At 38.3% G+C, this 72,089-nt stretch overlaps 1 protein-coding gene, 2 long non-coding RNA genes and 1 pseudogene across 3 annotated transcripts in view; 1 reads left to right on the top strand and 3 right to left on the bottom strand.

The window, feature by feature from the left end:
- Positions 1–2,973, bottom strand: part of LOC117414857 (uncharacterized) — a 4,661-nt gene extending 1,688 nt beyond the window's left edge. Inside the window, exons 1-3 of the long non-coding RNA XR_004546308.1 lie at positions 2,896–2,973; positions 2,066–2,122; positions 1,191–1,275 (exon numbers count right to left, since the gene is read on the bottom strand). This is a non-coding gene — a long non-coding RNA (uncharacterized LOC117414857). The remainder of the gene's footprint in view (positions 1–1,190; positions 1,276–2,065; positions 2,123–2,895) is intronic.
- A 5,577-nt stretch (positions 2,974–8,550) lies between these two features.
- Positions 8,551–15,551, bottom strand: LOC117415590 (protein BTG1-like). Its single transcript, XM_034026138.3, has 2 exons — positions 15,113–15,551; positions 8,551–11,799 (listed from the first exon to the last, which is right to left on the bottom strand). Exons 1-2 carry the CDS (start codon positions 15,255–15,257, stop codon positions 11,429–11,431), a joined length of 516 nt encoding a protein of 171 aa, XP_033882029.1. The 5' UTR covers positions 15,258–15,551; the 3' UTR covers positions 8,551–11,428.
- A 149-nt stretch (positions 15,552–15,700) lies between these two features.
- Positions 15,701–36,848, top strand: LOC117416283 (uncharacterized). The gene is made up of 3 exons (XR_004546524.2): positions 15,701–15,830; positions 27,641–27,667; positions 36,069–36,848. It is a non-coding gene; the product is annotated as an uncharacterized LOC117416283 (long non-coding RNA).
- A 29,725-nt stretch (positions 36,849–66,573) lies between these two features.
- LOC117414564 (opsin-VA-like) lies at positions 66,574–71,050 on the bottom strand (annotated as a pseudogene).
- Between the last annotated feature and the right edge of the window lie 1,039 nt (positions 71,051–72,089).

Below are 72,089 nucleotides of genomic sequence, written 5' to 3' on the forward strand. Positions count from 1 at the left end.
TCTAATTTGATATTACCCTCTTGGACCCATGGCCTTAGAGTATTTAGCCTTTTAAGAGAGTTATATCAGGAACAACCTTTTAAAAAAGGAGAGGCTTCCTGTTTATTTTTCTTTATTTTTTGAAAATCCCCAAAATGTTCAAAGACTACAAAGACTACAAACAAATATACTAACAAAAAGGGAGCTGTACTGGACAAATAATAGAAATTACAAATAATAAACACAACAAAACTCCAGTAAATTAAACACATTTAAACATTCCACATTATTCACAGAACCACATCATTTTATATTCGTGACTGGACTCTGCCACACAGCCTAATATACAGTTAGTTTTTAATACACCAGCCATTCTATTGTTTTGTTTAGTTCATTCAGCAGGCTCATTTGTCTGGATTAACAGCATGAAGGTTTATTTTGCAGGGAATAACCACACTGGGGACAGCGAGTACATTTTTAGCCTGACCTCTCAAAACAGTCACGTACAGTAGTACAGTGCTGTAAAAGCATGCAGACCATGTGACATTACAGAGGGGTGGGGGGGGGGGGGGGGGGGTAAGTGTTTGCCAGAACTGGGGTGATTTACATTTCACTCCTAATAAGGCTGGGGCTGATTCATTCATGTCTGCTCCTCAGTTTAGCCAGAGGGGATGGAATTGACTCTCACTACGCCTGTAGAAACTATTTTAGTAGCTGTCAGTAGAACCGTTGGTAGAACGGCTAGAACTTTTTGTTTTATAAAAAATATGATATACCAGACCTCTGTACTAAAGTTTAATAGTTTATAATTCACATAACTGTCTATGCTAGGCCTGGAGACATTCTTACAATCTGTGAAATTATGCTGATATCTGCAAGAAATGTTTTGACATGTGTGAGTTGAAATGGGCAATAGAAAGCATCTAAAAATCCTGGTTTGTACAAAAACGTCACAAACTAATACTGTATTATAAGCATTATTGGTTAATTTTAACAACTATACTGAGATCTAACTTTGCACCAACAACTTCAAAGTTATTATTAGGCTCATATTAATATTTTTAATATGTTTTTAATTTGTGTCTCTAACTGATTGTTATTTCTGGAGTTTAGCTGTGAACCATGTCCAACATGAAACTGGTTCTGCATGTGGTTTTTTACATAAGCAGAATGGGAACACAGTATGCTGTTGTTTCTGCAGTTGTAAGTACCTCGTGTTTTGTGCTGCAGTTCTGTAAGTGCGCACTTCCTCACTTGTTGTTCAGTATCTCTGTCCATCTCTCATTTGCTATGATACTGTGAAGCAAGCACATTGTGGTAACTTAAAAACCAAAAACAGGAAACAGCTGAATAGCCGTGTGCATATGTTCAGTTTTCAGTTAAAGACAAAAAAAAACCACAACAAAAACAAAGCTGGTAAATGGTGCTCTGTTTAGAGACCTTTAGCTTTAAATAGGCCAGTGTTTAAACAAGAAACTGTGCAAGATTGGCTGCCCTTTTGTATCTTTGGGACTACAAGGTGCTTCCAATTTTTGTGTGCACAATACTTCAGTCTGTCAGTTTAAAAAGAGAGAGATAGTCTCAGCAGTAATGGTATGAAATGTAGATCTTAATGCAGTACTGTTTGTTCTGGGTACAAGTAAGGCACCAAAGAAGTCTTAGTGTGGGTCTACCTAGCTAACTGAATAAGATAATGTACCAGGCCAGTGGTAGAAAACAATTCCAGCTGCAATACTGTTTTTTATTTCTCACATTTTGCAGTGTATGCATCATTATGTATATAAGTGGAATAAAAGTGATTTATTGCTAAATGTTCAAATGAACTATATTTATAACAGGCTATTGTCACTAGCAGATTCAGAATCGTTTCAAACCACAACTAGGTTAAAGGCACAACAGCAAGGAAAAACATGTTTCATGAAGATCATTTGAAATTTGTTTTGAGTAGACCTGGGTTCTTCAGATTGAGCCATAGATCCTGCTGTTAGGTTTGATTATGATTCTTTATTTTTGATAGACATCTAGGCAGATGAATGGATCTCAATGACACCACAACTCCAACATCTAAAGCTTTTACGCATTTTACCTTTTAAACCCGGATTAGGTGTATTCTGTGCTCCTGTCCGCAAAAAAAGCGCTGAGACTAGAAGAAAGCAAAATATGTTATGTCAATAAAAAGTTATTAAAATATAATAACTAACTAATCTGCATTTAGGTGCTGAAGGATTAGTCCTCTTCTAATGTTTCAGAATTATAGTTTTTGTCCAGTAGCTGTAAGATGTTTTCCTCACTGTTGAAAGTTTCCTAAATGCTGACACTGCCCTAATTGACCTTGGGACAAGCTTTTCTCACCGTTAAACACCACTTTGTGGTCTTGTCAGGGGTGTTGTTAAAAGATGGGTAAGAATGGGTGGAGAGGTTTTTGGCCATATGACCTATTTTGAGGCATTGCATTTAAAATGCTTAATCCCTGAAGACAAATTATTAGATTTTTTTTTTTTTTTCAAAAGGATTTTACCTGACTGGAGTATAAAAAATATTAGAATTATTAAAGTAGTATTAAAAGTAGTATTACTCAAACATAATATGTTCTGTTTAAGTACTGTGCAGTATGTCTCACCTGGAAGTATCTCAATAAGTAGCACATAAACGTGTGGGACTTCTGGTTATTTGCTTCACCTAAAGCGGTGTGAGGCCTTTGTTACTTGTTTATGGGAAATTGACATACATTTTAAGAGTTACCCTCCAAAGTACATCAGCAACCAAACACACAAATCAGCACAAAGTCAAACTAATACAAATGGGTCCTCTTAAAACCTAGTCTGCATACAGCACTTACAGCCCTAAAGTCCCAGCTTGGATATATATATATATATATATATATATATATATATATATATATATATAAATACATACCGTTGTACTAACCGAAACAGCTTAGCAGTACCTCTCATTGAAGTTTATTCAGGATAAGCCAACAACTACCAATTAAAAGCTGACGTAGGTTTGCAAAACTGGTTGAAAGCAACACCTTTGTTTGTATAGCAAATGTTTTTAAACTTTCAAGCCAAATTAGGGGTGTTTTACACAGCTGAAGACGATTGGCTGTGGAAGTTGCGCAAGGATAAGAGAACAAAGGTTGTTTTGTTATGGAAAATTACCGTATTTTGAATACCAGTATTTGTGTAAAGTTTGCAAAGTTTTTACTCTCCATAATACAATAAAAGCTAATAAAGCTAATAAAAGTTCAAATAAATCTTTTGTTCTTTTGTTCATTAATTATCGCATAAACATCTAAGAGGAAAATATTTAAATGTCATATACATTAGTAAGGGGCTAATGTCTAACTTATAGCAAGTCTTTCTGATTCACTAATTTACACTAACCCTTAATTTCCTTATTGGAGAACTGTGCCAATAATGCAGGTTGTAATATTTGATTGACTTCTAACTTGAGTACACTCAGCCTCTCAGTCAAGCACAGTTCAATGCAACTGAACCAATCCGAAGAGTACATTCAAAAATCTCACATAAGTGGCAGGGTCTCTGAGTCTTGTTGTACAATTAACAGGTTTCATGATGATCCAATGAAGAAGCAGAAACTGCTCAAAACAAATGCATTCCCCTAAAGGTGAATAAGGCTGTGGCAGGTGAATAAACACAGACCAGTCCTAATTATGTTACACTCTGAGAAGGGTGGAGCAGAGATTGTTCTTAAATGCAAAATTAGGTTGTTGGCATATGTTGGTTCCTTGATGTGAAATGCATTACCTTTTGACTTTTACTGACACAATTCTCTGTGTAAAAAAGTGCCTTCTATTTTCTGTTCTGAATGCCCCTTTATCTAATCTCCATTTGTGACCCCTGGTCCTTGTTTCTTTTTTCAGGTCGAAAAAGTCCCTTGGGTCGACATTGGTCAGTTGCTAACACAGAGGTCTTACCTTACCATCTTCAGAGGCAAAAAGAGAAAAGGCTTCCGTAGGCTGACTGTTTTATTCCCTCGGTAGGTGGGATCAAGGACATCACCCCAGGAAGGGGCCTATTGGCAGCTCTGATATAAAGAGCTCATACCAATACCTCCAAGGAGGGTCGTTCTCCCTGAATGGAGCCTTGATATTGTGCTGGAGGCTCTCACGAAGGCCCTGTTTGAGCCCATACACTCCATAGTTGAAGTATCTGTCTATGAAGACAGCCTTCCTCTTGGCTATCACCTCCGCAAAGCGGGTCAGTGAGCTACAGGCGCTATGGGTGCACGGCTCCTGTATGCGTATCTGGGACGACGGCAGCAGGGTGTCACTACGTACAAACCCTGCTTTCCTCCCTAAGGTGATCACAGCCTTCCACATGAACCAGTCTGTGGAACTGGAGTCTTTCCATCCACCTCCGTTTGCTTCGGAGGAGGATACGAGATTGAACTTCCTCTGCCCGGTGCAGGCATTGAGGTGTTACATGGATAGGACAAGAGCTCTGCGTCTTACTGACCAGCTTTTTGTCTGTCACGGTATACGGACCCTAGGACAGCCCCTCTCAAAGCAGCAACTGTCGCACTGGATTGTGGACACAGTCACGACTGCGTATGACAATGCTGGCTCGTCCCCACCTGGGCAGGTAGCTGCGCACTGTACCAGAGGGTTGGCCGCATCTTGGGCCCCGTAGCTGGGCTACGCCGCATATTTTCTCCAGGTTCTATCACATTAATGTGATAGATCCTTCCTTGCCTTCATTAAGCACGAGGGTCCTTGAGGTTGCAAGCTCGCACCGTTAACTTTGGGTTATGAGGTCCTGATGCGTCCCTCATCTGCTGCTGTTCCTTCTCCCTCGCGACTGCTCTGGTATACTTTCCCATAAGTATGGTTGGTGGTCGTCTTCGAATTGAAAGTTGGAGCTAGTAATTTGTTTTAGAATGGCACTTTGGTTTCTGTGACTGTAGTCATGTAATGTCAGTGTCAGCCCCAGAGCTTTTCAATTTGTCAGTTGAGGGCGCAGGGATTTCCATAATGTTTTCTAGGACAAGGACACATTTTCTGGAATCTGGATTGTGTTTTCTTTGCAGCGGCATATGTCATGTCTTAAAAGATGGAGAGTGGTGGCAAGCATATTTCACAGCAAGGAGAGAGGTGTTATATGACAGATTGGATGATTAATATAGCTGAAAGAATTGTATGTCTACTACAAAATATCATAAATAAGACTATTGTTTTATAACCAGGTTCTGAAATTAATCTAAAGGCCTTAAAATTAAAACACAGTGCACACTAGGACTTTCAGTAAAATGTTGGGAAGATATTTGCAAAGCTCTTCGACAAATGTTATGGGCGATTGAGGGTTCACAATACATCATTTCAAGTGTCATAGAAAAACAACACACTGCCACCACAGCATAATGCTGAGGTGTTTGTTGAAGATTCTCCCACCAGTACCAGGTTCAGTAGTTTAGGTAACTGATCAGCATGTGTTTAACTCTTTTGACACTGCAGAACAACAACAAAAAACACACACACTCAGAACAGCAAACAGTTAATCGGTCACAGTTTTGAGTATGGCCTTACATAAATACTAAATGTATGAATTGGTGTGCTGCTCCAGTTGCATTGTGTATCATTGCTTCATGTTCAGGTTAGCGTGTTTCCCCACTTTCTGTGGTCTTTGTTTTCTGCTGTGTTTATGTGATTCTACTGTAATAAGAGCTCAGGGGGAGGTACACTGGCAGGAGCTTGTTTGTAATTTTTTTGTTCTAATGGGAGCTGACCTGCATAAGCCAGCCAGAAGAAAGTCATAATATATTTAGCAAACTGTAAAGACTGAAAACAAAATTCAGTGTAAACCCCTGAAGGGAAAACACTTCAGTCATGCTGCACATTTGCTGCAAACCAAAACCAGCCTGGCAGGAACACCTGAAAAACACTTATATTATGGCAGCTTCTTAGCTTTTGTTATTAAAAAAGCCATCAGATTAACCAGTAAAAACTTGAATTTGAGACATTGCAGAGACATGCCAGCATGAACAACTTTAGAATGTGCTGACTGATGAAGCTGCACCCCTTTCGAAAAGCAACGAAACAAAACATTACTGTGACCTGAAGATCTTCCTTTCCAGAGCAAATAACAAAACAATATGGCATTTGAATTGTGAAAAACACTGTGAGATATAATGCTTAAAAACATACAAATCATATGGAGATGATGGTGAGGATGTTTTGGGATGTGAAAAATGGAATGCCATCATAAATGGAGCAGATCCCAGTTGCTACCTAAAGCCAATTGAATTCAAACTTTAATAGGCCAACCAAGTTAATTAAATGGCTACAGTACAAACGACTCTGCTAACAGATTAATTATAAAGCACATTAACAAGCCAATTAAACCAAAAGCACTAACTATACTCTCATAAGATATTGCAAGATGAAGTCAACCAAATGAGGATATTTAGTCACAAAGGAAGAAAATGGAAATGGGCTCTATTTGCAAAAGTAAGTTTCACTTACAGACTAACAATTGCAGTTCTGCAGCTCACAAAACATTTATTGGTACTTGTCAAGCTGTTAATTACATTTAATTTATATAACTAGAAGCGTACGTCCCAAAACCAGGCAATTTCTATACAGAATAATATAAAACTATTGCACAGTATGTTGGTTATTATTGTACTGAGCTGCAGTTAAAGGTAGCTCAAGGTGACTGACTGTAAATGTATTATGTAATGAAAACATAGTAGAACACTGAAGTAAAGTTTTTGTTGCATAATACTGTACTGCTTAAACTCATTTGTATTAATACAAATTCTATATATTGAAAACAATTATTTTTGAGAGATTGTTTAAAATATTTTAATCCATGGAAGGAGTTTAATATTTTTGGGATCCATTTTGTAGCGCCCTCCCACAGAAACAGGTCTTCCCATGATCTGTGCTGTGTAGTGAGGCACATTGCTCAGTCTCGTACTATACGTTTTACCCTGCGGCACCTCAATTGGCAGCCATTTCCCTGGGTCTTGAAGCTTAATTGCATCCCCAAGCAGTACTTGAATTTAATCATGCAAACAGGTTTGCTTCAGTCTTCGCGGCCCATCTACAGGTACACTGTTTGACAGAAAACTTGCATTGTCAGAAGCTGATATCAAAAGAGAAGAAAAATAATCTGTACTTTCCCAGCAGCAGAACATTGTGTAAAGTATGCATGCATATTTGGCCCATTGACATAGTGACAAGGAGCTTGTGGAGTTAATAAGGTCTTCTTTCTGATAAAGATAAGAACACACATTGGAACCAAGGGATTACATATTATTTTAAAAATGAGCGTTACAGTCGTACTGTGCTCTATGACCACTGGCTGTATTAAAAATATAACATTTTATTATTTTGTCAGAGGACAGATTTCAGTTTAAAAAAAGAACCCGCCGATGAAATGTTTGCCATTGTCACTGTGTCTATGTGCTGGACGTTATTGTTCCCCACCAAGACTTTTCTTAGTAATTTCAATTAGGCTTTAAAAGAGAACCATTTCACTGTATTAAATTGGATAGACAGCATTAGCACCGGTTTTGCTTAATCTGCAAATACAGAGGTAATAAGAGAACAGACATACCTATGCGCTGTTTAATTAAATATATGTGTGGTTATCTGTGATACCCAATTATTTAATAATGTAGGTCTGGTATGTTTTAATTAAGGACAGCAGGCCTAAATACAAATTTTGCATGCAAGTTCATTAAATGTATGATCATTGTGCTCACAAGCAATAAATTACTGATTCTGGAAATCCAGCTCTAGAATGTAACTTTGCATAATTGTATTATATGCCAAGCAAAGTGTAATACATACAATTATTTGTTCTGGTGGCTGCTGTAATAGAAGATACAGTGCAGGAGGTTCAACATATAAAAACAATATGGTTATCCCTGCAAGTTATATGGGGTTTTAAAAACCTGGAGATCTTAGCTTTGGAGAATAAAACTAATAAAATACATACATATATAATAATTGTGAAAAGATTATCCAGGGAATTTAAACCTACTGAGAACATGAGTGCTTACAATTGTTGGTGTAAAACAATATACAGTAATGTAGGATAGATAGCAAGGGTATTTTTATATGTGTTGCTGCTCCAGGCAATCTTCTCCACTTCAAAATAGAATGCAGCACTGTTCCTATTACCACTGTGCAATATCCTTAATGACTCAGTGGATCGACGTGGCAGGATATGAACCCATTCACACTAGAGTTCGATTTAAACCAAGGTCATTTGTAATTAATAAGCAAAAGCTATTTAACTGATGAGTGGTTTGTGCCCCCCCCAATTTGAAATGTGTTATTAAATTGGAACAATTGTGGTATGGGAGGGGAGATGGGGGGTGTTGAGTAAAAACTACCCCAGATGCAAAAGACACCACCAAACATCATTTACAGGTACCTTTCAACAACAATCCCAAAATGGTCAAGCAACTGCTAGTGTAGATATTTCTAGAGGTGTTTTGTTAGCAAATCTCAGTTTGTCTGGCAAACAATTACTTCAAGAGCTTTGTTGTGAAGAATAAATTGAAATACACAAAAAATGAGAAGTTCTTTGCAAAAAATGCCAAGATAGGAAAGGTTTTATTACAGAGAGAAGACATTTTCTCTTGCAAAATATAGAAATCTGTACAACTTCCTCACAATCAATTTACATGAACTGTACAGATGTACAGCAGCTCATAACTTACCCAAGGAAAAAATAAAAGGTGACCAACATTAGTTCACAAAATAGAGAGACACGCTGTTTTTCTTGGGTATTCCAGTATTAAAAAGAGGACACTACCTGATAACAGAGCATGGACATAATTAATCAGTCTACCCAAAGAACTTGCTTTGGTCCTTGCTAACACTCCTATGACCATGGACCTTTATGTAGAGGGGTTAGGGTGGCTGTGCAATAGGCATTTGATACCACCCAATGCTGCAAGTTTATTAACCCATCTGTTGATGTAAATGACTAACTTTGTGCACTTAAAATACATTTCAAGAGGCCCGGCCTCTGCAAGGCAAATTAAAATACTTTCTCTTCATTTATATGCATTCGTAAGGCAAAAATGCATGCAAAAAGTAAGTTAAGATTTGACAAATGTGCAACAAATGACTGAAGGGGTTAATTTTGGCAAATAATTGCAAGGTGTTTTTTAAAGCAGAACATTATTAAATGGTTTAAGGTTTTAAAAAACTTTTGGCCAAATCTGGAATAAAAATGTGATCAAGTGCAAATAATCAACGTGTTAAAGGATGACAAATGTTCCCTGAAATTTTGGGTGAAAAACTGCATGGAACTTTCAATAAAAAAGGTTTAGAATCTAAAGAAATAAACCTAGGACATTTTGAAATAAAGCAAAAAAATATTGGCAGTTTGGATAAAAAGGGTTAAAACCCATACCTATTTCCATGAAAAATCTCTGCAGTTTTCATCCAAAATGAAAGTGAATAAAAAATAATAATAAAAAAAAAAGATTAATGATAATGCTAGATAAGGGTATATTATGACCGTTTGTAAAAGGTCTTCCAATTTCATCCTCAAACTGCAACTTAAACTAATCCCGTCTGTCTTTTCCTTCTCATTTCAAATCTTTAGATGAACTGGGTTTCATAGAAAGCATAAAGCGCACCAGGGAAGAGACCCGTTTCCCATTGCAACGGCTGTCATCCTTGGTCTTAGGAGCATTAACACAAATACAGGACAAGCACAGGTACATACGTACACTCCAGCTGCTAATGGCTAAAGCCACAATTAGGAAAGTACCCAAAACTCAAAAAGCCTGTTGCCACAGTTATAACTTTCACATTGTGACAAGACGTTCAGGAACAATCTTTTAAGTGATTCAAGAAAAATAGAGAAATAAGTTCAGTGCATGCTGCTCGTCTGTCACAAACAAACAAAAAATGGTGTGTTAATTTCACAGCCAGTGTGTTTTAGCTGCCCTTATCAGGTCACTGGCTGTACACATCCATATTAAAAGAAAAGCGATAGGCTGCAGTACACATTCTGCTGGGTATAATTCATAGTCAAATTAAGAGGACATTGTGGGATTAAGTAGCAAAACCATACACTGATACTACAATGAAAGGGCTCACACTTGCCACTCACTTTGACCGTTCTCATGGTAACAGTTTTCTCACACGTTCCCTGTGAATATGTCTTCTGACCCAAATGTATCCTCTGTAAAACAGTGACTTGTGTTGAAATTGAAATGATAAAGTGCTGCAATCTGTCACCCTGCCACCACATTGGTGCTAGGCCAAAAGACCCAAGATGATTTACTTTAAGAGAGATCAGCCAATTTGTATTACCATCTACTCCATCCCCCAGCCAGTGCATCCCATTTAGAGCTGCATTTTCACACTAACATACCACTCGAGTACTATGCTAAGTGAACGAAGTTCGGCTATAATGACATTACATCTCTAGGATTTTAAAATTGTAAGCTCCCTCCCACCACCCACAACAAACAGGTGATCTCTCCAAAAGAGCCATAAGCAGGGAGTACAGAGCACAGCAAAAAGCAAAATAAGGTCAGAAGTGGATCAGTTGGCAGTGGGAATGCATCTTAAATATAAATATTTAGCACAGGAACAAATGTTTCTAATCCTGCATTAAAGAGGTTTGCCCAGGTTTCAAAACATGTATTTTTCTCTAAAGCAGGAGTATTTGACTTGGACATTGTGAGCCCTAAAACTCCATGTACTTTCTTGCCGTTTTATGGTCAGTAAAATATATTGAACTTGGTAAAGACCAAAAGCAACAGTATATTAGCAAACCCTGTAGTAGAGCTTGATCCCAATACCAGAGATATATGTAAAGCTTATATGGCAACAGGCTACATATATATATATATATATATATATATATATATATATATATATATATATATATATATATATATATATATATATATATATATATCATACACAGACAAACATTTCTGATTGATAGTAAGTATCCTGAAATTTAATGAAATTGGTCCCAGCAGTACCAAACATTAATAACTGTCAAATGTCCAAAAAACTCACATATTGAATGGGGAGATTCTTTACATAGAATTAAGAATGATTGGTACTGCTGGGACCAAGTTCTGGACTTCAGAGATGCAAGGAAATACTTCCAGGATGTTTAAACCCGTTTTCTTAAAAATTGTCTTCAGCAAATGAAGACTAGGAAATATCCTGAAAGTAATTCCTTATTCTTGGAAAAGATATACAAAAGTGCAAAGTCTACACATATAGGCTGCCTAGATCAATTTCCAATTGTGGCAATAGTCAATGTCACAGTTATTTCTCCAATGGAAAGATATGTCTTAGATCTTCACAGCTGCAACATCATGGATTCCAGAATCCTTCCCCAAAAGGAAACCACAAAACAACAACAAAAAAATGACAACCTACAAGGTTTTCCATCCCCCAGACCACAGATTACCCATGGGACTTCCATGCCTAACTGGACACAGTCATCATGTTGTATGTTTTAGAAGGGATGGTTCTGCCCAAGCGCAGTTCTTCCTTGCAGCTGATGTGACTCTCCACCATTTGCAGGCTGCTGGACACTGGGATCTGGCTGCTGATTACTGGCTGTGATTCGTACAGTACGCAAATGGAGCCATCCTCCCCGATGCGGTAGGACACTTCGAAGGGATCCACCCAGAGGGTGAGCTCGCTGGGGAGCTGCTGGTAGAGCTGCTGGATACTTAAGCCGATTCTCTGGGCTGCCTGCCCTACCACTGGGTCCATTTTGTGGTTGATACGGATACAGCGGTAGCCTGATCCTTTGCAGGGTCTGTCTGGGAACCAGTGATGTTTGTACTGTTCTATATTTAAAAAAATAAAAAAAACACACAGGAAGTTGGTTAGAAAAGTTATTGTATGAGCAACATTAATTCACCAAATACCACATAGTTAGCAGTTTCTCTACTCCCTTCAAAAGACTGCCAATAACAAATACAGCTTTTGGCATAAATTACATAGTAAGGGCAACATAAATACATAAATAAATAAAATCACACAGATCTTTACACAGGGAAACAGGGAAGTCATGTCTAAACGTAGCACTAAAAGACACTACCTAATACCTCCACATAAAATAGCAGGACAGGGTGCTAGACTAAAGTACAGTTAGATTATCTCCAGGTTGGATTTAAATCTTTAATGTCAGGCACACAGATATACTGTACCTACCCTACCACCAATATACCCACTCATACTTTACCAGCAATAGTAGTAGACAACTGAATTTACTTTACTTCCAAATGTGACAATGCAAACCATACTCATTTAGTATAAACAAGTAGTCATTTTTGCATTATCCTGTTGTTAAAACTGTATCAGTAGCCTCAGGCCACAAACACGTGATTACTATTTCAGCAAGCAGGTAAACAAATGTTGTAGTGGTACCTGGTTTTTATGGGCATTACATCAAAACTGATAATGACTCTGCTATTATGTACTACCAAGGGTATATTAGTTCACAATAAAGTGCCTGTACAGTCATTTGGAAAATGTCAGCTAAATAACTTATTTGCACAAGGCAGAAGATTACTAATCTATTGCATAACTAGCTAGGTATATATTGTACATGGCTTCACTGATAGTAGTCAGAAATGTATGTTGTAGGCCAATTTGTTTTGCAAATCAGACCTGACAAGTCAATACAAGTGTTCTGTTTGACTCCTCACCAACAGTCATAATTGAAAGTCAACGGAAGGTGGATGTGTGTGCACAGACGAAATGATCCACTAAACATGACAGAGCAATCCAGTAAATTGCAGGGGACAAGCTAACATGCAAGTAAATATGCCATCTTAAAAAGGGAACTCAACTGGCTTATAAAATAGTAACAAACTTCCCCTCAAGTAAGTTTGGATCACTTCTCTAAACCCCCTCAATTAAAAAATCCAGAAGTTTTCATATTCTTGTATCGTCATTCCTCAAGACTGCTTCGGAGACGTTTTGGCTCATTACCTCAATTCTTCCTGATCTGGTAGGCTTGTAAGCAAAACCAGCCTGTATTTTGCATTTCAGCGTACCTAAATTTAGAGCAAATCATCATTGAGTCTCGATGCCAATTTGGGTAACTAACACAGACAGGTTCATAGGAAACATGTAAAAATAGATACTGCATCACCTTCTTCTTGCCCTCCATGGCGATGAAAGAAATGTTGTGTGGTGAACATTTAGCCTGGGCTTGTTGACATGTCATAAGTGAGCAAATCTACAATTCTCCGCATGTAATGAGAAACCTTAATTTGAGACTTACTTGAGGAGAATTGATTATGCCATAAAGCCAAGAAACAAAGAGGAAGGGTATTTATTTATTTTTATTATTTATTTATTTATTTATTTATTTATTTATTTATTTTTTAAAGAAATGCTTCTCAAGGTCTCAAACATTAAAATTCATATTACCATTTAAAACAGAAACTCGGTTAACCATGGTCACTCTACAAACCAGAAAACTACAAAATTGGCCATTTTGGTCACTGGCAGCCATGTTAAACACCATTTCAGTTGAAATTGAGCTGGTTCCAATGTTACCACAAAATAGTAATTCTGTTGTGGAACAAACTGCTAAGGAAGTTTAAAAATATATAAATAAGATTAACATTTTAATATCATACTATAGGCTACATTTTGAAGAGCTCACTAAAAGTACATTCCAAAAAGTTACTGTATGTAATGTTGTGTGGGTACAAACGTTTATTATATTTCTATTCATACAGGCAAATACACACTCAAAAATAAACTATTTCTGCCATCTCCATTCGAACACAAACCTAGAATAACCAAATAAAAACAGAATTGTGTTTGCTTGCACATTACCCATGTTAAAGCTTGTGCCTACTTACAGTAAATAGGTTGCCCAGATAAAGCAAACTTGGAATGTTTACATGCAATGGTTGCACTGAAAACAAAATAATATTTGTGCGCATTTGGAGATTTTATCTGCGTTACAAACTACAATTGCAAACATCTAAAATTTGCTTAGTTGAATATAACATTTTTAACAACTTTGCTTTCTGTTTCAAAATAAACAAATGCGAATCTGTTCAAATGTACAGAAATGTCAAAATGTAGTTTAGCCCAAATCTAAATAAGAAATATTTTAAACACCGTTGAGAATTTCACAGATTATGCTAAACTAATCTAATGTATTATGGCCTCGGGGGATCTAGCGAGTTGTAAAAAAAACCCTTCAAATAAATAAATAAATAAATAAATAAATAAATAAAAACAAGTTCTTTCCAGTGCAACATTTCAACACAAAAAAGTTGATCCACAGATCAACACCGTTCCCCCAATCATGTAAAACATAATACAAAAATCACAACGTAAGCTATGCAGCAATACTGTTTACCATTTTTTTATTGTATGCATTGAACTGCAGTGGAATCTCCCCTGCTCCTCCCCCGCGCCCATTATTTATATTGATGTAATAACAGACGTGATAAATAACATATAAAACTGGTTGGTCTGCACATACACAATGTAATGCGCGTTGTTTTGTCTAATTGTAGGAAAAGCAATTAACTACTCCCTATTAATCATTTACCTGCTATAACCCGACTCCAACAAAACAAAACACAGTCCTTTGTTTTCGTCTTATCAGCATTACCTAAGAACATCAAATCTTTCAGTTTAACTCAATATGAACGATGAAGCCGAGTGATAGTGTCCTTATTTACATGTGATGTATACACAAAATATGCATCTTTAAAATACAAATCAAATATATGTAGTAATAAAAAAAAACACACAAATATAAAACATACTATCGCTATGAATCAGCAAACGTGCCTTTACATAGTGAAAAACAAGATTACAAAGAAGACATGCGAAGCTTTAAAACAGAATTACCTCAAAAGTTTCTGATCCAGCTCGTAGTATTGCAGAGAGAAGGTGGACATTGCGCAAGAAGAAGCCATTTGTGTTTACTTATCGAGTTATCTTTCCTTCTGGTAAAATACATCACCATTTTAATATTTGTAAATTGGTTTATCCTGGGTTAAGGAAATACTGCACCACCCCTATACACAGTAATTGTTCAAAACCATACTGGTCCGATTAAAATTATTATTACGTTCTTTTTTTTTTCCTTTTCTTTTTTATAATCCAACACAAACTTACCTGACAGCAGATCTTGGAGAGACTGGCTGAATGTTTGCAATTGTCGCTCATTTACGAGTCCCTTTGTCCTCAGAAATCTCGACAGAAATCCTACCGCTGCGGTGATCTCTGGTTTCATACTGGCTAGTGTATAAAGAGTATGCATTGATAAACCAGCATAAGAGCGAGGAAGAATGTTGCACAGTATCTTGACTTTTTTTTTAAGGGGATTTGATGAGACTCCAGAGGTTTTTGCTCCGTGGTAGGCTTGTGGGTGTTTTATTCTTGAAGAAATAAGAAGGGAATTTATTATTTCATTTGTTTTTGTTCAGTTCGTGAAGGGTGCTTGCCAGAAGTGAACGACGTTAAAGTACCTTAGTTGGTAAGGACTCTGTGCCACACAAACTCATGCCCTCTTTCTCAACCTCGGCCACCAGAGTGAACTGTTGTACAAAAACAAGGGTTTTATACTCTGCACGCCAACACTTCAGCGCGGCGTAAGCAACAAAATTAGGCCAATCCTGGAATCGAACCATTGTGACGAATTTTAGGGGGTGTAGATTTGTAACGTCATTTATCTGGATATAAACAAACAGTGTGAGAGAAGAAAAAAAATTAACCATTTGCTCGCACTTAAATACAATTTGGATCTAATATCAGTAAAAAAAAAAAAAAAAGAAACGTGTAAACGTTCGTTCCCCAGACTTTAACAGAAACATACATCCAAACATCCAAACAAGTAAGTGTATAACAACTGTATGGGCGCTACAGGCTTGTGCACAGTAATGTAAGTTTATGTAGTTTCATTATAATGTAGGAATGAAGAATTCTAGTATTATAGCTGTGAATCATTCAGTAGAAAACATCAACTGTATGGTACTGTAAACTGAAGGCTTCATTATAAAAAAAATAAAAAAAGCTTAATCAATTCTGTAAGTTTCCCTTCTTAAATATGTTACAGCTGGGCCATGTTGAAGCAGTTGTTTTTGTATTTTTTTAATATAGTTATCCCTGATAACTAGCTTTATTACTGCCTTCATTAGATTGCAAATTAACAGTGGAGTTCTGTTCAGTTGTTTGTTTTGCTTATCTTTGGTACAGTATGTTTGTTTTCAGACGAGTTGAATGTATTTGTGTGTTTTTATGTGTGAAGGGTGCCTTGCAAACCTTTTTACTCAGAAAGTGTTTCCCACAGCACCTGCATTCTCATTGGCAGTTTCAACCCATTTGTCCCCAAGCTTGCATATTTAATAACTGTTCAAAATAGCAACCTCAGAGAACATAGTGTTCCGCCAAGCAATTTACAAAAACAGACTGAAAAAAAGGACTGATGGGGAAGTATTGTCTGGCTGCGGTGACCTATTTGCTGGGTTTTTGTTCAACATTGAATCTAAATGTAATCTGTTTTAGTTGGAGAGAGTAACCACAACCTGTAAACACAGCGTTTACTAGAAGAGGGGTTGCTCTTAGAGGAAACAAGGCACTAAATTTTTGTCCCCCATCTCACATAACCACACACACGTGGCACAAAACAGTGTTTACCTTTTGTAACCTGGTGGAATTGCATGGGTATGTAATTTTACAAATACAAGTTATCTGAATTAATATGGACTGCTGGCATCAATGATAAGGACCCCCATTGCTCTAAGCCTCCACCGCTCTGGTTGTGAGTGTGTCTGGAACAGGTCTAAAGGTATACCGACTGAAATTCAACCTCCCACTTCTAGGAGGCGCTGAAGCTAGTTGAGGTCTTTCCCTTATCAATATCTGCAGGACTGTGATTCTATCACCGTTTAGCAGCTGCCATCTTGGTAAGGTAAGACAGCATGAGTGCTCCAGGCTCTGCCACTCCAATCAGCCAACATTAAGAACACCTGCCCTGTGGGGATTGATGTTAGGCTGATGTTTTGAGTTTCCAAGTCTTTATTTTCACTTTGACTCTAAGTACATTTAACCTGACACCACGCTGCAAGAAAGTTATGCTACTGTGAAGTAAGAATGTGGTTATTACTCCTTTGTCAAGTATTAACGTGAATCAGACACACTTCAAGATAATCACCTAATTTATTACTCTGCAATTATTTCCAAAGCGTAACCTTAATTTCTAGCCTTCTGGCGTCAGCAGCCCAGAAATTGGCGATGTTTTAAACTCCTGGGTCTTGATGAGGGCGTGGCACCTGATCCATTAGTCGCTGAAAGGTAGCAGGAGCCCCATGTAATCACAAGACATGCCTCAAAACCACAACATGTACCTAGCAGGAGAAGAGATCGATTTAAATGTCCTTGATTTCTGGATCGGCTTAATAAGTAATCTCTTTGCATTACTTCGGACTCCTCTAACGTGAACTCTTGACCTATACAGTAGTATGGGCTATATAATGTGCTTTTATACCTGGGGGCTGTCCACATTACTAGTCTCATGAGTGCATTTAGGAATCCTACTGATAAATAAAGTCATACAAATTAAAATCCTTATTACAATTCTGAAGCGGCCATGGGGGCTATTAAACCCTTAGGTATGCTAAAATTGCTGCCTTTACAAACTAGTCATTGCTGGGTATGGTAACATTGAATGGGCGGTGTTCATTTAACTGAACGGCACTTGGCAACATGATGAATGCAGACTATTCACAAAAAAATTCCAGTCTGTGTGTTTTAGTACTAACATTTCTCTGTGCCTTAAATGTAGGTTTTCCCCTTAATTTGCCTACACACAGGACCAATTCTGTTTAAGTACAGTGTAATTATCCTTTCAGTAATTCCTCAAAAGAGAGAGATTGACAACATTGGAAGAGACATTTATTTTTGATTTATTAAAGTAAGTTTTATAATGTTATAACCCAGGGTCACCCAATACAGGCTTAATATGTATTACTGATTCTTCAAGAATATTCATGTTTCCAACAGCATTTCCACAAAGAAATGTAATCCTAACATTAAATCACAGTTTTATCCCCAAACCTTTAACTCAGTCCTATCCTTAAGTGTCCCAGTTATTCAAATATTATTTTCTATATACAGGAGATTATATTCAAAGTGCGGATGTTCCCAGAGCATTTAGTAACAGACAAATCTATGTGCACTAAAGCCTTTGGTTTTTTTCTGATTATCTTATGTTTATTTTATGTAGTCTAAAATATACAGTTCTCTCTATTTTGAATACATTATGTTGTCATCTATTTTAGCCATGTTGTGTTGTGCAAGTGTGTTGCAATAGTTAGTTTACAGTGCTTGTGTTGTTCTTTATGGTTTGGTCAATGTGCTTTTCTATGCAGCAAATGTAACCAGCTGGTTTAAGATCTATTTAAACCCCTCAACATTGTCTGCAGGTTCTTGAAATGCCACTGCTGGGGACGTCAGAGCTGTTTACCCATATTTGTTGTATATTTGTTTAAATCAGGCAAAATATGAAACCACAGGAACATGAAGTAGAAATGTGTTTACATGTCTCAGCAGATGTTCTTAAGGGATTCATAATAGCTTTTATCCCCTTGGCACAAGGAACATTCTCACACGTTTCTTTATTTTCACTTTTACATGGGTGAAGCCCATTTACCCTGCCATATAAATTCACATCCTATGCCGCATGAACCTGTATAGATCTGTAAGGTTTTAAGGCCAGGGTTGGGATATTTAATGTCAGAGTTAAGTTAGGGTTAGGGTTCAGGGTATTTCCTTATTGATGGTTCTTAGGCCACGTTGACAGTAAACTGTAATGACCTATACTTTACTTAATGTTTTTATGTGTTTGTCAGATTGTGAATCATTGTGTTCATGGCAGATTGTAGGGTTTGGTATGAATAAGGGTAGAATGTGTCTGTAGGGCAGTGAGAGAGAGGGTGTCCAATTTTTTGCTGTTTTTTTCTTTGTGACAGTTCTTTATAAAATAAGAAACAAATGTATAATAGGTATAGTTATGGTTTGCATGTATAATGCTCACAATTATTCAAATATGAACTGGGCGTTAAATATTTTTATAGAATAGTGAATCTACTGTACAAGGCATTTGTATTTTGACAAGTGTAGAAAATTACATTTATTTATGTATTTTTAACATTTTTGAATTTATTGTTCAACATGTGTCTATACATGTGTTTGTATTAAGATGTAGCTTACAAATATATGCAGCACAGTAACAATTACAATTAAAAGAGAAACAATTACAAATACAATATATTGAATTGCACCAAATAGTTGTGGACAATAAAAATAATCAGATATATACTGTAATAGAATCGTTATGAACTTCCTCAAATGTTCAATATATAAAATCCTCATCCGCTCGATTAACAATTTTGCTTTCTTGACGACAGTTTATAGGGCACGTTTATTCTTACTAGTTTTGTAGTGTTACAGACATCTAATTTAAAAATAAATATTGAATAAATATTGAATCCTGGACATACCAGAAAAAGGCAATTATGTAAAACTATCTGCAACAACTGAAAATGTATTTATAAAAAGGGAAGCTATCTCTTAGGCATCCCCGGCTTCCTCTCAAGAAAGCAGGGTGGACCATGTTAAAAACAGCAGTGTTTTGAGAGTGAATAACTACAAGTTTATGTTTATTTATATTTGTATATACAGTTTACAAGGCATTGTTGTAGGGCAGGATTTGCCATTTTGTAACCAGTAGTTAATTTGGTACTATTGCTCTGGTCATCCATTGAAACTGTGAATTTAGGAGTCAGGGTACTGAAATTCAACTGGAAACTTAAAAAATTCAGGGAAAATGTATCCATTTAATATTAATAAAAATACTCCACTAACAAATACTTTAAAAAAGTTGATGTTAATTACAATTATATATAATCACACACACACACACACACACACACACACACACACACACACACACACACACACATATATATATATATATATATATATATATAGTATATATATATATATATATATATATATATATATATATATATATATATACAGTATATATATATATATATATATATATATATATATATATATATATATACAGTATATATATATATATTAATCATTACAATGGACCCTGTTCACAAAGCTCACATGAATTAGTTAAATATTTATTTATTTATTTATATATATATTTATTTATTTATTTTTAAATGGTCAGTTTTTCTGAATACAGTTCAATATGAATTAAACTGTTCTAGATTTGTTAAACTGTTTGATTTCAATGGCCTGGAAATCAAATAGATTTTAATGTATTGGCTTGTGACTGCTTGTTTTTACCAAATTAGACTCAGCATGACATTGACAGCATTAGTTTGTCAACACCCCTTCCATTGGTGGGGCAAAGCTTCCCTGATGGACTGACAGCTAAATGTGCCAGGAAGTTACTGTAAGTTTTCGATTGTGAACACTTGGCAAAACACTTTGCATAAAGTACCGGAGTTGTCCCAAAATCAATAATAGTACTGTAAATAGTGTGTGTGTGGGGGGGGATGTAAGGTTGACAGGGGTGGGGTTAAACCTATCCCTGCCAGAAATCACAGGTCTGGCCATTCCCGCATTAGGTAATTGGTGCTAATTGGGAAGTGGCCACATGTATATAAGGAAGGAGAAATTGTGTGTGGTGCTGTTTGTTATCTGTGTGGTGCTGTTTGTTTAGAGCTGTTCAGTGAAGGCGAATGACCAGTCTGATGGCAATTTTTTGTGTATTTTGTTTAAACCTTTTGTTTCGGCCCTTGTGTCTGTTTATTTGTTGCTATGTTTTTTTTTTGTTTTTTTTTTTTAATAAAGTGTGCAACAGCGCTAAACTGCAGCTTCTACCTCTTCCTGCTGGTAACGTCTTGGGCCGTGACACTGTCCTGTCACAGGTACATTATTTACAGTTATCCATTTTACATTTAATTAAATTAAATACACATACAGTACTAACTAATATTTTACTAGTACTTGAAGTAGGCTATACAAAATATATAATACCAACTCAGGTGGCACAGTTAAATCAGCTACTTGAATTACAATACATTTAATGCTGTTTTGCACTTACATTTTTCCTCATTAGAAACCCAGAAAGTGTGTACAATCCAATTTGTGTACAAAAGCAAATGGTAGCCTCTTACTTAGGAATTCTTCCTAGTCAAATTGTAAAATCTAAATGAGCTCATTGGAGCGTAACAAGAAAACCCAGAGCTTTTTTCAATGCTTATTAAATAAAGTGCTTTATGTACACCTTTGTTCATGAAAGTACGTGTTAACAGCATATACAATGAATTACAGGTTGCAGTCCCATCAGCTGTGAAACAATATAAATAAGGTGAAAACTGAAAGCTTGAACAATTCTTCATATGGTAGGTAATCATTGGATACAACAAACAGGAAAGTGTGATGAATCATTGTTTTTCACAGCCTTTTGGCATTTGTAGTGTACGGTATTAAGAAATATTCATTTAATAAATCACTCTGAGATGCTTGTGCTGTGTGACTGAGGTGTTTACTGTGGGCTGGCTGACAGTGAGTGACAGCAGTTAATGTTTTGCTGTGCAACCATAAGGAATGTGAGCTGAGCCAGGATCCAGGAAAAGTGTGTTGACTTAAGTTAATAAATAAGTGGCAGAGTGGCTCCCCACCACAAACACCCCTGCTTCTCCACTTGGAAGTGGACAGAATCTGTTTAAGTGATATACTATACAGACCTCTAAACGTCTAACAATGTACTTGTGTTCCACCTGAAAAAGCATAGGGATATGGTTTGGCATGTAAGGGTAAGGCTGAGGAATGACTTATCTGCAGTGAGGTTTATTTTGGTCGTATTCCAACTGTATTTTTCCATCCCCAAGGGAAGGGGGTAACACTTCAGAGAAAACAGACACAGCTCCCAACTTCCTGGGCAGTAAATGAGGTAAACAACATAGCCAAAATGCAAGTTCACGGTTAACACAATTCTGGCACCCAGGTTGTTGAAATAATTTACAGCATTTATCTCATTCAAAAGCTGCTTAAAAGCTACTGGTTAAATACACTACCAATGGAATGCATTCTTCTTCAAATACAACCTTATAAATCTATATAGGATCCATACCATCCAAAATAAACACCCGAGTACAGTTTTAAAACAAGACACATCGTCTGCAGAAACCCTGAATGAGTGTATAAGGCAAGCTGAATTCAATAGCCGAATTCAAAGCAGCCTTGAGTGAACTGAGTTCTTTTTTGATGTCACTTTGCTGCTTTTCCCAAGTTACATTTTCCCCAGTATAATAAACATTTCTATATTAAGGGTTCAATTGTTAATATCCTCTGGTGGTCGAAGCATTACATTTGGGAAAAATCTGGAAATTAAGTAATGGACTATTTCAATAGAAGTTTTGTGTAACATGTTGGAACATGCCCAAACTGATTTCTCTGTGGACAGGTTATGTCTCGGCACACACTTTACATGTCAAAATGTGTTCCTGTGCCTTCAGCTGCAGGAAGCAGACATCACTTCCTTTTTTAATTTCATGTGGTCCTCTCACAAAATATCCTTCGCTAATTAAACTAAAAATAAAACCTTTTACAGCAAGTTGTGTGCTTGGATAGGATACCAGTATTTATTAAGTTGAACTGGAAAAACTCCATGATTAATCGCTGATGGCAGTCTGTGCTGGATGTGACAGTATTTTTTTTTATTAAAGGTAAAGCACCCTGTAGTACATCTGCACACATAAAAATCCTTTATGGGTGTGTGACAGGGAGGACCCTGTCACTGGTTCTTTATGGGTGTATGACAGGGAGGACCCTGTCGCTGGTTCTTTATGGGTGTGTGACAGGGAGGACCCTGTCGCTGGTTCTTTATGGGTGTGTGACAGGGAGGACCCTGTCGCTGGTTCTTTATGGGTGTGTGACAGGGAGGACCCTGTCGCAGGTTCTTTATGGGTGTGTGACAGGGAAGACCCTGTCGCTGGTTCTTTATGGGTGTGTGACAGGGAGGACCCTGTCGCTGGTTCTTTATGGGTGTGTGACAGGGAGGACCCTGTCGCTGGTTCTTTATGGGTGTGTGACAGGGAGGACCCTGTCGCTGGTTCTTTATGGGTGTGTGACAGGGAGGACCCTGTCGCTGGTTCTTTATGGGTATGTGACAGGGAGGACCCTGTCGCTGGTTCTTTATGGGTGTGTGACAGGGAGGACTCTGTCGCTGGTTCTTTATGGGTGTGTGACAGGGAGGACCCTGTCGCTGGTTCTTTATGGGTGTGTGACAGGGAGGACCCTGTCGCTGGTTCTTTATGGGTGTGTGACAGGGAGGACTCTGTCGCTGGTTCTTTATGGGTGTGTGACAGGGAGGACCCTGTCGCTGGTTCTTTATGGGTGTGTGACAGGGAGGACCCTGTCGCTGGTTCTTTATGGGTGTGTGACAGGGAGGACCCTGTCGCTGGTTCTTTATGGGTGTGTGACAGGAAGGACCCTGTCGCTTCTTTATGGGTGTGTGACAGGAAGGATCCTGTCGCTGGTTCTTTATGGATGTGTGACAGGGAGGACCCTGTCACTGGTTCTTGCGCGGATGTGTGCAGCAGGTAGGCTCGCATGAGGCTGAGCTGATCAGGAGGTCAGGATTGGCTGAGGGGCGTGCCCAAGGAGGCTGAGCGCAGCTCAAGAAGCCTCTGCGCCACAGCTCAAGGTGACTGCACCGCCATGTTACACAGTTGCCACAACTGTTTACGTAAGGTGTGTGTTACACATGTTACACATACGGGCGCTTTGTTTACATCGAGGAGGAGAGCGTCTGCTCTGCTTAGCCAGGACCATTAGAAAGACCCAGAGTCACCGGGAGGCCAAGACTTCGGGAGCAACAGCAGTAGATTAGTTTAGGGGATGTTGGTCCCAACCAATATAGAGAGGGTTTCGTAGTGTAGTAGGTTCCTGGAGCGGGACATCTCTTTAAAAGTGGCCATTGCTGGTACCCAAGTGGCAGCACCTGTGTGTTAATTAAATCTGCGTGCCTGTGTGGTGTATTAACACCCAATGTTCTGTGTCAGACTCATTATCATTCAGTGACGACTCACGTCGGTAACATCCCCCTGTTACACAGTGTTTATCCAACTTTGTATGACGAAACAAATTCTGTGGGTCTGTTTTAATGCAAGTGTAAAGTTTTTGTGATTAAATCTACACTGTGTTCTGAAAGGTCCATGCGGGTACATGGGAAGCCATCTTGAGGCAGTGAATGCAATTTAAAAGTTTAAAAAAGTGGTCAAAATGTAAAAAAAAAAAATAAATAAACAATACACACACCTTACGTAAACAGTTGTAGCAACACATGGGAACATGTAACACAATAAAATAAAAAGGTCCTTATGTACCCTTTAATGTAAAGCATCCCAGGGTGATTTCCAAAAATATAACAAACTAAACTAAAATAAAAATAGAGCTCGAAACTGCTCGCTCAATTCATTTATTGTTTTCTGATTTAATCTTTTTTTTGTTGTTTTTTTCTTTTACATTTTACTTTGAAACTGTTGTGACTGTTCAGAGTGAATCATTTAGAAGCACAATCTTCTTTAACCTGCAGGGCGTATTTTTTATTTTTTTTTTAATCTCCTCAAACAAGTCAATCCAGGACACCAGCACTGGAATTAAGTAAAACACTTTAAATAGTCTTAGGACATGGATATATTTCTGTGTGTTCAGCTGGGATGTAGTGTTATTTTGTTTGAAGAGCCAGCTTCTCAAAACAAACAGAGCATGTAATATTTATTATTATTCACTTCTTTTCTACAAAATCAAGTAAAAAGATGTGAAAAGCGTTGCCAATGTCTGGTGGTATTGCAAGAAGCAGACTTGAGACTGAAGTTATATGAACAAAAAAATAGTAATTTATTAAAGCAGCCATCTTGTTGCAAAACAACTATTTACAAGTAAAAACAAACAAAGTAAACAGGAATAGTAATGTTTGTATTGACAGGTGAACTCAATAGGTCTTTATTACCCCAACACTAATTCACCCTGAACCGCATCTATCTCTTATTGTTAGACCCAAAATAGCTCCTTCCCTGGATTGAACTATATCAGTGGGGGCTATACAGACGTGCTCAAATTTGTTGGTACCCTTACAGATCATTGAAATAATGCTTCATTCCTCCTGAAAAGTGATGAAATTAAAAGCTATTTTATCATCTATACTTGCATGCCTTTGGTATGTCATAGAATAAAGCAAAGAAGCTGTGAAAAGAGATGAATTATTGCTTATTCTACAAAGATATTCTAAAATGGCCTGGACACATTTGTTGGTACCCCTTAGAAAAGATAATAAATAATTGGATTATAGTGATATTTCAAACTAATTAGTTTCTTTAATTAGTATCACACCTGTCTCCAATCTTGTAATCAGTCATTCAGCCTATTTAAATGGAGAAAAGTAGTCACTGTGCTGTTTGGTATCATTGTGTGCACCACACTGAACATGGACCAGAGGATGCAAAGGAGAGAGTTGTCCGAGGAGATCAGAAAGAAAATAATAGACAAGCATGGTAAAGGTAAAGGCTACAAGACCATCTCCAAGCAGTTTGATGTTCCTGTGACAACAGTTGCAAATATTATTAAGAAGTTTAAGGTCCATGGAACTGTAGCCAACCTCCCTGAGCGTGGCCGCAAGAGGAAAATCAACCCCAGATTGAACAGAAGGATAGTGCAAATGGTAGAAAAAGAACCAAGGATAACTGCCAAAGAGATACAAGCTGAACTCCAAGGTGAAGGTACGTCAGTTTCTGATCGCACCATCCGTCGCTTTTTGAGCGAAAGTGGGCTCCATGGAAGAAGACCCAGGAGGACTCCACTTTTGAAAGAAAAACGTAAAAAAGCCAGACTGGAATTTGCTAAAATGCATATTGACAAGCCACAATCCTTCTGGGAGAATGTCCTTTGGACAGATGAGTCAAAACTGGAGCTTTTTGGCAAGTCACATCAGCTCTATGTTCACAGATGAAAAAATGAAGCTTTCAAAGAAAAGAACACCATACCTACAGTGAAACATGGAGGAGGCTCGGTTATGTTTTGGGGCTGCTTTGCTGCGCCTGGCACAGGGTGCCTTGAATCTGTGCAGGGCACAATGAAATCTCAAGACTATCAAGGCATTCTGGAGCGAAACGTACTGCCCAGTGTCAGAAAGCTCTGTCTCAGTCGCAGGTCATGGGTCCTCCAACAGGATAATGACCCAAAACACACTAAAAGCACCCAAGAATGGATAAGAACAAAACATTGGACTATTCTGAAGTGGCCTTCTATGAGTCCTGATCTGAATCCTATCGAACATCTATGGAAAGAGCTGAAACTTGCAGTCTGGAGAAGGCACCCATCAAACCTGAGACAGCTGGAGCAGTTTGCTCAGGAAGAGTGGGCCAAACTACCTGTTAACAGGTGCAGAAGTCTCATTGAGAGCTACAGAAAACGTTTGATTGCAGTGATTGCCTCTAAAGGTTGTGCAACAAAATATTAGGTTAGCGGTCCCATCATTTTTGTCCATGCCATTTTCATTTGTTTTCTTATTTACAATATTATGTTGAATAAAAAATCAAAAGCAAAGTCTGATTTCTATTAAATATGGAATAAACAATGGTGGATGCCAATTACTTTTGTCAGTTTCAAGTTATTTCTGAGAAAATTGTGCATTCTTCGTTTTTTGTAGAGGGGTACCAACAAATTTGAGCACGTCTGTATAAGAAAATAAAAAGTTTTACAGGTGCGCTTTATAACGGACTCCAAGGGACAATGGAAATCAATACTTTATAAACAGTACGTAGTAAACACAATTCGAAATGCTGTATTACTGTGAACAGTACCTTAAAAATAAACAATACAAGAAAGCTTAAGCACCAAAGAACAGCAGTTATTATCTGTATAAAACACTCTTCTGTGAGCAGTATGATGTAATAAGTAGTACCATTTTACGAATTTACATTTTCGCTAAATGTAATTAAAATTGTATACGTTATACGTTTAAACTGTACAATGGCTGAGCCAACAAAAACATAGAAGAGTAAAAGTAAACAGCAACTGTTTTTCCTGCCTGACGTCAGAAATGCTGCTGTGAGTGACTGTCATTTACTGTCCTGGATGTACCTTATTTGCACAAAATATCTACCTGAGTGGAACAGGAAAACTGTATGTATTACTGTATGTATTAAACTACGTATTAAAAGCAAAACAATCTGCCTGTGGAACACGAAAACTGTACGTTTTAAATGATATATACGTTATAAACGAGTCCGTTTTAACCAGAGTAATTCCCCATTAAAACCCATGTTGTTTGGCAGGGACATCCCTCCTCAATACATTGTAAACGGAACTCTATTCTAACAGGATCCATCATATAAGTGGAGTGCAACTGTACTTTATAAGTTCTCATATCTTTTAATTAAAAACACTGACATATACAGTATAATTTTTTTTTTTTTTTATTTAGTTTTTTTTTGTTTTTTTTACAAATATACAATATACACATACAGAAATAAACATTTCAAAATAATTTATTGATGTATTACATGTGATTGTATGGGACAGGCGCCCGGTCAATATTAGTGTGCTGCAGCTGATCCGAAGCTTAAAATCACTTTGTATTTTCTTTTACAGGAGACCTGGCAACCATCAGTCCAGCAGGTAAGTGTTATGTTTTATATTAAACATATTTGCATTAACAAATTATAATTGTCCACACAGTTTAAATCACAGCAGTCTATGATTGATTACAAGACTATTCCTCCATCACAGTAGTACAGTATCATGTAAGAAATGTATGGCTTTAGGTTTAATATCGCATCAGAAAAAAAAGTACTGTAATAGGTGACAAACCCAGATGACTTTCCTGTGCTATTGGTCCCTCTTATAAAAGTTTCCCATAGTAAAAGCATAGCACCATGTAATAAAGCACAGTGAAAGCATGGCAAAGCATAGGTAAGTATTGTAAAGCCCAGAGAGATATGGTAAAGCATATTAAACATGATGTGACAAGCCATATGTGATGGGCTGAAGGAGTACATGAAATTTGGCCTCCCGACACTAGGAGGCGCTGAACCAGCAGAGCTTTCCTTTACCAGGATCTGCAAGACCATGATGTCTATCACACTTATAGGCTGCCATCTTGGTGAGGCAAGAGAACATAAGCTACCATTAAAAACACCTGTCCTCCAGGGGATTGGTGCTTTGCTGATTACAGGGGCATAGCTCTGGGTAGTAAAGGAAGTGTGCTATCTCATCTCAGCTAGATAGAGGAGCCAGAGAGAGGTTAAGTGAGAAGGCCTGGAAGTACCCTGGTGTATATACCCTGTGTTTTGTTACAGACTTGAGGAAAAAACCTCTTGGATGTGCTGCCAGCATAGGAGCAGCGAAGAGGAGAATCTGGGCCCACTGATTTAAAGTTTAGTTTATTTGGAGAGCCTTCACTGTGACACCCACCTCTTTGTTTAAATGACACTGTTTGAACTGTGTACTTGTGACAGGATAGTGTCACGGCCCGGATGTTATTGGCACAGAGAGAGACTCAGAAAACAGAAGCTGCAGTTTTCAATCACTGACTCGCATTTTTATTTACAACGCAGAACAGGCAACAAACAAAAACACATTAACAAAATAAAAAGACACGAGGGCCAAAACAAAAGGTCTATACAAAAATGTACAACAATACAGGACGAGACAGCATGGAACACGAAACAGACACCACGGACCTCCAAACCAACATTAACTCTACTCAGTCTAACTAACACCTGTGATCACCCTATTTATACACCTGTGGCTGTGGCTGGAGAGATTAAATTAATCATTTAATTACTTATTCAATTCCAGCCAAATTCCCACGTGTTTTGACAGGGAGAAATTTAACCCCCTCCCTGCCAACCCAACATCCCCCACACCAGCATATACACACGTGCACCAGTTTTCACCCTGCCACAGTACTGTTTTTGCAGTCGACCACTAACGAGACCCCGACCGTCCACACCATAGTAAACTGTGGCAAATGTATATTATATCATGGGAAAAGCATAGGAAAACTGCCATAACATTTACAGTGGTAAACTTGTATAAGGGCCAGTAGAGGCATAAAGCTAATAATGATAAAGTATTGAACTTCTGGATCTCAGTCATATTGTCTTCTGTTTGGCTGAGAGTTGCTCCCTACAGGCAAAGCGAATCTGTGACAAACACAACCCATAAGGTCACTTGAAAGGGTCAGTCATGCCAGCTTCCTTTGTGACTCGTTAGTCAATTTGCAACAGACACGGATAGGAAGCTTAAGTAACCGTACTACACAGTTTCTCAACTGATAAATACCAAACCATAATGTCACATTACAGTGTTCTCATATATGTAAAACATTTCTTGGTTTGTTTTTGTGAGTGGTTAGCATATCCAGTGAAGTAAAAAGCCAAAGCAGCTGTTTCCTGTGGCTTTTGCATTGAATCTGCACCATATTGTTAATAGCATGACAAAGACTAAGGTAAACTTCAGGTCACTACAGAGGTGAACAACTGAACAAGACTGGAATAAAGCTTGACCTAAAGCATATGTAGTCCTATTTTGGATATCAGAGCGATTGTAATAGAACAGCTGCAAGCATAATTTGCAATAAAAACTTACATGAATACGGAAGCACTTATTGGACGTTCAAGGATATTTATTGTGAAGACATTTGTTTTTCTTTTTCTGTAGGCTTTCCGTGTTATCAGTTTAAGACATTTTTAAACATACCTGCTTGCATATACTCAGTAGTCACATTTTAGTATAAAATAACTCAAATGAAAATTATTGCAGAAATGAAAGGGTTAGTATATATTGTAAAAACCCTTGTATAAGTCTATTTTCTAGGTATTTTTAGGGGGTCCTAAAAAAGGGGGAGCGACCTATAGGCTTTTTCCTGAAATTGTTGTCTCAAAAGGGGGGGGGGGGGGGGGGGGCACTTATACACCGGTTTTTACGGTAAGTGCTGGCTAGGACTGCAGCATGAACAGTAGTGAAATGTAATGGAATTTAAATTAGATGACCTTTCATACAATTTCATAGAAGAACTGTCTAAATAATTTACCATAGCCAAACATAAATATTGAAGAATTCCCCTATTTAATAATGAAGCTTAGTAATGATTGCATTATACCAAAGATATCTCATTAGTACAGCTCTATTAAACAGAGCTGTCTGTGTAGGTAATGTAATAGGGTGGGCATTTCCAATCCGTAATGGCACAGTAATTTTGCTATGCTTAAAATAATCACATACAACAGATTGAGGCAAAATCTAATATACCTTTATCGGTATATCAACAGGCTAAATACAAAGATTTTATAATGTATGAATACATTAGGAACATGTATGTATTTATTCTATACATGTTTTAAAGATGGTCACAGATTTGCTCATTCATTTAAACAACGTCCATGTATTTTTTACTAACCCTTAAAACCAATACTCATTATGTTTTCTATTTCAGTGTATTACTGCAGAAAGAACAGTTATTGTATCATTGCATAATACTGAAATGCGGTAGGTTTGGACAGATTTTTTTATTTCAGCAGTAACTCCATGTATTCGTTTTTCCCTCACCCTGTTTTCTATACCCTATAGCCTCCAAAAACAACTACAAGGCAAATATCTGCGCCCTTTCTCTTATGCTTGTTCCCTCTCTCCGATTAACCCATAAAAACCCTGAAGGGACACTATATGCATAAGTACATTGAAGGCATTAAAAATACTTCTAACCGATATGTTTGCCAAAGAGTTTTACTTAATTTGGCTAAGTGCCTGCAAAAACTCCAGCTGCCCCAAACACAGACCAACAGTGGCATTATTGCTTATTAACTGATTCAGGTTTTTTATTTTTTTTAATTCAAGTCCTTCAGTCACCTTTCAATGTCCCACCCACATAACAGCAAAATAAACTACTTTTTCAAACAGTACTGCTGTAGGTCAATGTCAGCATTTGTTCAGGGTTATAAAAGCTCTTGATGATGTAATCTTTTTTATGTATAGTTTCATAATTACTGTGTTGTATGTATCGCACACACTGCAACGAAACCTACATACAGTATATCAGATAAAAATACCCCTAACCTTTAAAGTATGTTACAGTCATGCACCGTATGGGCTAGAGCTGCTGCATTGTTCCTCCTCACTTCTTTTCTTCTAATTGGAATTGAAAACTACATTAACACAAGTTCCCTTTTTAATTCTTGCATCTTCTTTCCTATGTCTTGAAATTGTCATGGTCTTCAAACAGCCCTGCAACAGCTCTCATTTTTAACCCTATCAATGTTGTTACACTTGCCTTGCATTTACAAGGTAAATTCTGCATATCAAATACATTGCCGAAGGCTGCACTGCAATGCATCAGCTGACCAGGGAAATTAACCCATAAAATCAGATATGTACCTCAGTCTGTATCCAAGAAAAACAAAATCCAGATTGCTTGTTGGGTGGGTGACGTCAGACCAGAGAGGAGACAGACACAGACAGCACTGAGGTATGAATGAATGTGCTGGTGTGCCAGTTTATTGTAAAATAAGTAAAAGGTTTGAACAAAACAGAAACACTGAACAAACAAAACGGCACGTTGGCCAAAATAAATATAGACCAAAAAAACGTGACGGACCTAAACAAGTATCGTGCGGGTCCTCCTACATGAGTAGTTGTAATATGTTATAAATTAAATTCTCTCTCTCTCTCTCTCTCTCTCTCTCGAACACCAACCCTGTGTGCGTGAAAATTGAATCTTTTATGCAGCTGTGCTGGGACTCGTTGTGCAATCCCTGTGTCTAAATACAAATATACATTTTAAATCACCTGTGCTACATAACCCACACTTCGTGCACCACTACACACATACATATAAACATCCCACATACAACATAAAACACAAAATACGCACAGGGGTCACCTTCAGGGCACAAATGCACTCTCAATGACACAGTGCCTGCTTATCATGCAGCCGTTAATCAAAATATTCAAGTACCAGTAGTTCTACCCAGCGCTCCAGATAAGATTTTGGGTCCTTGAGTAATTTGCTCTCCAATTTAGACACTATGTGAATAAAATGTATTTTGGGTGAGTAAAATGCAATATTACCTTGAAGTCTTTCAATAAATACTGTACATACTTTAATGCTAACTTATTGGGTATGCATGACCTTACAAAAAATATGGCTGTGAAGCAAATGAACACTTTTCTTTTATTATTATTCCAGTGCTGCAGATGGAATATACTTAGGGCTTGAAGTTTTTGGTTTTAACTGATAACTTAAATAATGTCAATCATGAAGAACTCTCTTTCTACATAATAAAAACAGCTTTCAGAAGGCAGGCAGTGTGCAAAGACATTGCTGTTGACCAATCATTAATTTTGTGGACCTACTTAATATGCTAGGAAAGTCAATGTGTTATTTGCTTGGCAACAAGTTTAACGACCACATCTAAACAAACCAGCAACATGGCATCGTCAGTTAGTTTTTACGGCATTACGGTTTTATTCAGTGATGAACCTAAAACATTATTGTTAGTATATAAAACTCCTCTACAGTTAGGTTTCTTCTATTGCATGTTACATTTCTTGTGTACAACTGCCTAATTATTATTAAAGTTACATAAATATCAATTCTTAATTGGAGTACCATGATGAATGCTTAATCTTAGGAAAATATTTAGCTGGCTAGAGTGGTGCATGGGTGGTGACTTCAGACCAGAAGCAGCACACTGCAAACACACAGGTAGGCTTGGGTGCAAACGCTATGTTTATTAAAAAATAAAATAAAATACAACATTTTAAACAAAAAACACTGCTCACAGAGCGAAATAAAAAGGTTACACAAAAACAAAATCACGAACACAAAACTCCCAGCACTCCAGCACTCGTAGCAGTTGTTTTTTTAGGTCTACTTTTAGTTTATCTTTCTCCTCTCTCGTTCTCGCCTCTCGAACACCCACTCCCAGAGCGTAGAAAGCTGCAAGCTTTTATACATCTCCTGATTAGCAACAATTAAATCAGTGAATTAACTCGGGAGATGGTCACCTTCTGCACGAGGTTTAATATAGCCCAGCAGGGAAAAGAAAAAAATGCTTCAGTGGTAACAGCTGTCTAGTCCTATTCCAAGTATCTTATGGGTGGGTGACCAAAATTCTCCCTTTGAGAATGTCTAATTGGCGGCGGTTCAGGTAGTGGGCCTACTGGGTAGAGATAACCCCATATAGACTGACCTGGTTCTTGATACTGCAGCTCAGGCTGTGCAGGCTCAATGGTGGGTGTGTCTTCTACAGGCACTACACAAGGTCGCAGGAGGTTTCAATGTAGAACCCTCTCTGTTCCCCCTGATCTCTCTGGCCTAACCTTGTATCCATACCCATTCTCCATTAACAAAGGCATCTCCCTGGCAGTACGGTCATAATATTGCTTACTCCGTTTAGCATTCTCCTTGCTTGTAAGAGGATTATTGTCCATAAACAAATGGGGCACCCATCAGATAATCTTAAACATTTTCTGTAACAGCCCAATTTAAAGCCAACAACTTCAATTTAACCCTTTGCGGTCCTATGTCGGACCTGGTCTGACATTGCAATTTTCCCTTTCCGGTCCAATGTCGGACCCTGTTCGACATCATCAAAAAGACATAAAAACAGGTCTCTAGTCGTTTTTTCTCCGGAAAAAGCCGAGAAAACAATTCAATGCCCGAGTGAGACCGATAGGAGCTGAAAAAAAAAACAAAAGGGGGCGTATCTCATGAATACAGATAGCCCTGACACTACATAGATAACACAGACATAAACAAACAAGATAGCTGCTTCTGCATCCAGCGCTCAAAGAATATCACAGACATTTTCAGAGCTTTTTTTAGATGTTATATTAATAAAATAATGACTTGGGTCACATTATTGAGGAGTTTGGTGATAAAACGAGTGATCAGGAGATGATTTATCGGTATGCACTACTATGTAGAGGTATGTAAAAAATACAGCGAACAAGGGGTGGGGCGGGGCTGGAGATGCAGTACTGAGTGTCTTGTTGATATGCAGTGCATTTGAAACCTGTTTCACTGTGAAAAAAAATACTTTTAAACAGCACGTCTAAAATAAACTGCGCGTGTGAAAATAAATTGTGTACGCCTGAGACGCGCTGAATAAATGGACCGCTAAGGGTTAAATGAACTATAATTAGAGTGATTCCTTTCAGTCAGACGAAGGCTCTACTTGCATATGCAATGACCTGTTCCCTTCCTTCCTGTTTTTGTGCCAGAACAGCTCCCAATCCCCACTTACTTGCATCGGTGTAAACCACAAAAGTTTGGGTAAAGTCTGAAAAAGCCAGAATCAGTGCAGTCAAGAGGGCTTCCTTCAGCTGAGTGAAAGCAGTCTCACACAAGAGTGTCCAGTTCACCCTTCCTCATCTGGCAGTTTTCCATACAATAGTGCCTGAACAGATGCCGCCAACTTCGCCAAACCCTTGATGAACCTACAATAGTAACCAGCAAATCCTAGAAAAGACCGTACTTGTGTGACTGTTGTGGGGACTAGCCAGTCACGCCCTGCGCCCACCTTCGCAGGATCAGGAAGGACACCGTCTCGATTCACCACATGCCCCAAGAATCATCCAACTACACCATCAATGATTCTGCTAGTTGATTCCCCCATGTTCCATTAACTGAAAAAAATAAGTAATATCTGAAACAAAAACACATTGGAAATGGGAAAAAACACAAAATTGCACAGCCATTTAAAGTGGAGATATCAAAAACACAAGCCAAGTTTCAAGAAACCATTGGGGCAACCTTACCCAGCACAAAGCAAATAGGCACAACTGTAAAACCGATGGGGGCCAAGGTTTCCCCAGTTGTTTCTTCTAACTTGTATGAAAAACACAAGCTAAGTTAGAAGGAACAATTGAGGCAACCTTGGCCAGCACCAAGCAAATAGGCACAACTGTCAAAGTGGTGGGGGTCAAGCCAAGGTTGCCCCACTTGTTTCTACTAACTTGACTTGGGTTTTTCAGGCACAACTTGCATCAAATTGGGTGATTGGGTGAGTGAGTGCTGGAGTGATGTGTGTTGAGTTCAGGCTTGCTTTTTAAAAGCGTTATTATGTGCCTCGCAAAACTGGTTTCGTGTTTGGCGCATAGTTTTGAACATGGCAGGATCTCACAAATTGTCGGTCACACATGCCAAATTGCGGTATGCATACATTATATTTGTGCACAGCGCAAAACAAATTGTGGCACGCAAAAAGAAGTTTTGAATATGATACATTGAGCATTTGGGCATAACGGCCATTTGCGACGTGCATAACCCTCTGCATGGTGCGCAAACCTTTTGAATATCTGGGCCTATGTCTTTACAGACATAAATTAATCATTTTACAGGGATTCTTAAAGAAAGAGGCATATTAGTTACAGACTGCTTTCACAAATCAGCATCACAAGTTATAAAGGAACCTGAAACAGAGTAAAACAAAACAATCCAGACCTACTTCCATTGGTGAATTGGAGATGTGGTTGAGAACTCCGACATTGAACATTGTTAAAATAGAACTAAACAAGGAACAAAGCCTAGTGAGTCCTCAATCTCACCTCCAACGGACTTCAGCTGTCGCGCATCGGGCATGTATTCTATTGGCTAAAGATTCCCAATCTCATAACTTAGTAAATGAATTGGATTTTCTATTTACAAGCTAAACAATTGCATTCAAAACAAGGTGTCATTCTAGAAACCCCCTCCCCCTCACTGCAGAGCCCAACGGGTGCCAAGAATGCAACACATCTGAGCTATAACGGGTGCTAAGAATGCAACACATCTGAGCTATAGTTACTAGATGCAGATACACACCACCTGCCATTATACGCAGCAAAACCCAGCCCTTCTACCACCGCTCTTACATCTCAGGCTGGTATCCATGCTCAGACAAGGTGCTCATTATCTCGAAGGAATGTGTGACGTTTGACAAATGCTTCAGAAGTAAAGACACTTGGCAGAAATATTTAGATTGCCAGTATTAATGGTGGTTTATGACAAGGTGTTGTATTGCTTCCTTTCAAGGTACCCCCATTCATGACCGACGTCCCGGAAGAGCAAACAGGCACCAGCCAAGGGATGGACAGCCAGGTCCGTGTACACACCTGAGACTCGAGGTCCTACTCTACCTAGGTTAAGTACCAGTGGCCGGGTCGGAAGAACAAACCAGAGTAGGGAGGGCCGAGATCGGAGTGTACGTGGTGAATGACCAGGGACAGAGAGAGTGTGGAGATCTAGTGCTGTTTGTTCTTCCATCGCAGGATAATAATCTTGCATCGTTGTGCTAGGAGAGGGGGTGACTGAGCCTTAAGGGAGCTATATACAAGCCATACACCGGGACAAACCAATAGATTAGGAGCCTCTTGGATCGGTCACTTTCAACTTTACTTTTCCTTGTTGGCATTTCTTCCGGGACAGTGTTTGGCAACTTGGATTAAGTACAGGACCTGCAAACTGAGTTTTCTAGACCTTTTGAGGCCCAGGTGAATGTACTGGAACTATCATTTCACCAAACTGCTGCTTACATTGTTCGGGACTGTGTTGTGATAATATATTGTGTGAAGTTGAATAATTGTAATACTAATAGCCCCCTGAAGTCACAAGTAGCCTGTTAAAATAGTTTGTGGAATGTTTTAGTGGTTTTACTTAGTGCACAGTTTTAGGTGTTTATTTTTTTTAGAATAGGTTTTGTATGGAGATAATGTGCAAGGCAGTTGAAAGGGGGGAGTTTGCAAACTGTCTGATAAAATAAGTTGTATTTGATTGTCTAAATTTCCTGTAATAAATAAATCATTATTTTACTTACTTGTTTGTGTGGTTTGTGTGGGAAGGTCCGGGTGGTCAGTTTGAAATCCAAAACAACCTGTGGGCTAAGCGGATGCGCTTGTTAAACTAGGGGTCATGAGCGAGGATATAAATAGGGGTCATAGCTGACATGATCTGTTCCTTGGTAAATGGTTAGAGACAACCTACAAGTAACCTGTTTTACCGTACTGTAAACCGTAAGTTTGTTTTGTCTGTTAGTGTTTGTTATAACTGTCTGTTTGTTTTAAACTAGACTTCCTATAACACGATCCAGAGCTGTAGCAGAAGCCAGCATAAACCCGGACATCACTTTCACCCCTGCATTTCACGGAGAACTGTAATACACCACTTGCACTTATTTCACTATCACTAAGAACTGTGTTTGTGTTTTGTGTCTAGTGTTGGTGTGTAAAACTGGACTTTTTGGTTGCGGGTCAAACCCGGGGATTTACAAATACCGAGTGATACACGCCATTGTATCACTCCTTCATTAAGCATTAAGGCTCTGGACATTATAATTTATCAATAAACACCCTTGCACCTGTTAGTAATTGTCCGTGTGATTCGTACCTGCACTGCACTCACCTGTATCCACTCACCACTTTGCCACATGCAGTTACAATTTGTCAAGGCATGAAACTGTCGATGTTGCAAACCCCTGCTACGGATGCAATTCACACATTTGATAACAATGCTCATTACGTGTTCTAATTCTGCAACTTTTCCACATAATGCCTTTTGATGCAGAGTACGAACATTGGTACTTCCGCATGTCTTTCTGTCAGCCAGTCCACTCTTTTGCCCAGTCATATATGGTGCACCATAGATTGTAATCCTGGTTGGTTTCTTCCAAGGTAATTCTGCACTTTCCATGGCTTCTTGAAGTTTTTTTTTTTTTTTAAGTCCTTTCATGTGCTTGTGGTGTTCATGCTTAAACTTAAAAGCTTCAATAACATTTGGCAATATGCTGAGCAACCGTGTTATAAGACAGACTGACATCAGAAAAATGTTCTCTTTTTTTCAGGGCATACTACATCAGCTGTTTTAAGCATGCACCTTTTAACAAATTCACCATCTGAAAAAGGTTTGGCAGCGCATGCAATCTCTTTTGTAACAATAAAACTGGCCTCCACAGCACTTTCATTTTTTCTTCTCATTTTTAGAAAAAAACTTTCATTGAGACTCCATAGCTTCTTTCATCTTTGTTATTTTGTCAGCATGAGCCTTTCCAGTAAACTCAGAATACATTGCTTTGTGCAGCATGTCATAGTGCTGTTTTTATTTTATAATCTTTCATAACTGCAACTGTTGCACTGCAAATCAGACATATTGCCTTGCTGTAAAATTCAGTGAAAAATTATCTGTCCCAACGATTTTGGAATCTTCTGAGTTCCGTACACAATAAATAATTTAAACAAACCTTCGCTTCGCTATGCTACTCAAAATTATTACGCATGTACAGGAGGAAACAGATCCTGTGCGGCATTTGATTGGCTATTTTGCTACCACTGTGAGCTGTGATTGACTTAATGGGAATGTCACTCATACAATGCAGACTGCACATGTTGAATACACATGTTATATTAAAGAGGCGAGCTGTTTTAAAGAAGAATTTCAAAACGATACAGCTCATCAATGCAATTTTAGAAACTAATGGGTGGGCTGCCAAAAGGGCTGTATGTTTGACGCCCCTGCTCTAGACTTTATGTTACAAATGCAAATTAAATAAGAGAACCGGTTGAAATAATAACCTGGACCATTATATTTTCGAGATACTTGAAAATGTGTGTTGAAAACCATATGGAAATAATCCCCCACCCCCTCCACACTTGACACAGTCTTTAACACATGGGAATTGCTAAAATCACAGAAAATGTATTATAGTTTGCAAAGTGTAAATAAGCTGTGTGATGAGTCAAAAGGGTTTTGGTTTCTAATTCAGCCTTCCAACAGTAGTATGGCTAGCCCAATGATCATTTAGAGGTATCTCAAATAAATGTATAGATATCTCTAAATATTTTAAGATATCTCTAAATCATTTCCAGATACCTCTAAATATTTGAAGATATATTCAAATATTTAAAGATATCTCAAATACATTTAGAGATATCGCAAAATGATTTCCAGATATCTTTAAATGAAGCTTTAAATTAGATATCTAAAATGCATTTTCAGATATCTTTCAATCATTTTAAAGATGCATTGCTGTGCTCAGGATTAGTCCTTGGAACACAGGAGGAGTCTGTGAAGCTGGAGGGAGGAGGGAGCAGGGAGGAGGGGGAGTGAGCAGGGAGGAGGGGGAGTGAGCAGGGAGGAGGGGGAGGGAGGAGGGAGCAGGGAGGAGGGAGGAGTGAGCAGGTAGGAGTGAGCAGGGAGGAGTGAGCAGGGAGGAGTGAGCAGGGAGGAGGGGGGAGGAGGGAGCAGGGAGGAGGGGGAGGGAGGAGGGAGCAGGGGGGAGGGGGAGGGGGAGGGAGGAGTGAGAAGGGAGGAGGGGGGAGGGTGTTTTGTTGCATATAAGTGCTGACTGTTTACTTTTTGTTTTCTTGTTTTACTCCGTCCTCCCTGACACAACTGAACACTAAGAGAAACAACGAGTCTGTCGTCAGCCAGACAGAGACGGCAGCTGAAAAAATGACCAGTGCTATTCTTTTGTTTACATATTTAATCCCTCACAGCAATCCCCTCACAGTTTCCTTTTATTTATTTTTTTGTAAATAAACCTTCTTTGTCACTGGACTCTTGTTATCTACACACCCCATCATACCACAAACTGTATTTATCTAAGAGTGATCAGATTCCATGTAACTTAAATAGATATATTTGAAAAACACTTTTATTTAAAAGTAATAAAATGTCTCTACCAGGGTAGCGTTTAGGCATATTGAAATTGGGTATTATGGAGAGTATCTCAGTACCTGTGTCTGTGTGGTGTTCCTTTTCCCTGGTGCTTTCATGACAAGTGCCGTCCCACATACTGTTTTCCATTTGAGAGCTTTATTGATTCATGGTATCGTACTGATGTTTCAGGGAAAATTGCGTAGAATTAAAAACGTGTCATCCTACTCCCATACATGTGTGTGTGTGGGTGTAGAGTGTGCATGGCAACGGATGATGTCATTCCGAGGATCAATTGTACATTTTAGTGAGATTCCCTGAGAACATTTTGTTCAGTCCCCTGAACTAAGCTCGAGTGATAATCACATGTCCTTTAAGACACTTGTGCCTGGGTCAGGTCAGAAGTCACTCTGATGTGAAACACCTTTTCATGGTATTCTTAGTATTTCTCCTCCATCCCCAGTAGCAGTAGCCAGCTGAGTTGTATTTCAGCAATAACACCTGGAGGGTATTTCTTAAGATTATGGACAGTTTGACACGAGTGAGAACTAGTGCATAATAATTTCCTACTGTACGTAGAGGATATTGCGATTTATATTTTAGTGAAGATATGGAATGTATTTCTGTTTTATCTTTTTTTCTTAGGGATTTTAAATTGTGCATTGTTCCCGCTGGTTGAAAGTAGTTCCTTAAAAATCGTCCTTAAGGAATCGTCCTGCTTAAATGAATTTAAATAGGTTCCATACTGTGTGTCAGCTGCAATGAGAGCTGCTATGTAGCAAGAGAAATTTTATACAAACTGAGTAAAGCTATAACATAAGTATACAAAATAAGAGAAGCACAGTACAGTGATTTGTGTTAATGACGTTTAATTGTAATGCAAGAATTTGACATTTTACAGTGCAGTATGGAAACAGATAGATTATTGTACCAGGAACTGTTGCATCATCATTGACGCAAATGAAAACAGATCCCCAGCCCTGTAGACAGATGTACAATTGATAGAAAACATGTCAAAACAGTAAATATGAGCCGAGGAGAAGAGCAGTCAATTAATTTATGTTTCTGAAGTCTGATTACAATGTAGGCATCTTTACATGTTCCGGGAAAGCCATGGCAGCTGCTATTTTGGCAGTTTAGCGTTTCTGAATGGTCTGATTGTTTATTTTTATTGAATGAGGAAATGAAAGGGAAGTAAATGAGTGAGAGTCAGGATCTACCTTTGGTAAGATGTTATTGTTGGGCAAATCAGGCTCAGTTTATTTTTAATGCAGGACAATTATCATGCAGCAGGTATGCATTGCTGTTATGAAGCGTAGACATTTTTTTTTAATTTTTATTTTATTAGTATGTCCAATTATAATTCCCCCCCCCCCCCCCCTGATTTTCTCCCAATTTGGAATGCCCAATCACTTTTCTCCTCACTGCAGAAATTTCCCACATGGCTCAGGAGACCCAAAGATTTAGTGGGCGTCCTCTGATCCCACAACCAAGCCAGCTTAGTCACGTTGCTGCTTGTGTATTCGGGCAGACGCCTTTGTTGTCTTTTCTCGGCAGTCCGTCACATTGCTGTTTGTGTACTCGGATAGTCACGTTATTTGTTACCGATTTTAATACACGCATACTGTACTCGAATTTAAGACACAGGCTATTTTTGAGAAGCAAAAAATTGTTTAACAAGTGTGCCTTAAATTTGAAGGAATACTGTATTCATTGGTAGTTCATTAGGCATCTCTTAAGTTAAAATCAGTGCTGTACAAATGAATAAATATTTAATACAAGGATTGAGCTGCTCAATGGAAAGATTACCTGTAATTCAGTGAGTGTCTGTTCTGACACAAATGTTTAACAAATTATATTAAAATAATTGTCGGTATACAGCAGTGGTACTCAACTCCAACTCTCGAGATCCAATCCAGTCCAGGTTTTTACTCCAAGCATGTTCTAATGTAGTTAATTGAAGCTATTAACTAATTTAGGACCTGGTTGGAATAAAGACCATGACTGGAATGGACCTCGAGGGCCAGAGTTGAGTACCACTGCTGTATACAGTATACATTCAGTATGTAATTGTCAGTGCAATTCAATTGGTCAAATTAAGAAACAAATGGAAAAACAACAAAAATGTAATAAAAGAAAACTGCATGCAATGGAAAAAAAAATGCTTAGATTAGTGTGTCATGTGATTCCCCTTTGTTAAGCAAAAAGAGCTGGGTGTAGTACAGTAGGGTTAATGTCCTTGAGAAAACAGCATCAGCTGTCACTGACATATTAAAGACAACATCAAGATATGTGCATCAGTTCACCCCACAGTATGTGGGGTGTTGCATAATTGCAGCTGCACTGTAATTATTACACCTCATACTGTAATTTGTATGCCGTTTAAAGTGAAAGTCAGATGTTTTATTGTTGTATAAAAAGTGTGGGAATACCAGCATTTATTCAACATGTTATATTAACAGAAAATAAAATATTGAATTTGTAGATTTGATTTAAAGGAGACACAGCTTAATGTAGTTAGTTCTAAAGCCAGCCATCCAGCCAGCAATGGTAATTTCAATGGCCTTGGAAAAAAATATAATGTGGCAGGTAAAACAATGGCAAAGAAGTGCCATTAAACTGCAATAGATCACCAGGGTGTTCTATTTCATTCCTTTATGATTTGATTATGAACTAAGAAAGTTCCAACTGTGATACTATTCCACCAATGGTTCAAACCATTGTACAGGTAGCTGCTGTTACACCATCATCACCACTTAGTATATAACCGACTAATGCCATTGCACTTCCTTTAAAGAACACTTGGTAAGAGAACATGGACACAATTCAGAAAAGGTCATTATGCCAGAAGTAGTTGTAATATTTCACATTGGTTAATTTACTCCCAATTTAGTATTCTCAGTAGGTTACTACTGGTATGCCTAAGGTAACAAAATACTCACAAAACTGTATTACTAATGAAATGTTGTTATTTTATAAAACTTTTTAACTAACTAATGAGTAGACCAAATGCATTTAAGTGCTTATTAGCATAATTATCCACCAACCGGTCTCAGAAATCCAAGGTGATAGTTTACAAAACGATGGTTAAATAAAATGAGGAAAAGGCATATTTTAATTAAAGATTGCCTGTACAAAAGACACCCCAGGGCTGTTTTGCCAGATATACTTTCATCCCAACAGCTCAGCAAAATTATTTTGGATATCTGTGCAGTTGATTACATTGTCCTTTTATACCAGTTGTTTATTTATTTTAAGAGGCTACATGTATTAAGAAGTGAGTCTCTTCATTGTAACCACCCATGTGTTGCAACCTGTCAAACCAGTTGGTATGCATAGGCTACTAATGCTTAGGTATATCAGAGGATCTGTATGAAGAAGGGGCTAATATTATTACCAGAAGCTATTTTAAAGCTCTTGTTTTGTTCATTTATTTTCACATAACCATTAACAAAAGTATGTATTTTGTGCTGCTAGAATCCATAGGTCTATGTTTTTTGTTGGTAACCCATTTGCTTTCAGATTTTAACATTGACAGTCACAGACACTTCTGACATTTAAGTATGATAATTCCTCAGGAAAAAATAATAATTAGTAGACATTCAATCCATTTAAGTATGCAAATATATTGTTATATTTAATCAAGCACATCACAGTGAATCAGAGGAGCGAATCTCATAACCTTAACAGGATCTTTTATTTTCCTAAAAAACTTTTGATACTTCCTCTATAAAATTCCAATTCAAAAAATAAAACAGATTTGGTTGTCTTGGTCTATCCTGATTACTGTAAGTATCTTGCACTAAAAAATGATCTTTATTATAACATGGAAAAACATTTTTGCGTGTGTGGTCTTGAAAGCGTTTGTGCTTTTTAGAATTTATTTTTGTAAACGTCTAATACAACTGTACATTTCAAGAGGCAGCAAGAAGGGTAATGTCTTTATTAATTGGTTCTTTATTTGCTTCATTGAATCATCACGAGGAGCCTTTTTTTATGTAAGCAAGTAAGAAAATCACTAAAAATCACCAAAAAGTCCTTGGTAATTAAAAAAAGAAAAAGTGGTTTTCATCTACCTCCCACTTACAAAAATGCAGAAGCTTTCGGAGAATCTACTGTGTGCCTGTGTGGTCGTGAGTCAGATCAGCTGCATTAGTCTCTGAGAGTAGACAAGATGAGTACCAGAGTTAAACATAACAAAGAGCACAACGAAACATACTGTAGCATGGGGAAGACATTGTGGCTCTCATTTTCCACATAAAGCTATTTTTCATTGGTAAGCGGAAGACACACAGTTTTATTTTATGAAGGACTCCTGCTCCACTAAGTTCATGAAAGAGCTCAACAATGTATGATAAGAGGATATAAAAAACATTGGAGAAATGAGTAGTGCCAGGAACTACCTAATAAGAGTTAAAGATAAGAAATGGAAAAAGGCTTGTTCTAAAAATATAGGCTCCCCAGCCTTTATTGTTCAGGTATAAACTTGATCTTTATTATGTTGTTGTACCTGTCTTCCAGTTAATGAAACTATTAGCATGCAGCAAAAACACAAAACCACAATTGAAACAAACAAGAACCCAGTTCATTTTTATGAAAACCCCACCCTCAGGGGCCATAAACGAAAACTGGCAGTTTAGACTTGTGACTTTGCAGCATGCAAACTAATGGTTTTATTTACATCTTGTCCTCAGTTGTCATCTTCCACCTGTTTGCTTGACCTAAATAACAAGTCTTATCAAAATAAGAAGAAAATGAGTATAGTAACTTGAGCTTGATGCACTCTATACTGCATAACAAGGCATTACTGTATTTTTCTGTCATCCCCATCAAGGGTGCAGACATATTATTGCTGTTTTTACTTTCTTCTGCTCCCTTTTGCCATAGGACAGTTGATATAATGCAATAAATGTCAGCATGTTGGCACGGTTTAGTGCTCTAGACATCTAACAATTTTGAGTAAGGTCATTCTGGAGTCAGTATTTCACATATAACCACATATATGTCAGTATTATTCATTATTACAACTGCTAGATACAACGGCTATATAAGCAGCACTCCTGCACCTGACCCACTTGAATCTGCCACTGAGCTTTTCAAACCCTCTACATTCTGCACAACAGTCAGACACCATAAAAAACTCAGAGAACCCAACCCCATGTAAAACAGTTCATTCTGTGTCAGCAACACATGGCCTTGATAACAAATAGACATGTAGAGAGCCATTAAACTAAACAGTACACCCCATTCATGACTGTGAATGACTGTGGCCCATGAGATGAACTTCAACCTGCAGTTATATGGCTGAGCTTAGAGATAAGTGGCTTGTGACGCACATGTTGTTATTGCTAACGGAGATTGGAGGCAGTCTGAAGAATCTTCAAGTGTAAGAAGCGGGGCACTAGGCGGGAGTAATCAGCACTTTGTTGGAACGAATGCCTGGGAGGCAGGCTTAGGTCTATTTAAAGATGGCAGTCCCTTTCATGAGAGCACAACCTTTCCCCTGAGAAAATGTTTCAAAACAAATCATGCAATTATACTGCACTTTACATCAAGCTTTTGAAGATAAGTAATTGAGTGATAAGTCAGTCTTATAAACCCAACTACAGTGTTTGCTGCTAATTAAAAACTACTGAATGTAAACATTTGTTAGTAAAAATAAATAAATAAACAAAATCTCTTTCTTATAATATCTTTTCTCTGCTTTAATTCTTGCTGCTTATAACAGTATTTACTGTGAAGAGACTTAGACTTACACTTTAAAACACTTTATATTTGTATTTGTTTCTGTGGAGGAAGGTTTATCTAGGGCCTTAGCCTTTTTTCTTTTTGTAAAGTATTCACAGACTCTGGCAACATGGCCACGCTTTTTACAGGAGTAACACTCAGCATCTTTAAAATTACAGACATCAGGTGAGTGCTTACCCCCACATCTATAACATGGCAATTTGTGCTGGTTCTCTGAGTAATTGGTCTGTCTTCCTGATTTATCATATGAAATCTCATTGACAGTACCTGTGCTTAACAGTAGAATGCCGCTTGTTGTAGCTTGTAGATCGGAAGTATTTTTTGCTGCAATTTCCATCCCTTGCGCAATATCCAGTGCCTTTCTGTAATCCAGCGTCGACTCTGACAGTAATCAGCGTTGTATGCGTTCATCGTTAATTCCACACACTAGTCTGTCTCTCAAACGGTCATTCAATGTGTCTCCGAACTCGCAATACTCTGAAAGTGCGCGGAGTTCCGCTACGAACCCAGCTACTGATATGCCTGGCTTGCGAGAACAGCTATCAAATTTAAATCTCTGTACTATGGCTGATGGTTTCGGATTATAATGCTGTGTAAGAGCTGCCACGAGCTCGGCAAATGTTTTTTCACTAGGTTTAAGTGGAGCCACTAAACTTCTCAAAAGGCTATACGTTTTAGCCCCGCATACACTAAGCAAGATTGCACGTTGCTTTTCAGTTTCTTTAATTTCATTTGCGATGAAATACTGGGACAGTCTTTCCGTATACTGAATCCAGTCCTCTTGTGCTGCCTTATATTCTTCAATTTTGCCGTATGCCGCCATTCTGTTTTTTTTTTTTTTCTTGGAAACCTTCGGAGCAGTTTTATCCTCGTCGCCAATGTAAAGTATTCAAGCCAGACTTGTTTAATAAGTGAACTCTTGTTTTTTTATTACACCAGCCATGCACCAGACCCCGTTCTCCAGACAAAACCTTTTTCATCCCCACTCCCGCCTTCTGCCCTTTGACCTGTCTAGCATACGTTGCTTAAAGCCGTAACACTCCAATACTCTACACTTTTCACTACCCCATTTTATGCCATTTAGATCAACTTTTAATTTCTAGTAAGTTTTCTTAACTTTTCTGAAGGCATAACACTGTAGGTCATCCCTCTCCTTCTTCTCAGTCTCCCAGTGTTGTGTTGATATCCTTGATTATTAATAAAAATAAATAGATACACAGGAGGGTAACATACTACCAGCTACAGTAAGTAGGCCTGAAAAATGAATGCCCCTGAATTGCTGAGATCTGTCCAAATGTATCCCATTAACTGACTGGTTAAAGTCTACTCTGATCAAAACAAACAGCTCCATTTGGGCAGCCAACAGGTCTTGTCTTGTATTTTAGATGGCTGCTGAAACTAAATCTACATCAAACTTTGTTACACAACTAATCTAGTTGCATCAACAGTTGCACAACCAACTTACTACCGATGTAAATGTGCCACCATGGCCACTGGGCAGTTATAACAGCAAGCAACTCGGAAAACAGCTTGGGATAGAGGATTGTATTACATTTCTTGTCACTTGTTTAAGGATGACTGACTTGTGACTATAAATAAACAGCTTGCTTCCTGTATTCTGAGCTTTGAAGTGCTAATACATGGCAGGCATATTATTGAACATAAAGTGTACCCCTTCAAATTACTGTAAAATAAACTGGCTTTATGGGTTCCTTGACACAATACAAATAAATTAATAATGAACAGAACTGCTTTTCCTTGAATTCAAATTATTATCATTACATGTACGTGCTCGCTAAGTACTGTAACTGTAACTCCAACGTTGCCTCTTGACACATAAGACAGGGTGTGTTAAAATAAATGATTTTTATGGAATAAATAGAAGTAAATCCATGTTTGTGGTGATAAAACTTGTCTTAACTGTCGTTAAAGATGCCAACAACAGTCACCTCTAATTTAAAGGCTCCTTCCTGCATCTTATATCATTATAATTTCTCAGAAAATGTCCCTTTGTATTTGCACATACTTCAAAATAGGGCCCAGTGGAACTACATCTTAAAATACTGTGAACAACAGTAATTCATGTCTGTCAACTAACAATAGCTATTATGCAGAATCAGCTATAATGTTAGATACAGAAAAAGGCACAATTGAAGCTAACTACCTTATACTCTTTGAGGTTCTGTAAATACCAGTACTTCTTATTAGAAGTGCTACAATGCAATTTGCCCTATAATTACCTATTGTGAAAATATCTAAACACTGACCGTTATAAATTGTACCTAGACTCCATTTCTGTTGAGTATGTTCAATTTGCTTTCCTGTGTGTGTTTTGCAAATAATGCCCTAGGGACAAAGACGAGTGTTGATTTCAATGTCTGAACGTTATGGAGTAATGATTTTTGTCTTGAAGAATTACTATATCCTACACTACTCTGTTGCCTGGAATAAGGGGAACTTTGTCATTCTGATCTTTAAAAAGGGCCTACTCTTCCCAGTCCCTCAATGCAGTTCATCATTATTAGTGTTTTATCTCTTTCTCTCCAGCTGTGGAAATTATCCCCTCTCCATTACCGATGGTGATAATATTTTAGAAATACAGTAATCACTACAGAGAAACTCAACCTTTTAGTGCAGCTTGCAGTCTATTCAAGTCTTTATTGTGTTTTTATATGTTTTACAAAAGCCAAAGAACTCTGTCAGGAGGTGAGTAGTGTAGGTGAAAATACAATGTCCAGACAATAGTTCAGCTCTCAAAACCAGTAAATAATAAATCTGCCCCTCTACGAGCAATGGTATCAGGATTGCAGTGCCAAAATAATAATAACAAACAAGTACAATAATCCACATTGCTCGGGGTGATAGTGCTGGCTCTCTGGCTGCAGCTCCCTGGCTCCTACTCCTCTGCAAAAACACGGCAAAACAAACAGCGCTCTGGCTTGTTACTAATTCAGCGTAAGGGGCTGTACTCCCATAGATGCGTCCCCTTTGTATTGCCAAACTCCTCCCCGTGTTCAGCCCGGTGCCGCGGTCTAGCCAATCATTGCATGCCCCGCAGCTGATCACAGTGGACTTGTTTAGCAATATCACACAATACAGCTAGAGCTGATTGATGGCAAATAGAATTTCGGACAGCAGATTGAGTTTCTTGAGATTAAGGATCTATATATAAATGTTAGACATATTGAACTGTAATAAATGATAACCACTATGATATACCCTAAGATACAGAGCTACAGTATTTAACATGTACTCATATATAAATATATAACAGATATGTTTACATGCGGTTTGAAAAATGGAAGTGTTTGATAAAACACTAACAGTGTGCGGTGTGATAGTAGACTCAACATGATGAAGATATTATCCAAAAAGACCACTTGGTATTTCATCATTGAATACATCAATGACTAAGACAAGGTGATGACATGTTTGTTGCATAAGCAGGGTGAGACCCCCCACTGTACCCAGGAAGCTGGAGGGATGAGAAGGGATGAGAATGCTCTTGCTATGCTTGTTGAGGCAAGGCTATTTACAGCTATGATGATGTTAGGGTGACTACAGAGCCTCACAGGATGAGTTTTGGAAATGAGGCAGGTGGATGATGAGTGTCCTTAGCTGTTGATTAGAGAGTGCGAGAGAGCCTAAGCGTCTCACTCAACAGCATTACTAGGCAATCACAGGAAGCATGGGTAGTTTGAGAGATTATCTTTTGTTCAATATCGGGACTTTAAGACACGTGTACTTTCATGCACATCTTTAAAAAGCACAACACCCCCTCTGTGTCGCATTTACTGTGAAGCTTTCTATGCTCATATTAACCATAAAAAACAGTCTTTAGACAAAACATCTGTCCACTTAGTTCCTTATAGTTTTACCTCACTACAGTAGCTCCCTCACAATATTTGGCCAGGCTGGAGCAGAAACTGTTGTTTGAAATCTCAACAGAAGATGTTTATGAAAACTTAAATGTTTAAATGCTATGAAATGCATCTAGTTATTATAGCATTTATGGATTAGGGTTTAAAGTTGTGGATACTGTAGAAACTTTTTTACCGGACATTTTCTCAGGGTCAGTTGACTATGCCAACAAATAGGTCACTCAGACTCCATGTTCAGTTGGCAAAGCGATTATTTAGTTAATGAGTTATATATTCAAGGATTAAGGGTGGAAATAATCTTGTGCCATAAATGTTTGCTCTGTTAATTCTAAATGGCTGTGTGCAAAACAAGTTATTCTTAAATTACCATTTTTCAATTAATTTTATAGCCTGGTTTTCCATTGATCGAATACATTTGGCCCACATGAACAATGGTGCGGAATGTCAGCGTGATAGATCCGTGAGTGCTGGGCTATACTAAATATTTACTGCACTAAATGTCTTTGTCACTCTGTTGTTGGGGGTGACTAATTCAGAGGAAAGTGCATGCTATCCATAAAAGCAATAGACATCAATGCACAGTGCCTGGATAGAAAGAAATTTCAGCTGGGTTCTAACACCTGAAATAGATCATTTTCCTTGGAGCCCATGTGGGAAAGGATAATACAGTACTGTAAGAGGAAGAAAAAGCGTGTGAGCTGTGACAGACACACCAAGTCATTCTTGTCCATGCAGGATATTGTTAACAACAGAAGGAAGCATGATGACCAACAGCATCCAACTTTGCAACTGTCCTTCATACTTTTTAATGAACAATTCTACAGTTTTATTAACCTCATTCTTGTGGAGGTCAGTAAATCCTAAAGATGCGTAACAAATAAAGACGCTGTGGAATGTAGCATTAAGACTATTAAGAAATGTGCCAATGCCACTTTAAATGTAAAATACAAGCAGTAGCTCAATGGAATTTTCAGTGACATTATGGTTGCAAAATATAACAGCGAGCAGAGAGATGTACAGTTCATTTCACAGTAAAAATGGTCAGATGACTTAAACATTCTGAGGACAAACCAATGTTCTCAGAATTAGCAGTACATTTAATACTTCTGAAGTAGTTATATTTCAAAAAATACCATTAGGATAACAATATGACACCAGTGCCCCTAGAAGCATCCGCTTGCCATTGAAGATCATTTGGTCAGGTCTTATTTTTTGCTTTCTTTATATGTTTTGTTTTCTATGTTACACAGATACACAATACTCAAGTGATGGGTATTTTATTATTACTTGTGTTTGTATTGTTTTTATTATTTCTAGCAAGAATTTAACACATTTCCCAGTTGCAAAAAAAAAAAAAAATGTGCAAGATGGCCATAGTCTGTCCTTTGTTTCACATACTGTAAACAGATTTAATTTCTTCCAGGCTTAGTTTCATCATATGTCAGCTGTGAATAACTAAAGTTGTTTTCCAGATGCTCATAGCCTTTGTTTTGTCTGAACTTGGTTGGACTCTTTGAATAACATTTAAACCAGGATGTTACCAACCATCATCTTGGCCCAGCTAAAAAAATCCCCACAAAGCCTGCTGTAAGAACACCGTTTCTGATTTCCTCGCTTTCTATGTGGCTGTAGTTCTTTTCTGTTTTCACTACCTGCCTGCTGTTGCTATTGCACAAGACAAAGTATCAAATATTCCTCAGCTTAACAATTGTCTCCTGCTAAGAAAGCCATGGAGCCATTAGTGTAACTAGATATGTGTTGGTTGGTGCACTTTGGAGACGTTTTCCCTTGCATAGCCCCCTTAAACCTGTTAACTGACAGGTATATCAGTCATTTAAATGTTTCATGGTATGCAAACTTTGTAAATAGTGTCTGTCTGCATGCTCCTTTCATTCTGACAGTTGTACCACAGTACTGAAAAAGATTAAATGTTTGCAGGCAAGACATTTTCACTAATTTCACTTTTATTAAAAATCACAAAATATACATGCCGCAAAATTTGTATGAATATATGTCCATAGTGGGACATCTGAAAAATGAACTTGCCACAAACATTTGCTGTTTTAAAGTACAGTAGGTGGTGTTGTGCTTAATAATCATTTTGTACAAATTATTATTAAATGCACTACCATGGAACTATGGGGGTTATCTGCTATTTATTATATTATCCATTAAATAACCTTTAGACAACTGATAGTTATCATTTTCACAGGCCCCCAAAAGGAAATTAAAAACTAAAAGTGTCCTGCAGAAGTGACATTGACATTCTTGCTGGAAGAAAATTGTAGAGACTCTTTTCAAGAATTATGCATTGTGGCCAAGGAATGGTTTTGGAAGCATTGGGAATGCTGGGAACAACAACACTACCAAGTGAACATGGCAGCCTTGGTAATAAACTACTTTGCTGCCAACATGGAACTGCCCCAACAGGTTCACTTCTGAGCGGGAGGAGCCACCCTTGCCTGCACCTTCATAGGGCTGATGGGAGTGCCTGCAGCTCCCACCTCCACTGCTAGAGGGAGACTACCTGCAGCTCCCACCTCCACCACCAGAGAGAAGTCATGTCTTGAGTCTGATTGAGGAGACTGCCCATGGAGTGAAGAAGGATCGCCCGGGGATGCCGAAGGAGATGGAATGTGGTATCCATCTCCGCCACACAAGAGAGACAACTGGCCGGACTCGAGTCCGACTGAGGGAGACGGCCTGTTGTGTCCACATCCACCACTAGAGGGAGACTATCTGCAGCTCACACAACCAACACAAGAGGGAGACTGTCTGCAGCTCCCACCTCCACCACTAAAGAAAGGACCAGGACGTGATGCTGGCATTCCTCAGCAGCCAGTGCATAGGCTGCTGAGGGGAGCACAGGGGAAAACAGCCCGGCCGGAGCGGCCGCGAAGGCGGCCAGCACCGCTGCAGCCACTGCCAGAGTGGCCAATCCCAGCACCACACCTGGTCCTAACTCCATCACCAAGGGGAGAAATGGAGGTCCCGCTGCTGCCCTCTTGGCCAGGGGCTCCCCTCCCGGTTTCACCTCCCCAGGGTCCACCTGCACCGCAACACATAGGGCTGCCACACCTGAAACGCCTAGGGTTGCCACGCCTGCAACGGCTACAGATTTTCCAGATATTCAATGAGAATCATCTCCATTGCTTTTGGCAAGCAAGTAATGATAAAAAACAGAAACAAAGGTATTGTGTATTGTATACGCCAATACATGGTGCACAACCAGAAGCAGTTATAGACATTGAGGCTGTCAGTATGCTGCAGCTTCTTCATTCCTAATGTACCTGAAAAAGGAGCCACCAGAAGCAGTCATATGGAAGGTCAAAAAATGTGGAAAACAGACAGTGAATTCATGTCCTTCAGAATTTTTATCCCTCATGCTACATCTTAAAAACTGAGCAATGGGAACATTAAACTAAACAACTTTTCATTGGCATCAAGGTGTCATAATGTAATACCCCATATGGAAAACAACCGTGTAAGAAGTGCAGGTAGTGTAACTAAAATAAGAACAAAAATATGTTTGTGTCAGTAAAACAGGTAAACCCCACTTTTTGTTTTCCCTCTCAATGCAATAGTTGTTACAACATCACTAGAACTGAAATGAAATGGAAGTGTAGCACTAGCTTTATGGTTTCAATGCTTTTATTCACCAGGGTTAATAAAAATCCCAACTAACAAAAAAATATAGCACTTTTCATCAATTCCCTAGTTTCCAAACCATTCACAAGCTACTTATTTATTTATCCTAATATAATCCACTTTCACTGCTTAAATTCTGGTGTTTTTTTATAAGGACCTTTAATCAATCATATTTTATGATCATGTTGCTAGTTTCTGATTGTATCACCTAACCTGCCTGTGACAGGGTGGCTGGGCGGTGACGTCAGGTCAGATGCACGAAGGTAAACACACTGACACCAAATACTGCAGTTGAAAACAAATGACGCGGCGGCGCTGTTTTATTTTAAATACAAAAATAAATAAAAGGTTTTAACAAAAAAGACTTGCTCACAGAGCGAAATAAAAAAGGTAAACAAAACAAATCTCGCACACAAAATAAACAATAAATGATCCAGGTCAGGCTGGGCAGTAGCCTTCACTGATCCTGGAGTTTCTTTTAAATTTAGTTTTCGCTTGCTCTCCGCTCTCGTTCCTCCTCTTGAACACCCACCTTTGAGTGCAGCGAGCTGCAGGCTTTTATGCAGGTGACCATCTCCCGATTTAGCACACAAATTAATCACTTAATTAATTCGGGAGATGGCTATCTTCTGCACAAGGTTTTTAAACTGCTGTGGATGGAGCTACCCATCCACGCTACTAAACAAAACAAATCGGCTACGCCGTCATATTTATAAACAAAACAATAACAAAACATACGGCGCTTCTCCAACAAATATAAAACACAATAACACGGCGGTACACCGTCACAAATACAATAAATAAATCATAATAAACAAATGCAAAATAACACAGGGGCGGAGGGGGAAACCCCGTTCTAAAAATAAATAAACAAATCAATGTACAGGGCTCTCTACCGCCCTGCTACACTGCCACATAGCAAAAGGAGACATGGGCACTGCCTGAAGAAGAATGCCACTGGCAACACTAGTGCCTAACAATGATAAAGATTCCTAGGGAAATGCAGACATTCAAGATTAAATTAGATCAGATCTTTCAAACCTTTAATGTCACATGGTTGACTGGCACGATAACCGTAAAAGTGACCCGGTTCACCCACCTTCTCCAGTAGACTAAAATAACCTTTTCAGCTACACTGACATGCGGTCACTACAGATGACAAAAAAGACTGTGCCGCCTGGAGGGTTCTTAAAAGAAGTCATTGTTTTGGGCCTTGGGAAAGAGCAGGTTGAGGTGCTTTAGTTAGCATGTTTGCCTGGGGACTGGAGAGTGTAAACAAAGCTGGGGGTTGAATGAAGCAGGTTTGGTTTGTGCTTAGGACCCCAGGGTCACAGGATAGATGTTGTGGGGAAGATGGCAGGGACTTTCCCTTATTTTATAAACAAACATTGCTTTCTAATAAGGCTTTACATATGGCCTGTCACCTTTAAGGCCTCAAAAATGTTAAGAGCACAAATGTTACAAAGTGGTGTTTTATTACACTTTTACAATTCAACTTGGGGGAGCTTTGGGAGGCTTTCAATGGAGGATATCTTAAAAACACAGCTTAAATTAAACAGCAATATTAAGCTTTTGTTTTTCTCCAGTTTTTCTCCAGTTTTCCCAAAAAAGAAAATTAGTTTAAAGCAATTTAGGTAACCCCAGATTATAATCCTGGGTTAGACTTTGAAATAAGTGCAAAGTTTTCCTCAACTAACAAGAAAAAAAACAGACAATTATTGTTCTGAGTTGATTGTTGAGAAAATGTTAAGTTATTGTATTGCTTTCAAGGAATCAAGGTGTTTTTTTGTTTTGTTTTTTTCTTTTAAATACAAACTTTGTACTGGTGCAAAATCTTATTGCCCAAAATCTATTATATGATACTGTGGGAGGGTGTGAGAATTCACTGGACACAGGAGACAGAAAGTTTCTTTCAAACATCACTGGGGTGCACCAATTTATTTATTGTAGTAGAGGGCGCTGTTATGCCATGGTCCCAAATACTGACAACGGGAAATGGGGTAGCACACAGTAATTACCAACAATGGTATATTTCTTTTCACAGGCTTGATTGCTCTTGCAGTTGCTGGAAACAAGACCAAAACCAGAAGGTGAAAGCAAAAAGAAAAATAAAAGCACAGTAACCAAACTACAAATAAAAGGTGCTGCTTCTTGCAGTGTCTCGCAGCCTCCGCTCTCCGGTACAGCTCGGGTTTCAGAGACACTTTGCTGCTCCCTCACTAACACACACGATGTTGCCCAGACTTTCCCCAGCTAAACCAATAACGTCCCCCTAGGGGTACGTAAAAACAAAGACACTGATTCTGTGCAGTAGCTGTCTTCTTCCGTCGGGCTTGCTTGCCGCTCTCTCTTTCTCCAGACACTGACGTTGTGTTATGATTTGTAATCTGGGTTTTTCAGAACAGACCTCCCACTGTTGTTTCTCCTAGAAAGGGCAAGACCAAGATCCCATGGGGCTCCCAACCTCCCCTTGCAGGATCATGCATGCGTCAGATAGCCAGCAGAGACCTCGCCCTGCTACTGATACATTTCTAGAAATCCTATGGTGATAGTGATAGTCAGTAGTTAGAACATTATACATGCTTAGAATATAGCAGTCCCTTATTCCAGGAACTATGTGAATAAATATTACTCCATGGGGAGTGAGAAAGAGAGAGATGCCATGCTTTTAAGGCAAGGGTAAAATGTCCAAGATGTTTGAAGGAATGCTATTACTGTTCAGCCACTCCTTTGCAGTATCAATGCCACCAAAGATTTGAATAATGAACTCCCACGCCTAACCTCATTAATTCGAGAACCAACGTGTGTTCGAGCCTGTACCTTGGAGAATATGTGCAATCTCCCACACTGCCTCCTGCCAAATCAGGTTTTATGCATAGTCAATGCTTTATACTGTATGCCAAGACTCTGAGCATTACATAAATCAGCTGCTATGAATGTTCTGATGCCATATTATTATCTAAAGATGAGACAGCTATGAATGGGCAAGATTTTTTGTAAAAAAGCAATAAACAGCAGTGGGTGAGTGGTGAGGTAGCAGGGTAGTGTTTAAAAAAATGATGAATTTGAAATGGGAGTACTGAAATGAGTGGCAAAATGACAATTATCACTAACTAGGTTCTAATGCTGATTGCCTTGCTGAAGGTCAGGGTATTAATTTGTTGTGAAATGATCAACATATCACTATGGAAACCAGTTAGGTGTCCTGAAATAATCCTTCAGGAAAAGATCTTGTATCAGTAATGATGATGATGATCAGTCATCTGCTGTCAATAGCTGTTTCATCATTTGCCCAGGCCCTTTCATTTCCCCAAATAAAATTAAATGCAATGCTCATTAAATTTCATACATTCTCATGCTAATTGATTTTTTAAAATACATTAATATCTTTGACAAAATGACTAAATCAGACTTATAAAAATCAATCTGATTATGTCTGTAAAATTTTTCAACAAAATAATTACAGTACTGTTGTGCGTTTTGTTTTTCAGTAGTATGGCTCCAGGTCTTTATTGGATCAGTTAGCAGGGTCATGTCATTGAAATCCAGAAAAGTGAGTCCAAAAAATAACGTCTGTGGGTGTGCTGTAGAGATTTCAGTGTTGAATGTGTGGGTGTCAAGTGGGTGAATATTTATTTTATTTAATTATCGCTGTCAAAAATATTGAATCCATTCAAGTGTTTACTTGCAATTGTACTTATGTAATGGTAAATGTGTTAACAGTGCATAGCACACAGTATAGATCTGAATCTATGCTGTCTAATGTATAAAGAAGAATGATGACAATGATAAATGAAATGTATAGATGTCAACAAAAAACAATAAACATAAATTCTCCCTTTGTGCCAGAAACGACACCTCATAAATCATGCTACAGCTTGTCTCTATATACACCTCCTCTGACCTGCTCAGTCTTGCTGCCACATCACAGACACGTGTGATGAAATACTTTGAAGACTCAGCAAAATCTTGAGCATTGCCACCAAGATGTATTGAGGAAGCTGTCTGAGTGCCCCAGCAATTTACAAATGTGTGCGTAAAGACAGTTTGTCACAACCACTCACCACCAGAAACCAGAAAAATAACCTTAAAGACAAGTCACATGTAGGAAGGTACCAAAAGAAGCTTATCAAAAATGACAAATGACAATTATCGGTGTGACAAATCCAGGGGGAGCTTGCCACAGGCAGGACCGTCTTCACTTGTCTTTTGTGTAAAAGGAACAGTACTCCACACAAGCACAGGTAGGTTTTCAACAGGGCAGGCATGTATGTTTATTTTAAACTCCAAAACAAAGTAAACAAAACCAAAAACCTAACTCCTTCCAGGAGTGCCAACTAAACTGTTGCAGGTCTAAGCTATACCGGACAGCTAAGCAGTTTCCTGGTCAAACAAAACCCCAACATTTATTGTTTAGAAGTGGATCAAAAACACTGTACCTTTCCTCCCTGGTTCCAGCTCCCTGGTAGTCTTCCCTAATGGAGCCATGAACTCTCCATTTATAGGATGTGGCTGCTCCCAATTATCACCAATTGTTTAATTAAGGACCAGCCACATTCTCATACGTTTTTGACAAGGACAGGCATTAACCCCATACCTGTCAACCACCACCAACCCCCACCTCGGGAAGCAGATAGTCTCCCTCTATCTCTGGTGCGGCTCTCCCTCAGTCGCTGGAGACTGGTGCAGCCCTCCCTCATCACTGGAGACTGGTGCGGCTCTCCCTCGGTCACGACATGCAGGCTTCCCCTTCTTGGGCTGTGGACACGGCCTCCCCCCTCTTAGGCACTGGAGATGTGGGTTTACCCCTCTTGGGCTGTGGACGCTCCGGCTTCCCCCTCTTGGGCGCTGGATGCTCGGGCTGTGGCCTCGTCCTTTGTGATGTCACGGAACTCCTTGGTGGCTTTTCACTATTTGATTTATGTACAGAAACTTGTATTTTATTTTGTATAATACCAGCACAAAATTTCAGAGATTCTGGCCAGAATTTCAGAGATCTTTCGCTGCTTGTGTTCAGCAAGGTATGAATAATTATTTATGCTCCTCAAGTTCTCATGTCCTGATACCTGAGCAATATCGGTAGGGGGTAAGAGGCTATCAACTACTTTTTGGATTGCGGTTTTTCTTGTGCTATGGTTAGTAATCCGCTTGTTTGGAGGTAGGTTAAGATCATAGATGGCGAGATCGGAGATGGTTTTCCTTATAGTGTTGGTATTTTGCTGCTGAGCTACAAAGTTCTGCCTTTCTGCTTCCGACACAATGGTAAATCGAGAGGACTTTTTCTTTTGTTAACAAATAAGCTTTCTATTTGAAAAGTGTCTACTTCATCTTTCAAAGCACTTTGAAACTGTTAGATAATTTTTAAAAGTTTAAAAAAAATGTTCATTCCATTTACGTCAGATCACGCCTGTAATCAGAAATATCAGTGTGATCTGTCGTCATTACAGGATAGTATCTTCATCACAATAGGGATTACAGTATAGTACTGTCATCAGTAGTAGCCTGTAATCATAGAATTAAGAATAGGGTTTTATAGGGAAATATCAGTTATACTGGTATTATATAATCTATAATGGTGTGGCTCTGGGTAATGCAACAATTGTCAAAGTAGCTAGGGCCATCTAAAGGCGGCTGGTGTGCATGTGTTATCTGAAACTCTTATCCAAACTACCAGTTACTGGTAGTGGTATCTCCAGACTTTCATACACACTCTGTCAGAAAAGCAAAGAGTATGGAAATGGTTGAGTCTGGTTTATGATTTACAGTTAATGTTAGAAAATGTTACCAGTTTCTACTGTATATTTATAGTATTGCAGGAATACGTGACAAACCGTCCTGCGAAGTGTGAAAGATCTTCACTGCCAAGACACTACAATCTATCAGCTGTTTATGTTTATGTGTTGGTTCCATTACTCTAACTTATTTCAAGGCCTCTTTGAAATGCTTTAAGTAGCAACTGCTGCTGCAATCAGTCGCCGCCCTTTAGTTATTGTCAGCAAATACCTTCATAGTCTTCTTATTTAAAACAGCTGACATACCACAAATTCAGTTGTAGTTGCAGGAGTGGGTCTATCTTTACTTGACTTGCAAGCTTCAGCTCAAGGAAACAAAAAACATTGGTGCCCCCTGTCTTTTGTCAAAGGCACTACAGGTAACAGACTTGTGTTTTTAATGTATCAGTTTTCAGTAACTTTATTTTGCATGGCATAAATAAGTAAATAATTGATATGAAATGACCCATTTATTGAAGTTCAGTTACATGCTAATAATCCGCTGATATAGGGATGCTCATGTTCCATAAACATATTGAGTACCGGTATGTTTATTATTGATAGTGTTCTGCTCTAGCAAAAATCCAAGGCCCTGTCCTCACTATGCATTTTAATTGCACAATTGATTTAAATTGGTGTAGAATTGCTTATGGTTAGAACCATACTTGTGGTTTAATTAAACTGCATTATTTATTGGGGAATACTTCTATTATGGATGTTGTAGTGTCTCTTGAATCGTGTAAATTGTAAATGGTCTACCAACTTATTGGAAACATCTCTACAACCTTTCAATCAGACAATCTACACCACCCAGATCATTCTAATGTCCTACAGACAGCTACACATCTCAGCAAAGACTATGACTGACCAGGGCTGACAGGCGTCTTACTAAATTAAAGATTATTTTAAAATCAATTTTCTTACCACTTATTAGCACAAGCAATATCATCACTGGTTCATTTCTGACACCCCTATAGATACGTTGCTGCCTCCTGGTGCCAAAACGCTTCCTGCATTGTAGTTCATGCCAATGCTCTCGTTGCAATCAAACCATGTGACGTACAGCAATGCTACCAGAATGCATCTGTTTTTCTACAGAGCTGAAAACCTGAATTAACATAAAAAAACAAGTGAAGAGCCAGAAGTACTGTATTGGTCAGCATTCCTTTAACAGCGTCTTCCGTTAACAGTTTTCATTGTGGTGCGACCTGAGGCATTCACAGGTGGTTGAGTTCACCCTTGGAAACTTGGTTGCATTTCTTAAAGGCATTTTTATGTCACGGGCCAAAATAATAAGCAATATTCTAATTACATGACACCAATCTGAAATTGTTTAATAATTAAAGAGCATGATTAGATACAATGGAGTCAACCTTGTAAAAACCAGAACACACAATAAATCAGAAAATTCATATTTCCATTAAACAAAAACAAATAGAATCATAGCTTTGACTACGTTTAATGTTAATTCAATTAGATTAGTTCACTTTGCATTGCAGGATATTGCAATTGTATACTGTGAGCTTCTAAACAACATTGCCGAATGGTTTCTGTACCTAGATGCCTTATTAATGATGCAATAAATATGTAGTATTTTTATATGCAAGTGTTTTTCTAGCTTTATTAAATTATTTATTAACAAAAGAATATTCCATTGAGTACAACTATTCAATCTAATTAAATCTACTAAATAATAACAATTTAAATAGCAAAAAAACATTTGGATAACTTAATTCTAAATAGGTTTACATTATAGGGTGTGTATGAAGTTGAGACCAGAGCCCAAATAAGTTGAGGTCACTTAACACGCTTCGGAGTCAGCGCAGGGGTGGTAGCGGTGGACTGAGCCTAAAAATAATTGGACATTACTAAATTGGAGAGAAAACAATACAAAATAATTGGCGACCACTAAAATTTTTTTAAAAAAAACGCACAACTGTTCCCAATAAGGTCTACAGTTGGTAGGCTGATATGCACCTGGCCATTAAATGAGTGACATTTCTAGAATTAAGAGCTATGAGAGTTGCTTCTGTTCAATTAGATTACAATATGACTGAGCGATGTTTGAAGAGGGAGCTTCTTTTACCCTGCTGGTCTTTCCTCACAATGTCTGTGAATTAAGCCAGGGAAGTGGGTCCAAGAGCCCAGTGAACCAGACAGAAATCTTTAAACAAAAACTAAAAGTACTAAGGACTTGGGCTCCACAGGTTCCTGACTGTACAGATAGATCCGAACACAAAATGGATACAGTGTTTAAGGCCCTGTCCACACTGTGCCTTTAAACTGGCTTAAAAGTGCTAAATACAGTTAGCGTCCACAATACACAGCGTTTAATACCGTACTCGAGAACCGGACTCAAAACCACCTCAGGGGGTAGTCTCGAGTCCGGTGTCCTGGGGAATAAGTAGACTGGGGAAAAATAAATAAATGAATCGCCGTCTAGAATTTAAAAGGGAGGTTCCATTGTTTCTAAGGTTTACGCCTACTAGTACTATGTCTGGGGAATTAGTAGATCGAGCCGAGGGAATAAGTTGATCGGATATCAACTAAAAATAAATCATTTAAAATGAACTTTGTAAGTGTCATTTATATGTTTGTTTAACAAACGTTATAGCAACTCGAGATGTTTTTGTTACATATGTAACATGTAAGCAGTACTGTAAGGATAGGTATGCAAGCGATTATAAAAAAGTATATCACTGATGTTTTTGCAGGTATCAAGTGAAGGCCATGGTCACCCACACCTCTGATGTAAAACACTGGATGCACAGGCCTGTTGTGGTGTTCACAGAGCCTCTTTGAGCTGAGCCAAGAGGAGAATTTGAATCTTGCTGGGAACAGCTGACTTATTAGATATGGATTGGATGCTTTAGAATGAAATACATTGCTAATAGTAATGTTGTGGGATCCTGTATTTTGTATCCTTTTAAATAAGTCTGTGTAAGGTCTGAAAAAGAGAGCTCCTGGTATCAAAAGGTCAGGCTGACCTGCTGAAAGTTCCAAACCTTCCTTATAAGGCAAAAGCATCTTTGTTTTAAGGCTCTGAGTCTAATTAAAAAATCCTGATTCAGCGAGAGCAGAATGGTAAACTATATGGAACAGAGTTAATATGCCAGAAGCAATCGAACTAGGTTTGATTATAGTAAGAAAAAAACAAAGTATTTAAATAAATAAGAAACCTAATATAATAACATTAAGTAAATGTATGAGCAGTCCTGTGTTTTAGTATTCAAGGTTGCATTTGCTGCTAAACAATGAAGTAAATTAAAAATTACAATTTATAAGAGATTGCTATATTGAAGTATCTGAATTAAAACTATAAAATAAAAGTATAAATTGTAACCTTACAACCTCGTCCTTACCTGCCTGTAGTAAAAGCTTTTTTGTAGATGACTCATTGGTTTTGGTCGATGAAGCGAGGATTTTTTGCTGGTCAGCAACTTAAAAGCCAAGATCCTCTCTATAATGAGCAATCTCGTTAATATTAACGAACAGAATACCTTTTGGATAACAGAAGGTAGGAGTTTATATTAAAATAAACATTTTTCTATATATCACCAAAATGAATTAGAACCTGGAAAGAAGCGATGGGGGCACAGAGCATAGGACAGGTTTACAGAATAGGGAAAAAAATTGGTTAGAAATAATGAGTATTAGAAAATGTTTACGATATTCATATTAATCAACACTGAAAAAGACTTCATAACAGATCAATGGAGTAAAAAAAAATTATTGAAGTATCTGAACAGGAAATAAACTTTTGAAAGAACATATTAAAAGTTTATTATAATAGAAGCATGGCATCGACAATATTGTAAACATATCATTAAGACACATTTATGTTAATTTAATTTAACCAATTTAAGAATTAGTTCAAAAACTGAAATACCCAACAATGAGTAGTTTCATGTTTAGGATGTGTGGAATGTTATATTTTACCATCTGTACTGTATATTACACACACACATTGTTTGCTTGTTTATAATGCTTGAGATTCGTGTTGCTTATATTATTTAGTGAATATAACTGAAATCAGTCCGATGATAAACATTATCAAAACAGAGTACAATGCTTTGCAGTTGTCCGAGTGCTCACACATTCATTGCTGCCTCCAGACATGGGCTGCAATCCTCCCACCTGGAGCGTTCCTGCTCCAGCACAAGAGCGGGGGTGGGTGTTAGTGTTCATTATGAAATGATTCCTTTTAATGAAAAGTATGAACATTTCTGTAATGTTCCAGAGGCGATTGCACAATCTAAACCTGGCAATGTTCTCAAACAAAAAAAAGAAAAAAGGGGGTGTTTTTCGTACAGCTAATTTGTCAGTGAACTAAAAGGCAACAAGAAAAGGTCATTTGTGTACCCCCTCTTTTTCTTTCAGAACAAAGGTACTAACATATGTTGTGTACCATTTGAATATTTCCATGCATACATGTGCCTTTAACTCCAATTATATATCCATTGTGACAAAGTGAGGTAAGCTTTATCACTTGCAGGACCTTTTCACACTGTCTTCTAATAAAAATGAAGTACTCTCACAACAAAATAGGGTGTAAACAGAACAGTGCTTGTATATTTATTCTCACACAAAAAAATGAACTAAACAAAACAAAAGCCTAACTCCTTCCAGGTGTCTAAACAAAACTTTGCTCAGTTTTTAACTAATACCAGACAGCTATGCCATTTACCGGTGACAAAACACATATACGTTAACAAGTATTCAAGACCGTACCTTCTCTTCAGGTCTCTTCAGGTCTCCCACAGGTCTCCTCTCAGGCCTTAGCCTTAGCCTTAACACAGACCAATTATTTTGACCTGCTTATATACCTGCCTGCTAATCATAGGCAGACGTCCCTCATTAAATTAGAGCCAGGTGTAACTCATCCTGACTCACTCCCATGGCATTCTGGGGGATGTAGTCCTGCACCAAACCCCTGGACTACATCTTTCCTCCCCTTACTCTGCCACACCATACAGTACTAATAACTCTATGATGCTATGAGCATGTCTTAAATGTACAGTAAAGTCAAGCCCTGGTATCACTCCTGATAATTAACAACCTCAATATATTATCACCACATTGAAATGTCACAAGCAGTTTTTATCACACTCTGGTTAATACCATACAGAAGACTCCAATGTGTAATCAGTGCAATACGTTGTTGTATCAATACTTCTTTTGCTTACTGTAGTATGCAATGCTATTGATGATAGGTATCATGCAGATTAGTGCTATGTTCTTTTTTCACACAGTTGCAGTACAGAAGCAATACTCTGAAATACTGGAGTTAGGATTCTAGGGGTGCTGTTTTTGACTGTTTATTCTTTTAGACTTTCAACTGTACAAAAGAAATCATCCTGCGATACACTGCCACCTAGATGTTTGTTTTTTTTCCAGGGACATTTTTTCAAGTTCTTGCATTTGGAGCAGTACTTATTTGTATAAAATCACTGATGATATGTTTACATTTTAGCAATACAAGTATGTCATTGTCTTTCTTTTATTGGGATTATCGTCAGTCAAATTCCAATACTGTAGCTAATTAGATGTGGGTATTAATACTGTATGTGTTGATCTGCGCCAGCAGAGTGGAGTAGTGGTTAGGGCTCTGAACTCTTGTCCGGAGGGTTGTGGGTTCAATCCCCAAGGGGACACTGCTGCTGTACCCTTGAGCAAGGTACTTTACCTAGATTGCTCCAGTAAAAAAAAAAAAAAAAAAAAAAAACACTGTATAAATGGTTAATTGTATGTAAAAATAATGTGTAAAAAATAATGTAATTGTATGTAAAAATAATGTGATATCTTGTAACAATTGTAAGTCGCCCTGGATAAGGGTGTCTGCTAAGAAATAGATAATAATAATAATAATAACTACATCCAGTACATGAGAAGATAATAGTCTTGCAACTGGATCTGAGATAAAGTTGAGGATGAGATAATACTGAGGGAGGCTGTTGTCTCCATGTACACAAGATACTAAGTTAAGCGCCACTTTCCATCTGAGTTTACTTCAGCCAAATCAGTCACAGCATGCATACTATGCTGTCAATGGACTTGTTATGACGTTTCTTTATCCTGTCTGCACTCTATCACTTGAACACAGCGTAACAGGATTTTCAATTCTAATGACAGTGAATGTCAGAGAGACCACTTCACATATCATTAGTAATAATTAAATTGTATTGGCTGCAGTTGGGAATCAGCATTACAATATTTTGAACTAGCCTTAAACCAACCATTAGCTTAAATCTTAAATCTGGAAACAAAATCCCATTCCAGTCCACTAAGATGAGGAGTGGACTAGTGATTAGGGCTCTGTATGTAAAAATAACGTGATATCTAATAACAATTGTAAGTCGCCCTGGATAAGGGTGTCTGCTAAGAAATAAATAATAATAAGTAGAAATATCAATATACAAACAAATAACGTCTTGTGTTTTATTGTGGATTGTACAAATGCAGGTACCAGAATACGCCTTTTGTCCAGTATGTGATTAATACAGAAGGTGTATAATGGATGACTAGTCATATTGTTTACTACAGGGCCCCTAACTAGCTATTTGCAATTTGCAAAATTTCTCCATCACAGTCATAAATGAAAACATTTCTGGGTTCATGGCACCACTTCATTCACAGAAGTATAGACAAGCATGAAAAATACATTTATGTGGCCTGTAACAGGAGAGATCTGTGCTGACTATCTGGTCTATCCGTGGTTCTGCAGGAAGAGGGCAGCAGTCTCGCAAGATCCGCCTGTCAGTCATGGCGATGACACGGAGAGGTGGGGAAGAGGGTTTGTTGGCTTTCCCTCTCTGAGTGGCTGAGAGGCGGGCCTTGGGGGATTGCTCGGCCCATAAGAACTGCGCTTGGTTGTGCATTCGGGTGGCTGGGATTGGAAAACACACAGAGACGCTGGCTGAGAAGGCCAGTGGTTGGAGCGAGCAACCAAAACAGGCAAGCCCGGCTGAGGAAAACAGCCAGCAATAAATAAACAATTTTATTAAAATCTCTTGTTACGTACCCGAGGGGACATGTGTAGTGATAGGGGAACCTTGGCCACCCCAGTGTATAGGTCATAACAGCGTAGGACGGAGATCCCGAGCTGACCGGCTTAGCGGCAGTGGGGGCACTGCGTAAGCAGCACCTTTATTTTGTAGTTTTATTTTCCCTTTTCATTTCGCCTTTTGTTTACATTATTATTTTGAGCACCTGTAAGTGCGCCAGCTTTTAACTGTTTTACCAGTATTGGTATTCCTGTGGTCCTGTGTACCGTTGTGAACAGCGCCCTCTGCGGGCAATAAGAAAAATGTCTAAAATAATAAAATTGGTCACCAGTGCGGTGTTTGGAAATAAAACTTCTGTCTCCCGTGTGTGTCAGTGAATTACCCACCACCCTTCCACATGGCCCAAAATGTTTGGTAACATCACTGCCAATCCATGCATCGTTTGTCTCATTGAAATGATTATTCACTTGAGAAATGTGTTGCTGTTCACAACTATACTCTTGTTTACTTAATACTGACGTTAAGCATCTGCTATTGATTGTGCTGTGCTACTTTTATCATCAGTGAACAAGGAAATTACTTCCAGTATGTTTCAGCACATTTCCTGAGGCCTTTCCTATCACCTAAAACCTGATTGTAACAGCTCTGTGAGGTGACACATAATGCTTCAGTGACTGAACTTTGCTGTTTTTTCGCTCCCCATTAAAAAAAATGAAATATTGGAAGTACAAAGAAAAGGATCACAAAAGTTGCTGTTTTGAAGGTTGGTATAAAATATTTCCTTGTGGCATTCCTTACGGTTTACACTATTTGCAGAGGAAACGACCTGCGTGTTTAGCTAGATGGAAATGACTGGGTTGTAGACTGGGCTGGTTTTGGAGAAGTACATGGGCAGTGTGAAATGTGCAGCGTTGGGTCTATGACAACCACCACAGCAAAAACTGTAAGGAAGCCAACTAATTTAATTTGCGTTCCTGGGCCATAGCTGAGCTTGTAATTATAGTTTGTTACTTCCTTCTGATACAGGGTTGTTGGAGCAATGCAATACATGCCTTGCACAGGAAGCAAAGGACATTGCAATAGGAGAAGACAATGATGATGACAGGGATTATAAAGCAGAAGAGGAGGTATGCTATCTGGTAGCTGTAGTTGCTCCAGGACCTCTCCTCCCATCCAATAGAGCAAGAGGTCTGGACCCCTCTGGCCCATAGGTGCTCCAGCCAAGGAGGGGAGCCACTGCTCACAACAGGCAGAAGACCCGGATAAACAGCAGTCCCTGGTAACCCCTCCCCTGGTTGAGCTTGAGTGCTCCAATAGATGTCAGAAAATGTTATCTCTCATAGGCCAAGATAGTCAAGGTCCAGAGGGACACAATACCTGGAGGCAGCGGTCCAGATAAGCTGCGTATCTGGTGTTTTTACGCACTAAAAAAAATGTGAAATACGCTAGCAATTTTGCTGCATAGCTTGTCTGCCTCCCCTAAAACTTCCACTAACAACTACATCTCCCACAATACAATGTTACAGAATTCAGTTACTAGGAAACTGTACACAAGAAAAAACAGCCCAACAAACATTATCCAGTCTCTGGCTAGCCCTGTTGTCTTTGCAGCCAATCACAGTAGGAATAAGAAAAATTCGAAGCTACACAGGTTAAAATGTACACCCCCGCCCCCGCCCCCCCCCCCCCGCCCCCCCCCCCTCCCAGTCCAGCTACAAATCCAACTGGAACCATCATCAGAGGCAACCACTAAAAAAAGGTGCCTATAATATTAAACAAACTGTTTTATAACTTATAAATGCATTTCCTTGTTTTATTTACCTGTATGGCTTTATATTGAAGTTTTAACATGTTCACTGAGTTTAAGAATGTAATGTTAAAATATAAGAAACTTCATTATTTTGCAGTCAGTGTGATACCTCTAAAAAAATGCGCTGAGCCGATAAAGAACCTTGCAGAACACACGTGTGAATGTACAGTAGTTCAAAGTAACATTGCAGTTACAATGGAAGGCTCTATTTTTAATGCTTACTCCATTACCATTAAAGATTGTAGAGTATTTATCAAGATTACTCATGACTTCATCAAGGTAATGTTACATTTTACCCCCTGAAAATACATTTTACTCTCTCAGTGTTCAAATTAGAGGGTAAGTTACTCTCAGACCCAAAACCTTATCCGGAGCGTTGCCTGGAGGCAAAACAAAATGAGGAATCCACGGGGTTTAAATATTCCATGGGAATACGCTCCAGAGCCATTGACACAAAAACAAGATGAATTTAGAAATTTTAATTTAGCTATTCCCACAGAGTCCTGGAAAATGATATTATACGTTCATTAGGACCTTTGTCAATTTGGATCATTTCAATTACCGGTATTATACAGTAGACATTTGATTAGATTAAGGACTACGTAATATCTCTGTCTGGTAGGAGCTACTACAGAAAACATGTTTTCAAACATGTTTCCGAATCAAGCTATTCATGCTCAGAACTGCAAAAGCCAGGAAAGTTTGATTAGGATTCACAGCTGATTTACAGCATTACCTTCAAATAACCAAATATCCAATTTTTGTGGATTTTACATTTTTATAAATTAAAAAAAATGTGCTAGAATTTTTACAACCTTTTGAAGCTCACATATAATAAACTCTTTCAATAGCCACGACCTGTATAAGTACATTTCTGTAATAGAAATGGTATTTTAGGCAGAAAAATGAACATTAGCACAAAAAAGGACCTTGAAGAATGGATTGGAATTAAATGTTTTTAAAAGTATGCTTCAGTAGAAACTTATTTTTCTTTTTGTAGAAGTAATTTCCTAAGCAGAAATAGAAAATGGAATAAGCTCTTTGAGCATATACAATTAGTACTTAAGAAGAAGAAACTGGAAATGAATGTGGCTTTGAACATTTACTATGTGAGCTATTCAGAAGATATTTTCCATACAGGAACTAAAGAAGAGAGATGGTCTATTGAGCACTTTGGGAATATAATAAAAGCTACTCTTATTAACATAATTTAGCATAAGATGAGCCATTTTACCATGAACAATTTAATCACGTAATTTTTCGTTTTTGTCCTGTAGATCTTTTCAGGTGCTGGCCTTACCATTAAAAAGGCCAAATTGCTTACTTCTTTGTCTTCTTTTAATATAAAATACAAGGTCTAAAATAAAACTGTTTTCTGTTTCTTATATACTGTACAATACACCATTATCACTGATTGTCCTTTTTAGGCATCCCAAATAAAAGCTAAAGAAAACAACATTCTTAATTCTTAGAGAGCCTTTTTATACTTAAATTTATGTGTTTACGCTGAAGACACCAGGCAATGTGTTATCCATTCAAACTGGTGAAACTGATCAGTTGGCTTGAGTAGTGGCCATCAATTTATGGAGAGTCATTTTGCTTTGAAAAGCCATTATACAAAATTAATGTATGAGAGCAAGAGAGAGAGAGAGAGAGAGAGAGAGAGAGAGAGAGGGAGAGAGAGAGAGAGAGAGAGAGAGAGAGAGAGAGAGAGAGAGAGAGAGAGAGAGAGAATTCAACAATAACCCATTTTGATAGATTTGGCCAAACTGAAAGAGCAATATTTCGAAATTTGAAAAAAAATATTAAAATGTGGTAGACCATGGTACTGTATATAATTCAGTCATAACAAACCCCCTTGATATGATTGAATGAAGAATTAGAAAACAGCTGTACACGTTTTCATAGTCCATGTTACTTTTTACCTCTTTCACTTTTTCTGCACTTGCTATTTGAAATCCCAAATCCAACTTAGTATTGCCTGCTTGTATGTTTGATCTTCCTTGGTAAACTACCTGTCAGTAATGCTAATCGGAATGATATCACTTAAATTGGACACAAATAGACATGCATTTTTACAGAAACAATTTTTCCCCCGTATGAACTGCCAAGTGATCTGCAATATTATATTTAATGCTGAATAATTAGCCCTGCACATCAAAGATTAAGTTTCCATACAGCCATCTGAAATGGCTTTGATTCACTAAGTTTGTATCAGATGGCTTGTATTAGATAGTGTGTATCAGATAGAAAGCATTAAAATTAGCTGTAAAGTTTATTAATCTTATTTAACTATATATTAAGAAAAAAATATATATAGTATAAAGTTCTTTATAATATACAAGCCAGTAAGCCTATATGGATAGGAGCTCAATAAATACATTTGTATATCTTGAGAACAAAGCACTTACCAAAGTAGTTGACAGCAAATCCCTGGAAGGTACAGAACTTCTCACCCAAGTAGAAATAGCCATCGCATTTGGTGGCTGTCACAATCAAGAAGCTGCAGACGGCAATCATCAAGTCGGAAAAAGACAGACTGAGGATGAAGATGCTGATGGGATTGCGCAGATGTGGGTTCTTCAAGGTGATTGCAATGACCAGCACGTTATTAAATATGGAGAAGACTGTGTTAGTAGAAACTTGGTGTATTTCGGGGGGCTGGAGCTGGGGCTCTTCCCTTTTGTGTCATCCCACTAAAATTACAAAGTCAGTCACTATTTAAGCCAACTTCCTAATTCTGGTCTTGCTTTTTAGTTTCCTCCATCCTGCCTTCCTCCTTCACTTTGCTGTGTCACCTCTGCAACAGTCACCTCTGAGGGCAAGTGAAGCTCACTTCTCAACCTTAGAGGCTGACAGCGTCATCATCTCACCCTCCGAGAGGAAGGTTCCTGCTGGACAGAAGGGACCCCCGGCCAAAACTTTTCTAACTACATGTGTTTTTACATTCTCTTGCTTAAATGTATTCATTTGCACCCGTGCCAGTCTCCCCCTTCGGAGAGCAAGCTTGCTCCCATCTTTGGAGCTAGTCATTGGGGGGGGGGGGGGGGGGGGGGGGGTGAACGGACCACTGGCCCTCTTTATAGGTTAATTTCTTTATTCTATTTTCCAGCTCTTTTGTACTCCCTGCAAAGATCGCAAGGCACTCCATGCGGCCTCAGAGCATTAACCGAGTCTGACCTCTCTCAATTTAGATGCCTTAGTAAGCCAGGGAGACCTTAGTTTGTCCTCTATCCTTCCTTAGTTTCCCCTTGAGGGAAGCTACCTCACTTCCTGTCCTTGGACGTCAACCGGTTCGGCCTCACCTCAACAAGGGCGGTTCTCCGAGTACTCAAGGAGAAACCCCTATTCTGTTGCTAAAGTCACAAGCACAGTCTCTTTATTCTAGTAGTCCCTTACAGGACTGGCTCTTGCCGCGTGAAATGAACATGAGTGCAGCCAGAACACTGTTTCCTGACCTGAGGAAGACAGTTGGCTTCACTGTGACCATCTCCAACATGTCCATTGGGGTACTATTGTCCTCCGTGGCTGGGCAGTTGGACAGGAATTGAGTGAGAGTGTTAGAGTACAAAGCAGCTATACCTCAGAAAAGCACTTGCTTTGAATGTTTTGACTCAGCACTTTCCTTTATTGTATGCATTGGTGCTAAGCCGATGGAATAATGCAGCAGCTGTTTTTCTATTGTGACACAGAGTGTATGCCATAAAGTAAATGCATTTTTGATCCAATACTAATAGTATTAGAATCAGTATTGATTATATATTCAATTTGGTGTTGCTGTGATTGTACAGATCTGCAATACTTTTTGCCATAAAAATTTATGTGATTTTCATTCCTTTTTGAAATTTTGAAAAGAAAAAAAGTATTATAAGATCGATGTCAAGAATTTTAGCACCATCTACTGGTCTTAGGAACAGCTACAGTTGGACTGAATTTGAAAAGTTTTGTAAACTGTGGTGGGGTTTATAGTTATGTTTTCATACCCCAGGTCACTAACCAAGTTGATGTGTGCCTTGTACATTGAAATGCATGGCGGTACTAGTGTAAAAACACTTAGGGAATCTGTAGTCAAAATAATTAAGAAAACATATATATGATAAGTAATGTGTTTTGTTTATTCACAGCTGGCTCAACAGACATGCAAAAAATATAAGACCATAAGAAAATTTACAAACAAGAGGAGGCCATTCGGCCCATCTAAGCTCATTTGGTTTCTAGTAGCTGATTGATTTCAAAATGTTGTCAAGCTGGGTCTTAAAGGATCCAAGTTGTTCTGCCTCAACAACATGACTCGGTAGCCTAAGCCCATTCCATCCCTTCAGCACTGTGTGTAAAGAATTGTCTCCTTCCCTTGGTCATCCTGTCCTAACACATGTGATACTAATACTAAACTTTCTATTGGACTTGTTCTCAAGTTATTTATTTAATTTGTATTGATTTTCATGATTTGTTTTGTTTTATGTTAAAGTGGAACAACTTCAGCAAAGATTTAGCAAAACAGTACCCTTACGGAACGAAAATATATTTTAATATAAAAACATCGA

This window comes from Acipenser ruthenus, chromosome 7 (assembly GCF_902713425.1).
Source record: "Acipenser ruthenus chromosome 7, fAciRut3.2 maternal haplotype, whole genome shotgun sequence".
Lineage (NCBI taxonomy): Eukaryota > Metazoa > Chordata > Actinopteri > Acipenseriformes > Acipenseridae > Acipenser > Acipenser ruthenus.

Bases quoted from the DNA above. Each gene is read 5' to 3' on its own strand.
- LOC117415590 (XM_034026138.3), bottom strand. From the start codon at position 15,257: ATGCATACTCTTTATACACTAGCCAGTATGAAACCAGAGATCACCGCA. The intron at 11,800-15,112 runs GTAAGTTTGTGT...TTTTAAATATAG, and splicing joins TCTCCAAGATCTGCTGTCAG to AACAGTACAAACATCACTGG.